We start from the raw sequence: 71,534 nt of genomic DNA, 5'->3' as shown, positions 1-71,534 counted from the left end.
TGTAAAACAGCGGAAACGTTCTCACTTACCCTTACTACCTCTTTATGTGACGCCCTCTTCCTTGTAGTGCACAATTCCTTCAAGAACTTAGCGTATTTGGGCACTTGCTTTATGGCATCTAGGAGCGGGATATTGACTTGAACTTTCCGAAAGGTCTCTAGAATGTCCTTCTCGGCTTCTTCCTTCTTTGATTGCCTAAACCTGCCAGGAAAGGGCACGTTTAGTGGAATAGAACTTGTCAAAGTCGAGTTTGGACTTACCTTAGGTGTGTTGGACGGTTTTGGCACAATAGGGGGCTGCGGCAAAGTTTCTTTCACCCTTGCCGTGGCCTTTATTCCTTGTTCCTCCTCTTCTTGTAGCAACATGTCCTCTTCTTGACTTGTTTTGGACGGCCTTGAGGTGGTTCCGACCTCCTTACCACTTCTCAACATGATTGCCTTGGCAGATTCGAACCCTCCCTTTGGATTGACAATGGTTGAGCTAGGGAGCTTGCCTTGTTCTCTAATTTGCCCCATAAACTCGGCAATTTGACCCATTTGCTTCTCCAAATTATCCACCCGTTTGTCTTGGATTTGTCTCTCTTTATTTTGAGTTTGTACTTCCTGCGTCAAAGTAGTAAGTAACTTAACAACTTGATCATTATCCAAAGACATACCTGAGGTTGTTGGGGCAGATTGCACTTGGTTTTGATTGGGGATGAATGGCTTTGTATAAAAGCCCGGTGGTTGCTGCCTAAATCCTCCTTGTTGTTGGGGTTGTTGAGGATCCCGCCATTTGAAATTTGGATGGTCCCTCCACCCCGGATTGTAGGTATTAGAGTATGGATCATGGCGTGGTTGATTTTGGTTCCCAAAACCCACGGCATTGGCAGATTCCCAACCTCCATTCTCTATTAACTGAGGGCACGTCTCTGATGGATGCCCTTGCATTGAACACACGCCACACACTTGGTTTTCTTGTGGTTTTGACCCCTTGACAACCTGAGACACGAGAGAAGTAAGATTAGCCAATTGTGAATGAATATCAGAAATTGCACTTACCTCATTCACACTTTGTTGTCGTGGCCCCTCTCTTTGTCCAACACCTTCATATTGTTGAGCGTTGTGTGCTCGGTTGGCAATTAGAGCTTTGGCATCCATTAGATTCTTGTCCACTAATGCACCACCCGCCGAAACATCTAGCATTTGACGTTCCATGGGAAGGAGTCCCTCGTAGAAATATTGAATGAGCAGCTCCTCCTTCATCTGGTGTTGTGGGCATGAAGCAACAAGTGATTTAAAACGTTCATAATAAGATGGGAACGACTCACCTTGATTTTGTTGAATGCCACTAATTCGTTTCCTCAAGAGAATGATTTTTGCAGTGGGAAAGAATTTCTCTAAGAATGCACGTTTCATACTTTCCCAAGAATTGACAGTTCCAGGAGACAATTCAAACAACCAATCTTTGGCCTTGTCCATAAGTGAGAATGGGAAGGCCTTCATCTTCAAAATACTCCCATCAACGTTGATGGGTGTCATACATGAGCAAACTACCTCAAATTCCTTAAGATGTTTGTTAGGATCTTCCATGGACAACCCATGGAATTTAGGAATATGATGTAATAAACTAGACTTAAGTTCAAATTCTTCTGTCTTACCTTCAGCTGCCGTAGGGTATTGTATGCATAAAGGAGCGGCATTGCCCATACCTGAGGCAGAGAGTTCCTTGATGGTCCGATTGTCCACTGCCATGGTTGGTACTTCTTCTTTAAATTCAGGTTCGGGACTAGGAGGATTAGATGCTTGTGATTTCTTTTTCCTTCTCAAAGTCCTCTCGAAATCACCGTCAAAGTCGGAGATATTCTCACGCACAGGTTGTGAGCTACGGGTCATAAACTAGTACATACACACAAGAGTAAACAAGATAAGTAATCAATTTTAATAGACTTGGCAAAAAACAACAAAACACATACACACGGTGCCAAACAATTTAAACAAGACTCAAGATAAGGGATTAGCAAATTTGCCAATCCCCGGCAACGGCGCCAAAATTTGATGCGTGATTTAAACGCACTCAAACTAAACCCTATTTGTGACAATTGTAGTAATGATGTAAGTAGGGATCGTTCTAACCGGGGATTAACTAGGGATGCTAAACACTTGACTCAATTAAATAAAACTAACTTTTAAAACACTAAGACAAGCTAAAAGACTCAAAACAAGTTCAAAAGACTCCAAATACTTAAAAACATAAAATAAGACAAATCAAATGATTAAGACTTAACAAAATAGGGGGGGATTGTGGTTGGACGAGATTAAACTAAACGGACAGATTATAATTTAAAACAGATAGTAAAGATGAATGTGATGAAAATATGGATGATGGAATAGCTAAGGGGTTTTTCTCCACACATGTTACACTTGCATACAAGATTGATTTTCGGTTGGTCTTTCGATAAATTATGAAACTCAATGCTCCAAGTTAATTAGGTCCGCTTAAATTAACTTTCAGATTTCCCTAGATTCGTTGGATTGAATGGAATACGCATTACAACCAAATTATTCTTAATCAAAGTCCCTAACCATGGAATACGCATGATAGAGACATTCAACAAAGATCATTAAGTTCAACGGAAATCATAAACATTGACGAGGCATTCGTTACTATGGAATACGCATGAAACTTATGCCAAGAATTCGTTTAACGCGATTGTTTATAAGCAACCTCCACTACTTGTGAATATAAGTTCGTAACTATTAGGTGAAACTCACTTATATTCTAGCGTCATATTCATTCAAACGGTTAAACAAATTGAATCCACAACTTATGAAATTCCAACCAAAAGTAATCAATTCATATTGCAAGCATAAACATGTATTTTGAATCACCCCCTAGCTAAAGGGGGGTTTAGTTCCTCATAACTTTGAAATCAAAGAAACACCTAAACATTCCAACAACTCAAACTTGAATTGTATGAACGTTTAGGCACTCTTCTCTTCCATTACAAAACAAAGAAAATTGAATTTAAACATTGAAATCAAAGAAACACCTAAACATTCCAACAACTCAAACTTGAATTGTATGAACGTTTAGGCACTCTTCTCTTCTTCGTTGTTGTAGCACAAGGTCTAAGGTGAGTTTTTGGGGGATGAGGAGTGGTTGGAATGAAGAGAAAATATGCAGAAAATGAAGGGATATGCACGGCAAGAATGGAGGTGTTTGTGGTGTGTTGTGTATGAAAATGAGATGTGAATTGAATGGGGAATGAATGAATGACAAATGAATGAAGTGTGTGTGGTTTATATAGGGAGAGAGTGGGTGAGAATGTGGCTGCAATTGGGACCCCACGGCATTGAAGGTTTTGGGTGCATGTGTTTGGTGAAATTGTTTGTTGGGAAAAGCTTTGTGAATTAGGTGGATTGTAGGTGGGTTGTAGGTGGGTTGTACGTGGGTTGTAGGTGGGTTATGATGATGTTTTGTAATTGCATGTGTGTGAATGTGATAGCTAAGGTGAATTATATGTGGAATAAAGATGGAGAAGGTGGTGTAATGATGCATGGTTGTAGTTTAAGGTGTTGAATATGGATTTGCATGGCCTTTGAAGTGATTGTGGGTTTTGGAATTGGAAGGAAATGCATGGCTTTGGGGTTGGTTTAAGAGAGAATGGGCTAGGCCCTTTGTTTTATGTCCAAAGTGAAAATAAGGCCTTCAAATTCGTCCAAACTTTGGCTCCATGGATAAGCTATCCAATCCATGCCCAAAAATGCTCCAAATAGCCTCAAAATGCACTTTCTTGCTCCCTAAGCCCTTAGAACCTGAAAACACACAAAATAAGCATAAAGAACTAAAATAACTAAAGAAACATAACGTAAATGTACGAGAACAAGCCATTTAAGTCGCATGAATATGCTCCTATCATGCCACCAACGCAATTATCAGACCAAGTTTCTTCAGAAATCATAGTGGATGTGCAACCAATGCCACTGCAGCAAATTTTGGATAGTGAGATAATAACTACCGTGAATGCTTCGCAACCTCAAACACCTGCGGTTGAACAACCAAGTGATGTGGGGATCAGTCAAGTCACTGAAGTTCCAAGAAGAGTGTTGATGCGAGAATTATACGCTTACAAATTAAACCCTCTTTTTGACAATTGTAGTATAAGTATAAGTAGGGATCGTTCTAGACCGGGGATTAGGAGGGATTGTTAATCACTTGGATTTGACTCAAAAACGTAAAAACACAATATAAAACACTATACTAGACTCAAAGAATGCAAAACTAAACTTTTAAAACACTAAGACAAACCAAAAGACTCAAAACATCACAAACACACTCAAATCTGCCTAAAAACCACTTTCTGGGCAGATTTGAGCACAAACACAAATTTGGACGAAATTAAGAAATAAATTGATTCAAAACAGTTAGAAACATAAACTAAGACTCAAAGAATGCAAAACTAAACTTTAAAACACTAAAACAAACCAAAAGACTCAAACATCACCCAAAACACTCAAAACTGCCTTAAAATCACTTTCTGGGCAGTTTTGAGCACTTTGGTGAATTTGGACGAATTTGTGTAACAAAATGAATCAAAACTCTTATAAACACAAACTAAGACACTTTCTAACTAAATTAGACAATAAAGTAAAGGGGGATTTAGGTTTTAACGAAATTAAATAAAATGCACAGATTACAATTTAAAACAGAATGTAAATATGAAATAGATGGAATTGAATGGATGGGAACCTAGCTAAGGGGTTCATCTCCATACATGTTATACTTACATAATAAAATGATTTCCAATTGCATTTCAATAAACCATGAATTCTCAACACCCCAAGTTAACCGTGATGCACTAATTAACCTTCAAATCTTCCTAACGTTATTGAATTGGATGATGCATGCGACAATTCAAAACATTCCTCACAAGTCCTCAACATGAATGCATAGAAGAGGTACAAGCAAGAATCATTACGCTCTATGAAAATTATAAGTGTTGACGAGGCATTCGTTACTATGGATTGCATGAAACTTATGCCAAGAATTCGTTTAACGCGATTGTTTATAAGCAACCTCCACTACTTGTGAATATAAGTTCGTAACTATTAGGTGAAACTCACTTATATTCTAGCGTCATATTCATGCATGAAAATTAAGCATGCACTCTCAATAAACATACATAAATAAGTTATCAATCAAACAGTTAAACAAATTGAATCCACAACTTATGAAACGCAATTAGAAGTAATCAAATTAAAATGCAAGCATAAACATATATTTCGAATCACCCCCTAACCAAGGGGGGTTTAGTTCCTCATAACTTTGAAATCAAAGAAACACCTAAACATTCCAACAACTCAAACTTGAATTGTATGAACGTTTAGGCACTCTTATCTTCCTCTTCGTTGTAGCACAAGGTCTAAGGATAGTTTGATGGTGTGAATGGTTTGGGGAGTGGTGAAAATGGAAGGATGGTGTTTGTGACTGAAATGTGTAAGGAAGAATGAATGAGAATGGATGCTTATTTATAGGTGAAATGGGGGGAACATGACAGCTAGGAGGGAATGTGGCTGCATGTTTGAATGATTAAAGGATGCATGTGGGTTGGAATTGCATGTGCAATGAATATGTGGCTGCATGTGCAAGGGGACAATCTGAAAATGCATGTGAAAGCATGTGTTGGCTGCAATGATGAAATGGATGGGAATGCATGTGGCTTAATTAATTAAAGGGAGTGCATGTGCAATGTTTTAAAGGATGGAATGCATGTGAATATGATGGAAATCTGATGGGAATGGGAGATGCATGTGCTGATTAAAGGGGGAATGATGATGAATGCATGTGAATTATTTATGAAGGGAATGCATGTGCAATGGGAGAATATGAATGGTTTTAAATGTCCTAAAACTAAAGGGAACAAGGTTTCAACACTTTGGTCTTCAATTAGGTCTTCAATTTCGTCCAACACTTTGGCTCCAAGCATAAGCTATCCATCCTTAGCCCAAAAGTGCTCCAAAAGTCTCCAAAATGCATCTTTTTGTTCCTTTAGCCCTTTGGACCTACAAACACACGAAAATAGCTTAAAGTACTAAAATAACTAAAGAAACATAACGTAAATGCACGAGAACAAGCCATTTAAGTCGCATGAATATGCTCCTATCAAGTGTCTCAGAGAGCAAGAAAGTTAGCTATTCCAAATGATTTTTTGTTGTACTTACATGAAGTGGAACATGAAGAAGGTTGTGATGATGATCCATTGACATTTGATAAAGCCATTAACAGCAACAAAACTGAGTTTTGGCAGGAAGCAATGAGAGAGGAAATGTATTCAATGAGTAAAACTCAGTTTGGAAGTTGGTAGAATTGAATGCAAATATAAAGCCAATTGGATGTAAATGGGTGTTCAAGACTAAAAGGGACTCAAATGCTGATACATTTTCTCCTATGTCACCAAAAGATTCACTGAGAATAGTACTATCTCTAGCGTAAGCTATCCATCCTTAGCCCAAAAGTGCTCCAAAAGTCTCCAAAATGCATCTTTTTGTTCCTTTAGCCCTTTGGACCTACAAACACACGAAAATAGCTTAAAGTACTAAAATAACTAAAGAAACATAACGTAAATGCACGAGAACAAGCCATTTAAGTCGCATGAATATGCTCCTATCAAATACCCCCACACTTATCTTTTGCTAGTCCTCGAGCAAAACAAAACAACAAAAGAACACGAAACTAGACAAAACGAACAAAACACAACCTACACCTTCCAACAATCGTCTCACGGATTTCCAATGCACATGACAAGTTAAAAATCATTATTCTCATAGATTTTAGCTATCTTTACACTTAAGTACATTCTTACTCATAGTCACCACATACTAGTTCACAATTAAGCATTTAAAACCATGAGTTGAATGCAGTAACATGCCTTAGAGAATTTCCTCAATTCCTTATTAGAATGCACTCTATTTTCACACAGATTTTCTGACTACACACCCTACACTAGTTATATGTGAGAGATTGATGTAAACATGAAACTAAACACTCACATATGTTATAACAAGGAAAGCACTTTTCTGGAATGTATATGAATATGATCTCATGAAAGGAATGCTACTAATTAGATGCGAGAACCAGGGACACCATATGCTTACATCAATTCCAAACTCCACATTATTGAAAACATAATGATCAAGATTGAAGCATAAGGGTTGTAACGGGTTAAGGGTGATTGGCTAACAATGAAAGGTAAGGATAACAAACGTTCTTTAGGCAATAACAAGCAAAGTAATGAAATTTGACACTTAGAATCACTCGTGATTGCAGAAACTCACTTAGACACACAAGGGGAAAATTCACACAACTCTTAGGGCCATATTCAACGTTTTGGACCCTTTCTTCAACTACCACAAACATGTGAGCTTATTTTCACTTATTTCATACTCTTTTTCTTTCTTTTCACAACTTTTTCTTTTCTTTTTCTTTTTCCACGAATTTTTTTTTTTTTTTTTTGTTTTTATTCTCACTCATGCCTTATTTCTTTTTTGTGGCATATCAACACACACACACAAATTCCCCCACACTTGTTGTTTTGCATAATCGAAAGGATTCCCTCTAAATCATGCTTACTATGCTTCAAGAACAAGGGTATGGGTGGTCCTAATCTAGGCTAGGTAGGGATGATATGGATAAACAAATAACAAAGGCTAACAATGGCTTAATGGGGATTATGACCTACAATATATAGTGCATGGGTTGGCTATTTGGTTGATGGCTTCACTACACACTTCATCTTGATATATATTATGCAATCATGCTTTGAATGGAATGGATGCAAGTTCTAGCATTTGGAACTAAGTGATGAAACGCCTTCTAATTAGCAACCAAGCAAGAATAATGAGATCATGCAACGACTTTAGAAAACAAGAAATCACAGAAAATAACTCTCAAAAGAAGGTAATGGCTCGAGTCTCACAGGGTTGTAGCGTTTGTTTGAGTTCCTTCCTTCAAGCATGTTACAAAAACGAATTTTTCTTTTATAATTGCATGTGAAGTCATATATTATAACCATCCAAGCATATACCAAGAGTAAATCAAACTTTTCTCTATGTTTATAACTCTTTTTAACAGTCATGCAATTTACAAACCCAATCCTTATCATTGTGTTGGAAGGTACCCTAAGACACAAACACACAAAAACGACTCAAAACACTCTTTTTAGGCTTTTCAAAACATATTTTTCAAATTTTTATGTGATTTTCGGAGTTATAAAAACAAAACATAATAAAACACTCTAAAACATCTTAAAAACACCTTAAAACAGCAAGGAACAACATTTGAAGTTATGGGTGATAAAATCCCACGAATTTGCATTAACAACATTAGTTACCCCCCCACACTTAAATCAAACATTGTCCTCAATGTTTTAAGCATAGATTCACACAAAACATAAGTAAACACACAAAAAGCAACTAAACATACTAAACATGGCAGAATGTAATTAACAAAGAGAAGAGTTTAGGGACGCAAATCTGGTTATGGAGTGTAAATTCCCTCTTCTCCTTGGTGATTGCATTGAGGCTTTGATCTTTGTGATTCCACAGGCTCATTCTTGAACTGGTTTCCTCCCATCGTTGATTTTCCTTTGTGCTACTCTTGAACTGGGCAGCAGGATTCTTTTGGTCTCCCCCGGAGGTCTGAGCTTTCCCCTTTTATCTGTTTCTTTGTTCAATCTTTGCAGGAGTGGTCCCTTCTCTAGAAGTGTATCAACCGTTGAAGATGACTACTCGAGAGCAACGCTAGGTAAGCAATCAGGAATAAATTCCAGGCAGTCTGATCCAGATCGGAAGACTGACTCCAAGTGCCGGCTGATTGCTTCTTTCACTTTGCCATGCGAGTAAGAACAAGGACAAAGAAAAAGACAGGGAAAGAGCATGATATGAGATACTTTTGCTTTTGACCTTGATGATATGAGATACCTTTGCTTTTGAAGAAGCGGTGAAGGAATCAGCACACTTCAATCCGCCATTTCCTCCTGGGTCATCTGTACTCCAGGCATCTGGTATCATCTTTGGGGAAGAAGAAAGAATTGAGTATTTCGAAAGGCTTTGCTGGAAGTGCACCCTCAGAGGTGAGGGAGAGTTGGGCATTTTCTTCAGGTTTGCCTTGCCATAAAAGACGAAGGTCGACATATATAGAGATAATATCAAGTGGTGGTATTGTTCTTTTACCCTTGTCGACAAACGTTTTGATCCCGCAAATCCGGCTTTTTGAAATAGTGGCGCCTCTTCGATTTCTGAACGACGCCCCTTCGATTTCTGAGCGACGTCCCTTCGCTTTCTGAACGACACGTAGTCGTGCGGATGCGGCTCCTTTTGACAAAGCTGCACGCGTTTTCTGAAAAGCAGAGAAAGCGTCGCCGGACTTTGCGCTTGTCGGCTAAAGGTGTGTAGTTGCGATGATGGCCTCCACGTGTTGTCTGAAAAGAAGAAATCTTTTGACAAAGTTGAACGCGTCTTCTGAAAAGCCGAGAACGCGTCGCCTTGGCTTTTTATAGAGCTATCGATCACCACAACAAACACACTCTGAAGATTTCCCATTCTTGAAAATCGACTCCGGCCCTTTGAGAATTAACTCCATCCACCCCATTTCTTTGAACACTTTTGAAAAATGGCAAACCCATCGAACCTTAGCTTAGAATTGAGTCTCAGCAGTGATACGGGCGCGCCGCGTCAAGGTAACGTATGGCGCCCTTCTTTCTTATCTTCTAACGGTCCTCTCACAGGTGAAGACTCCGTGATGCAGGACGCCACAACAGCTACAATAGTAGCTAGGAACCTCCTCACTCCAAAAGATAGTAGGCTGCTGTCAGGACGGTCCGATGAGTTGGCCGTTCAAGAGTCCCTCGCACTTAGTGTTCAGTGTGCGAGTTCTGTGTCCAACATGGGCCAACGCCTGCTTGCCCGCTCCCGTCAGGTTGAATCCTTGATGGCGGAGGTGGAAAGGCTTAAGCAAGAGATCAAACTGCTTAAGTACGAGAATAGAAGTTTGCATGTGCTTGCAAATAACTATTCGTCGGGCATGAAGAGGAAGCTTGATGAGCTGCAAGAATCCAATGGTCGAATGCAAAGTGACCGTCAAAGGCTTGCGGCTTTCTTCCAGAGGCACATTTTTCCTGGCTCGTCAAGTGTTCCACCAAGTGTTGAGGCCTCGAATGATCCATCTTCAAAGTCTCCCGCTCCGATGCCTCCCGCTCAGATGCCTCCCGCCTCTAGAGTGGTGCCACGTAGTGGGGCTTCAAGCAAACGACCTTTGTGAAAGTTACATCTGCTTTATTTTATTTTATTTTTTTTCTTTTTTTTTTTTTCTGAATCAATCGGCATGGAATTTATCTTTGAATGGGCGGTGATACTTGAAATGATCCGGTAATGGTTTAAATTCAAGATTGGATGCCTGAATCATTAACAACATGTTAGTATAAAAGAAAATTGAAATTGGAGGAGGTGGCTTACTTATGTGCTCCGACATGAACTCAAGGATAAACACATCTTCTTTGAACATTTCAGGAACTTTGCCCTTGGACAGATTTGATGTGAGGATTGGTCCTTGTCTTGTGTCATAAAATTCAACTTCTTTGGGGTTGTTTGCCTCAAGACCGTCCTCTTTGATGAATTCATGATATTCCCTACTTTGCACCTTTGGAAGTGCTTCCAAGATGTCTTTTTCACTTTCTTCTTCCTTGGAATTCATGTACCTGCAAGGAATAGGGATATTAGGTGGAATGGGGTTAGAACTAATTAAATTTGGAACAACCTTACTTGAATTAGATGGCGTAGGAGCAATAGGTGCCTCCGACAAAGGTGTTTCCACCCTTTCCGTGGGTTGGGTGTATTCCTCTTCCTTGTGATTTGATTTTGATGGTTGAGGGTCCGTTCCAACCTCCTTTTCACTTCTCAACATGAAAGCATTGGCGGTCTCAAATTCTCCCTTCGGATTTGCAATGGTTGAACTAGGGAGTTCGCCTTGGTCTCGAAATTGTCCTACGAACTCCGCGATCTGCCCAATTTGCTTTTCCAAGTGGTCCAACCTTTTGTCTTGATTTTGGCTCTCTTTGTTTTGAGTTTGGACTCCCTGCGTCAAAGTAGTAAGTAATTGAAAAATCTTATCATTATCACTTGAATTACCTATATCGCTTTGGGCAGGTTGTGGTGGCTGCATAGGCGTTGAATAGAACTCCTCATATGACGGCCAATATCCTCCTTGTTGAGCCTCATTGTCTTGATTTTGTGAGCCCTGCACCAAACAAAGTAATTCATTAAGCTTTTGATTATAATCTATTGATGAACTTGAGTTTGGTTGGGCATATTGAATATGAGGTTGTGGTGGCTGCATAGGTCTTGAATAGAACTCCTCATATGGCTGCCAATATCCTTCTTGTTGAACATGTTGAGGTTCCCACCACATAGAGTTTGAATGATCACTCCAATCCGAATTGTAAGTATTGGAAAACCCATCATTCCTTGATTGAAGATCAAATGTACCAACTCTTTGCATGTGGGACCTTTCCATGAGCTGTGACAAAAGAGAAGCATTATCAAGTGCCATGTTGTGCTTCTCTAGTACTTGATTTCAACAAACAAAACACAAATCAAAAACTAAAATACTTAACAGAAACTAAAACTAAAACTAATAAGAAAACGAAAATAACAATCCAAAGGATTAGCAAAGTTGCTAATCCCCGGCAACGGCGCCAAAATTTGATGCGAGAATTATACGCTTACAAATTAAACCCTCTTTTTGACAATTGTAGTATAAGTATAAGTAGGGATCGTTCTAGACCGGGGATTAGGAGGGATTGTTAATCACTTGGATTTGACTCAAAAACGTAAAAACACAATATAAAACACTATACTAGACTCAAAGAATGCAAAACTAAACTTTTAAAACACTAAGACAAACCAAAAGACTCAAAACATCACAAACACACTCAAATCTGCCTAAAAACCACTTTCTGGGCAGATTTGAGCACAAACACAAATTTGGACGAAATTAAGAAATAAATTGATTCAAAACAGTTAGAAACATAAACTAAGACTCAAAGAATGCAAAACTAAACTTTAAAACACTAAAACAAACCAAAAGACTCAAACATCACCCAAAACACTCAAAACTGCCTTAAAATCACTTTCTGGGCAGTTTTGAGCACTTTGGTGAATTTGGACGAATTTGTGTAACAAAATGAATCAAAACTCTTATAAACACAAACTAAGACACTTTCTAACTAAATTAGACAATAAAGTAAAGGGGGATTTAGGTTTTAACGAAATTAAATAAAATGCACAGATTACAATTTAAAACAGAATGTAAATATGAAATAGATGGAATTGAATGGATGGGAACCTAGCTAAGGGGTTCATCTCCATACATGTTATACTTACATAATAAAATGATTTCCAATTGCATTTCAATAAACCATGAATTCTCAACACCCCAAGTTAACCGTGATGCACTAATTAACCTTCAAATCTTCCTAACGTTATTGAATTGGATGATGCATGCGACAATTCAAAACATTCCTCACAAGTCCTCAACATGAATGCATAGAAGAGGTACAAGCAAGAATCATTACGCTCTATGAAAATTATAAGTGTTGACGAGGCATTCGTTACTATGGATTGCATGAAACTTATGCCAAGAATTCGTTTAACGCGATTGTTTATAAGCAACCTCCACTACTTGTGAATATAAGTTCGTAACTATTAGGTGAAACTCACTTATATTCTAGCGTCATATTCATGCATGAAAATTAAGCATGCACTCTCAATAAACATACATAAATAAGTTATCAATCAAACAGTTAAACAAATTGAATCCACAACTTATGAAACGCAATTAGAAGTAATCAAATTAAAATGCAAGCATAAACATATATTTCGAATCACCCCCTAACCAAGGGGGGTTTAGTTCCTCATAACTTTGAAATCAAAGAAACACCTAAACATTCCAACAACTCAAACTTGAATTGTATGAACGTTTAGGCACTCTTATCTTCCTCTTCGTTGTAGCACAAGGTCTAAGGATAGTTTGATGGTGTGAATGGTTTGGGGAGTGGTGAAAATGGAAGGATGGTGTTTGTGACTGAAATGTGTAAGGAAGAATGAATGAGAATGGATGCTTATTTATAGGTGAAATGGGGGGAACATGACAGCTAGGAGGGAATGTGGCTGCATGTTTGAATGATTAAAGGATGCATGTGGGTTGGAATTGCATGTGCAATGAATATGTGGCTGCATGTGCAAGGGGACAATCTGAAAATGCATGTGAAAGCATGTGTTGGCTGCAATGATGAAATGGATGGGAATGCATGTGGCTTAATTAATTAAAGGGAGTGCATGTGCAATGTTTTAAAGGATGGAATGCATGTGAATATGATGGAAATCTGATGGGAATGGGAGATGCATGTGCTGATTAAAGGGGGAATGATGATGAATGCATGTGAATTATTTATGAAGGGAATGCATGTGCAATGGGAGAATATGAATGGTTTTAAATGTCCTAAAACTAAAGGGAACAAGGTTTCAACACTTTGGTCTTCAATTAGGTCTTCAATTTCGTCCAACACTTTGGCTCCAAGCATAAGCTATCCATCCTTAGCCCAAAAGTGCTCCAAAAGTCTCCAAAATGCATCTTTTTGTTCCTTTAGCCCTTTGGACCTACAAACACACGAAAATAGCTTAAAGTACTAAAATAACTAAAGAAACATAACGTAAATGCACGAGAACAAGCCATTTAAGTCGCATGAATATGCTCCTATCAAGTGTCTCAGAGAGCAAGAAAGTTAGCTATTCCAAATGATTTTTTGTTGTACTTACATGAAGTGGAACATGAAGAAGGTTGTGATGATGATCCATTGACATTTGATAAAGCCATTAACAGCAACAAAACTGAGTTTTGGCAGGAAGCAATGAGAGAGGAAATGTATTCAATGAGTAAAACTCAGTTTGGAAGTTGGTAGAATTGAATGCAAATATAAAGCCAATTGGATGTAAATGGGTGTTCAAGACTAAAAGGGACTCAAATGCTGATACATTTTCTCCTATGTCACCAAAAGATTCACTGAGAATAGTACTATCTCTAGCGGCGCACTATGATCTAGAACTTCATCAAATTGACGTAAAGACGGCTTTCTTGAATGGTGAATTACAAGAGGACATATACATGCACCAACCACTTGGTTTTATTGAAGAATGGAAGGAAGGAATGGTCTGCAAGTTAGAAAAATCCATTTATGGATTGAAACAAGCATCGAGACAATGGTTTTTAAAGTTCGATGAGAAGGTAACAGCTTTTGGTTTTATAGAGAATAAAGTTGATGATTGCATATATATAAAGGTATGTGGTTCAAGAGTCATATTTCTTGTACTGTATGTCGATGACATTCTTCTTGCTAGCAACGATATGAATCTGTTCAAGGAGACCAAAGGATTGCTTACCAAGACTTTTGATATGAAAGACTTAGGTGAAGCATCATTTATCCTTGGCATAGAAATAACCAGGGACATGAAAAGGAAGCTTTTGGGATTGTCGCAGAGATCTTTCATAGATAAAGTATTGAAGAGATTCAACATGCAAGGTTGCTCGAAAGGAGAAGTACCAATGGGAAAGGGAGACAAACTCAACAAAGATCAATGTCCCAAAAACAATATGGAAAGGGAAAATATGCAAAATAAACTGTATGCATCACTTGTGAGGAGCTTAATGTACATTCAGGTGTGCACAAGACCTGATATAGCATTCTCAATCAGTGTTTTGGGGAGATTTCAGTCCAATCCTGAGAAACAACATTGGGTAGCAACTAAAAAGGTGATGAGGTATCTGCAAAGAACCAAGACTTACAAGCTTGTGTATAAGAGAGTTGATAATCTAGAGCTTTTTGGGTATACATATTCTGATTTTGCAGGTTATCAAGATGATCGAAAATCCACCAGTGGATACATATTTTTCTTGGCAGGAGGGGCAGTATCATGAAGGAGTGCCAAACAAAAGACACTTGCAACATCCACAATGCAAGTAGGATACATAGCTTGTTTCGAAGCCATGGAACAAGGAATGTTGCTGAAAAATATGATTTCATTCTTGAAGGTTGTTGACATAGTACCGAGACCTTTATTGATCTACTGTGATAATAATTCAGCTATGCTATATTCCAAGAACAACAAGAGGTCTTCAACTACTCGAATGATGGATGTGAAATATCTGTCAGTCAAAGATAATGTTCGAGCAGGTGTTGTATCTATTGAACCTATTGATACAACCTTGATGGTAGCTGATACTCTTACAAAACTTTTACCAGTGGGAGTTTTCAAAGGGCATGTGGCGAACATGGGAATCTTGGAATCCTTTGAATCAGCAGAAACGTGGGAGTGAAAGTCAGTATGTCTTTTTAGGCTTTCCAGTTCATAATTTCATGTTTTTAAGTTGCCTTCTCATGTATGAACTGATGTGAACATATGTTTACTGCATTGATTAAGTTTGCTGATTATGGTTTATGGGATTTTGCTTATAATTTATATGTATATACAAATATACACTATAAATATCAAGGAAGCAATTGAATGCCAAGACTAAGAATGAATGAGGGTGATTAAGTGGGAGCATGAGGAAGAGCTCTCATTCTTCAGAATGTGAATATTTCATCATGTGTGATAAGTAAAGAAAATTGTAATTTCAGAGTGCTTGCACTAAGATGTTATGCAAGATTTTCTGGAGTTCGATTTTACAAGCTGATCATGACTAATGTGTAAGGAGACAATTTGACTATGTATTAACTCATGTGATCACTAAGGAATTGAACTCTATTGAAGGGATGTGATAATTATACATATATAATTAGTATAATCCAAAGTGTGAGAATGGTGGAACTTATTTGGATTTTACTAATTATAGTTAAGGTTAATTATCCATATCAGACACTAGAGTTCAGTTAGGAGTTAATGACTTGGTTAATTGAATCTCCTATAATGTAGGACCATAAGGATTGCGTGATGAAGTAGAGAAACACCCCATGATCGAAAGACAATCGTAATGCTTGCAGTTATCAAACTGCCATCCTTAATGGGAGGAGGCAATTATGATGAGATGTCTATAGATGTCTATATATACTTGGTCCCTGCTCAAGGAAAGTTGGTTCCATTTTCTGAGATAAAATCTAGATCCATTACTAGAAGAGAACATAAGGTTTCCATTGAGTAGAAGATCAAAGTAAGATGCTTCAATCTGTGTAACGGCTTCTTCAGGTAAAATCCTGAACTATTACTAACACCGGTTCTTAAAAAATACCACGTGTGCATGTCGCCAAAACCTTGTAACGTTAACCCTAGGTTTTATTAAAGTTTACAGGTTACATATGAAAGGGAAAGTGAACCCACAAAAGAGGGGAAAGGAAACCCAAGAAGTAAAATTAATAATCAGTGGGTGGGTTCATCGGAAAGAGAGGGAAGAGTAAATGAGGCTTTGCCGGCGGTGAATGACCATCGAGAATGTGTTGTTTTTTTAATTATCAATTTTTACTTTTTTTTTAAATTCATTCTTGAAAGATTAACGCGGTTAAATTTGAGGTTAAAATTCAGGACAGATATCAAAATAATAGAAAAGGGACACATAAGAGACATCAATTTAGAGACACCATACCTGTGGCAGGAAACTGTGGAAGTACACGTGGCACAGCTTGCTGTCTTTTTGAGCAAAGAATTTTTTTTTTTTACTGGTAACAAAAGTAGTGTATCATGGGTTGTTATAATTGTTGGAAAATTTTATATTGTATGTTATCAATTTTTTTAACACAAAAATCTCATCATTTATATAACACATGATGTGTCGTACTGTGTTTTAGACACATTGAAAAATATATCCTTCCAAACCAATAAACAAAAGCTCACAGTGAAATACTAGTTTACGGCGCAGCTTACGTTTCTCTCACATGTCCACATCCTTGAATGACAAATTCAACTTGTTTTACCATAAAATAAAAAATAAAAGAAGGGAAAAAAATATCTGCGACTGCAATGGGTACTTAAACCCCACCCCGATCACCCTCACCCTCTCATTTCATCAAGGAAGCTTGCAGACAGCAAAATTGAAGGGAGATACAGAGACAGGTATGCCTTTGAAACTACTTATTAAATACAAGATATAGTGGATGAATAAATTGGTTTAAACGACTATTATTTGATTCAATGACTTGATTAGAACTCAAGCCCCGTAACCCAGAAATAAATTTATCAGAAAAGATGAGGGTAGGGGGATTTGTTCACAAGCTTCCCCAAATTTGTGGTGAATTTCATGTTTTCGATTCGTTTGGAGACATCCAATTTTACAATCTGTATTCATGGAATCACGTGCATCTTGTTGCGTGTTGGGTTTTGGTATTAGGGATGTGATTTTCATGGTGCAGACTCGTGTTAAGTTATGGTTTTTGAATCGAATAAATACACAAGAACCAAGAGACATTTTTAAACAAGGGTGTGCACAAGGAGAAACATGCGAAAATCATTTCCCTTGATTTTGGGATTGGGACCAAACTGATATGTTGTTGCTTTCTTTATACCTGAAATCACATCTTCTTCTTTCTTTCTTTGGATGAATAAGAAATGACGGTATACAAATTATACAGTACTGCATAAACAAATGGGGAGTCACAATTTCACTTGCATATGATACGATTTCTTTCTTTGGTTAGAGCAGTGTACTCTCTCGTGCACTCACGATCGAATCCTTCTCCCCGGCTTTTAGATTAGTTAATTAGAGTGTTGCCCGAATAAAGAAAAGACTACATGTTCCCTTGGTTATTAGCAAAGGCAACTGAACATGATCTGGTACTTAAATGAATGGCTCTGATTAATTTCAATATTTGTTTCAATTTACAGGTCAGAGGCACAGAAATTGTAACCTCAAACAAGTAAAAGAATACTAGTTTTATAAAGCTTGTTGAAATGCACCTCAGAAGCTCATCAACCCCAGTCACTGAAACATCTTTTTCATGCAACTCTTCTTCTCCAAACTCGCATTCTGCTTCTGGGTTCCCAGAATTTAATCAAGAATCTGAAAGTTTAAGCTTGGAAGGCATTCGGCGAGTTCTGTCTGACGGAAACTTAGAAGGACGGCTAGTCTATAGTTTTTGTGACATGGAAGAGTTTAGGAATTCAGTTGCACCATTAAAGTCTTCATATACACATGATCACAACGCAATGCTGGAAACAGCTCCTTCTTTTAATATATTTAACAAGGCAAGTGAGTTTCATGATGAAATGATTCGGAGGCAAGATTCAAAACAAGAACCACTGGAGAGGTGTATTACAATAGGAGATAGCATAGACGTGACAGGGCTTGGAGGCTTCAGCTTTGAGAAGAAGATGCGATTGATTGAAGAGAAGGGTGAAGAGGAAGTGGAAGGTTTGAAGGCGATCCGGACTTTGCGTGTTGACGAAGAAGTAAGAACACCTGTCAGTCCTCCCATGTACCTTGCAACAGGGCTTGGGGTTGGTGGTGCTGGTTTTGGTTGTGATGCTTGGGATAATGATTTATCTATGGAAAATGTCGATGAGAACGGCAACCCGGAAGAGTATTATAAGCGGATGGTTGATGAATATCCCTGCCACCCTTTGTTCCTTAGGAAGTATGGTCAAGCTTTAGAGGTAAAGATTTAGATTTCTTTGTTCAAAGATGTCTTCTTTTTGTTATTATTTTCTTCTTTCTTTGCCCCTTCTTGGTTGTGCTTAAATTTGTGATTAGGGCTTTATTTAGAATTAAGAAATGGTAGAACTGAGAGACATATCCAATCAATTTTCCATTCTCGATTGTGCTATATACAGATGTTATGTTTCTGATCCACTGATCAAAGCAATCCCAACAAATTTTGGGTCTTTTTCCAATTACAGTGTCAATATCTAAATATGTGTGTTCAAATCTGTGTAAGATTCTGGTTGTCGCAGGCAACGTCTAAGCCTTTGTTAATGTTTACAGAACAAAGCTTGATTTCTAATTCTTGTGCAATTTGCTGAACCCTTTCATGGCAGGCTAAGGGAGATTTTGATGGAGCTGAAGAGTTCTATTTTCGTGCTACACTAGCGAATCCTTCAGATGGTGAGGCTTTATGTCAGTATGCTGAGCTGGTTTGGCAACTCCGTCATGACCAAGATAAAGCCTTGAGTTACTTTGAACGTGCAGCTCAAGCTAGTCCTCACGACAGGTATCGTTTTCTTGATTACAACAACAACGTTGGCTGTATGAATCCTAGAACACCATTGCGCTTGGTTCTATGCCACGTCTTCCATTAGATCCAAGCACTTTAAGTCTTTTCTTAGAGTTTTTTCCAAAGTCTTCCTATTTCTTCCTCTACCCCTTCGGGCCTAAACCTCTGTCCCGTAATCGCATCTTCTAACCGGAGCGTCAATAGGCCTTTGTTTCACATGTCCAAACCACCATAACCGATTTTCTCCTTCAATTTCAGCTACTCCTACTTTATCTCGAATATCCTCATTCGTAATCTTATCCTTTCTTGTGTGCCCACACATCCAACGAAGCATTCTCATCTTTACTACACCCATTTTATGTATGTGTTGATGCTTCACCACCCAATATTCCGTGCCATAAAGCATTGTTGGCCTTATTGCCATCCTATAAAAATTTCCCTTGAGCTTCAGTGGCATACTATGGTCACACAAAACGCCGGATGCACTCTTTCACTTCATCCGTCCAGCTTGTATTCTATGGTTGAGCTTGAGGTTTCCATCCAACTCTCTGTTCTTTTGCAAGATAGATCCTAGGTAGCAAAAGCAGTCGCTCTTTGATATTTCTTGATCTCCAATCCTCAACCCTAACTCATTTGAACTTCTGTTTGCACTGAACTTGCACTCCATATATTTTGTTAGGCAAAGACCTTTAGATTCCAACACTTCTCTCCAAAGGTTAAGCTTCGCATTTACTCCTTCCTGAGTTTTATCTATCAACACTATATCGCTTGCAAAAAGCATACACCAAGGAATATCATCTTGAATATGTCCCGTTAACTCATCCATTACCAATGCAAAAAGGTAAGGACTTAAAGATGAGTCTTGGTGTAACCCTACAGTTATGGGGAAGCTTTCGGTTTGTCCTTCATGAATTCTTATGGCAGTCCTTGCTCCATAATACATATCCTTTATAGCTTGGATATATGCTACTCGTACTCCTTTTCTCTCTAAAATCCTCCAAAGAATGTGTCTTGGGACCCTACAGTTATGGGGAAGCTGTCGGTTTGTCTCTTGGGACTTAAAGATGAGTCTTGATTACATCTTTCTCCAAAGAAAAACAGAAATCTATTTTCACACCAAAAAATCTGGATTTGTACTTCGAATTGGTTGGGTTTTGTACAAATTCGAGAACAGTTCACCGAAGTGATGCAAAGTAAAAACATCATGATCAGAATGCAATTTAGCACAACTGAAAGTTAATAATTTGTTTCTGGATTGCAGCAATGTTCTTGCAGCATATGCTAGTTTTCTTTGGGAAATAGAGGATGACTCGGAAGATGATGAAGCATGTCGTGATGAGATTGAGGTGCTTTATTGGTCTTTTATTTTCTGGTTGAAGATATGATGGCATTTGAGAATGCTTACATTACTGTAAATGATATAATGCCCTGTGGAACAGGTGCAGGATGTCGCTGGCGATAGTGTGCCTGATACGGCAGTGGCTGACTCAAGGAGTGACAACCCCGAGGAGAATTACAAGATGATGATTGAAGAGAACCCTGACAATGCTTTGTTGCTAAGAAATTATGCTCAGTTCTTGTGGCAGGTGAGAAACGTTCATTCTGCTCTCTATCATTCGGCTTTTTTATACAACCTCTACTTACCAAAAATATGAAGCTACTGCAGATATGCTTTCCCTATTATATCGATTTATTTCATATTTTGTTTTGTGATTGATCGTTTGGACATGATCTCATTGCTCTCTTTCATACTTGTCTAACGTTATCGTGACTGGTTACAGTCCAAAGGAGATCTTCAAGGAGCAGAGGAGCACTATTTGCGGGCAATACTAACTGATCTTGGGGACGGTGAGATCATGGCACAATATGCTACACTGGTGTGGGAACTTCATCATGACAGTAAGAAGGCACTGTCGTACTTTGAGCGAGCTGTTCAAGCTAATCCTGAAGATAGGTACATATTTTTACATGATCTCAGAGATTCTAATGAATGATCTTGCAGAAACGTCTTCTGCAAATGTATAGTAATGTAATTGGCAGAGAGAATAGGTTCTTGAATTTGTTCGGTCACCCGATCCTCTAGATCGCCATTTAGATTGGATTTGTCTCAAAATATTTGATTGCCAGTAAATCTCTAATCGTATACAAGATAATATAGCTTGCGTGATCGGATTAAATGACCTTTTAACATTTTGTTCCATCTTTTTAGCTATATTCTTGCGGCCTACGCTAAGTTCCTCTGGGAACATGAAGAAGATGAGGAGGACAGCGTAACGCAAGCTCACATCCAAGTGCCTCCTGTACAAGGAGGAGCGGTGAGCGTTGGAAACGCCTGAATTGCTAACACAGATTGCTGGATTGGTGAATAAGTTCTAATGCTGTACGTAGATGCATTTCACTTTCAGAACGGTTAAGTGAACATTTTATGGTGAAATTGTGCTTTTTGTAACTATAAAAATAAAAAATCGAAGTAATTTTTGGAATAAAGTTTCAATTTCGTTCAGAATCTATATATCAATTCGTGTAACAGAAGCTAACATTACATACAACTAATGAGAAGGCATCAACACCCACATAACGACTGGTCTCGGCTGGCGCTGCGCCTTGTGTGACTCTATTCGCATGCAAGTGGCACCTTACCGCGTTTTATTATCATTAGGCAAGGAAACGGAATCCTTACTTAGGACCCAAGTACTGTTAAAGTTTGAATTCCCGTCCCGTTGATAAAGAAAATAATAGGCAAAATTAGAGAAAAATATATCAATCAAATGAATTTTAATTAACTGCATCAATAAGAGAGACCATGGAGGATTTTCCAAAGAAAATATGAGGTCAAAATTGCAAAACCTATTTAAATTTATGAAATCCAATGCCAAGCAACTCCTACTTAGAAAAATATGATGGACATGCCCAATACATCTAAAGCTAAACCAACACCAAGGAATACCAGTAGTTTTTGCAACCAATTAGAGTTATACCTGCTGACCCAAAAATTTACTTCTCTCGCTGTAGAATAATCTTAATTAGTGAACTCCGATGAATTTTGTCCGCTTCTTGATGATTGATAACCCGAGTTCCCTCTGTCTTGTCGAGGGCTTGGCCTATAGTAGCCATTTCCCCTTGGTCGGCTGTAGTCCTGGTCACCTCCGTCATAGCCACCTCCCCTCACAAAACTCCGAGAACCAAAACGACCCCTCGGTGCCTCTGCTTGGTAGCTGCCCCTTCCTCTTCCCCTTCCTGTCCAGACAACAATTCAATAGCAATAAGATTACATTAAGAGCATATCTTAATGTGAAGCTTGGAGCGTAAGAGCTTGTTATGCCATAACAATTTGATCAGAAACAACGCTCAAATATCTCTTAAAGGTATCACATTAAGCAGTCAAAATTGACAAGGGTTTAACAACGAATTGTATCAGAGTTTCTTTCGCCAGATAACTAGCACAGGAAAGTGGATGACACTAACAACGTTGCTAATTGCCAATTATTAAATACAGCAGCCATAGATGGTGAAATGAGACCATTATGAAGTCATTAAAAAATTGTCACACAATATAATGATGTCACTATATCACATCCATGGCCATAAGAAACAGGATTAGGCAATCATCGGAATACATGTTGCAGTATTTTCAATGCAATCGCCCAGATAGTAAGCGAGAACAGATGACAGAATTTTAATAAGATATATAAGAAACATACTTCCCACTCGAGACGGGATGTTGCTGTTTGGTCTCCGTTCTTCAATGTATACCTGTCGTCCAGCAATTTGAACACTACCAGCCTATGTAAAATAAAAAGAAAAAATCAATAAAAGACTCGGGAAGCGGACTTGTGGGAGGAATGTAACTAAAAAGTTTGTCTCCATCTCCAACATTAAATTCAATTGATACTGAAAGGAAACTTTGGTAAAATCTTCAATTAAAATTCAAATTTCGCAAATAGCACTCATTGTATTAATGGTTTCATGCGTGGACCTTGACGGCATTCTGAACACCGGTAATATCTTCAAATTCAACAAACGCATAGCAAACACCAACATCCTGCACAACAATGGAATATTTTAGCTTACTAATTTCAAGGCATTTTGGCCAAAATAGTCCCTGATATTGGCATAACTCCACATTTTGGTCCCTGAGATTTGAAATCAATAGAAGTGGTCCCTGAGTTTGTCCACCGTCAATCATTTTGGTCCTTCCGTGAAAAATCTCTGTTAAATAAGGACCAAAATGACAGAAATACCCTCAAGTTAATAAACAATGGGGCAGGGCAAAATGATTTGACAAAAATTGAGGGTATTTTTGTCATTTTATCCTCATTTAACGGATATTTTTTACGTACTAACCAAAATGATTGACGGTGGACAAACTCAAAAGACAGTTCTATCGATTTTAAATATCAGGAACCAAAGTAAGGAGTTATGCCAATCTCAGGGACCATTTTGGCTAAAAAGCCTAATTTCAAACTGGTATAAATGATACATCTGGAGAGGAACTTAAGGGAATAAAAGAATGCAAAAATCTAAGAGCACGAACCTTGCGACTCCTAATGACCACTCCTTCAGGCGGCTGCTTTAGTTTTCCAAAATTCACAAATTCCTCCTCAACTTCAGATGGGGACACAGTAGTCGGCAAGTTTCTTACATAAACAGACTTTATTTCACCTAAAAGCATTCATAGAAGACAAAAAAAAATAAAAAGATCAATTAAATAAAACTGTTGAAGTCCATATTAAACTGCCGATATGTTAATTTATTAGACTGAACAAGAGAGTGAAACTAAGAAAAAAATTAAACTAGACGACAATTTTTTACAACTGAAAATTGTAAGCAACAATTCTCAAAGAACTCATTAAAATAAGCCCAGATGTTCACCTTCATCTTCTAGAGCGGCAACCTCATCTGCTGTCTCTGCTACAGGCCTTTCAAATGTATTAGATGATGAAATGGATTGCTGAGCAGTGGACTGAGGATAGTGATTCCAGTTTGAAGCCATTGGTGCATTCTTATTAGATGAATGCTGGGGAGCTATAGAAGGCACAGGTTGCCCCTTGGCAACGCGTAACTATCAAAAAAATCAAGCAGACAAGATTGGTCACAATAATGAGCAGAACCTTCCATACATACATACATACATATATATATATATATATATATATATATATATATGTATGTATGTATGTGTTTATGTGAAAAAAAAATTAGTTACAGATTCAGGTGCATACTATAGAAGCATAGGTCTGCTTTTGAGGCTCTCCAACAGGTTCCTCAACAGATGCATGCAGGTGATCTTGTATGGTATTCGGCGTGCTTTGAAGTGCACCATTTGATTGCTCTACAGCACGATCATCCAACAAGTTCTCAGTTTCAACAACTTGCTGCAACTGTTGCTCTGCAAAGCCATAACTTTCAACTGGACCATTTTCTTTGACAGCAGGAGCGACAAAGTCTCTTGTCTGAATCTCTCCACCCACATAATAGTTAGCCACTGCAAAATCACCAGTTCCAACAGCTAATTACTAAAAAAGACGGTTCTTTTATACGTTGAAATGAAACTTATAATACTACCAAATCAAAATAAATTACTAAAATTTTCAGAAAGGTATTTTCAACTCCAAGAATTTTAAAAGAACTTTCTTTTGAAATGGCACTGAAGGATGAGCCATAATCATGCATAAATATGGTTTCAGATGAAGTAAACATTGCCATTCAACCAGCACACTTTCTATTGCTAATTATAGAATTGGTTTTGTTGTCCTACATAAAATTCTTTGTTTTCAAATACCAAACTCTTGTACATAAATGCAAAAATAAAATCAACAAACTCCACATCACTTTTCTAGTAATAGTCACATGCTTTCTCCAAAATTAGCAGATTTTATTATGCCTACTGACAAAGGAATCCTTCAAATCAACGTAAATCATGAAGCATTAAAATACCTGGCTGCGAAATTGTAGCAGGAGCACTTAGCTTGGAGTCAAGATTGTTTTGGGCTAATAAGACTGCTGGATGATGATGAATCGGTTCCTCATCAACAAAGTGAAATATATCGTTCAGCACAAAATAACCTCTCTCCTGAGGTGCAAGGAAAAATGTTTGTGCAAATTTCCTCCTCCCAGTGAAAGTTTTCATTTCAAGGTAGCCTTCAACCAGAACAAGAACACCTCCGTTCCAGGATTCCAAGGAATTTGCTTTGTTGATTTCGAATGCAGTCAGATTGAATGACATAACAAGATCATGGATTTGCTGTTGCATACAAGGAAAGAAAGAATAAACTTGAGTATCAAATATACCAGCACTCAAAATATATAAACTATGCTGACAAGTGGAATCAATTAATTGCTTGTAACTAGAAAATAATGACTGAACATGTCAAGCAATAATTGTCTGATGGACTGGGGGTGCGAGAGTACGAAAAATGATGATAGATGCATGTATAGGCCTATTACATCAACAGGTTAGTTTCAATTTTAACATTTTTATAGCTGTAAAAAGGAAACGGTTATCAACATGATTAATTAAAAGGCCACCCATAAAACTGCAAATTCAAGTGAATTTAGAAGCAATGAACCCAATAGGCATACTTCTTTTTTCAAACTAGGAGTAACAAAGAAAAGAAAAAACAATGCGGCATCTCACACAGCAATAAAATGAGGTATCTCCAAGCTAGATACACAAATGTCACAATCTGCAACTAGTGGGATCAAACTCAGGAACTTATTTAGCCGACGCAGTGTACATAAAGGTAACTAAAATAACAAAAACCCATCAAACTACTTACTCGACTTACTCCAAAAGACATAAAGCACATATTTTGACGTTAATTTGCAGAAAAAGTTGAAAACTTTAAGAGGAACTTAAACATAAAACTTATGAAGAAGCACTTGGTGACGAAATTGTAGAAAGAATACCTGCATTGCAACTGCGGTGGCTCTGGAATTGCCGTCGGCACGAACCATTGTGCTGGCCTCGGAGTAGAACTGGTGCACAAAGTCCGGCTGCTGCTGAAGCACTTGGTAGTACTGCGTCACAAAGTACGTCCCCACCTAAAGCACCACAAGCACGACGGCGATTTCACCCTCAGCGGCGGCAGAGCAAGAGAATAACAGAGAGAGAGGATATAGAGAGAGAAAGAGAGAACCTGAGCAGCTGTGACGGGAAATGCATAGGGGGTGGCCATATTTTGAAACCTCTTAAACCCTAAAACCGCGAAATCAAAAACTCTAGATCTGCGAACGCCCCCACAAATCTGCACCAAAACCCCAAAAGATAAGCTTTATACACAAATGGCATAAACACACAGATATTTATAGAGAGAGAGAGAGAGAGAGAGAGGTCTCAGAAAAGGTGGAGGCTTTGGTCTTTAGAGAGAAGGAGACCTTGAGATAGATTTGGGGGAGGGAGGGAGAGAGAGGGGTCGATCTTCTTCACTGACTGGGTTTTGCGGCTTTTGTTGGAAGCCGTCACCACAGAAATTGGTGACGCTCAGCCCACGCGGGCGCACTTTAATATGGAACTGCATCAAACGTACCTTTCCTTTTGATACCTCTTTGCTAACCTGCGCTTGTGATATATTTGCCTAGTCCTCTTTCTTATATGAGAAGAAGGAAATTCCTATTTTTGTTGAAAAGTCTCATGGGCATTGAATGCCCACAGTTCCATTTGTAGAAAACGAAAGCGGAAATTGCATTGTGTTGTCAGAAGACGCGTTACAGGTTTCAAAATGCAGTTAATGCATCTGTATGAAGTTGCTCTATAAATAGAGCACTTCATATGCTTTCATGTAACAGAAAAGATAAGAAGAAAGAAAACTAGAGAAAAATATCAGTAACATCATCTATTCATCTGCCTTTTATTTGTTATCTGCATGTGCTATAGTTTTAGTGTGGCATTTTACATCTACCTTGCACCTACCATTAAAAGGTTATTCTCTCAAACTTTAACCCTTTTATAACACGTTATCAGCACGAGTCTCTATATATAATTATTCTCTCATCTCTCTTCGCCGAACGAACGAAAGAAAGAAAAAAAAAAAAAGTTTCCTTTAAGGTTTTTACTGTTCATCTTCTTCCTCTGCCTCAACTGCGCCGTGTACCCTCGCGACGAATTGTTTGCTCCGTGCCTGCTCTTAGTCCTCCAACTAACGGTTACATACATCTGTGATTACTTGTTTGGTGTAGAGATTGATTACTAACCCAGTATTTATTTATGTTAATTCTACTGCAATCCAAGATGGTGCGGTACAATCGCCCATCTTGAACTGCAAATTTATTCTTACTGCGATCCAAGACGGTGCGGTATCATCGCCTATCTTGGACTGCAGATTTAATTTTACTGCAATTTTTATGTGGTGCGGTATAATCGCCCACGCTGCTCTGCATATTTAATTTTCCTGTTACTTGAATGGTGCGGAATAATCGCCCATTCTATATTACATTATTTCAATGAGAATGGTGCGGTACGATCGCCCTTCTCATTCATCCTGAAAATCTCGAGCCAGAAGTTTCGAGTGCTTATCATTTTGGCCTGAAGATCAAAATGAAAAATTTGTAAGAACCAGAAGTTCTAACATCATATTCCTTCAGGAATACATATTATTGCAAGTTCTTACACATCTCATTTTCTTTCAGAAAAGAAAATGACGAACTTGGCGAAGCTTGAATTTGCTGCCCTGGATATTACCGGGAAGAATTATCTGACCTGGGTATTAGATACCAAGATCCATTTGGAAGCAGGGAATCTTGGAGATACCATCAGGGAAGAGAGCAACTCATCCTCTCAAGATCGGGCAAAAACCATGATTTTCATTCGCCGCCATCTTGATGAGGCGCTAAAGAGCGAGTACTTAACGGTTGAAGATCCGTTAGCTCTCTGGAATGCCTTGAGAAACAGATACAATCACCAGACAACGGTGATTCTTCCAAGGGCCCGCTATGAGTGGACTCATCTGAGGATTCAAGACTTCAAGTCAGTGGCAGAATACAATTCTGCATTGTTCAGAATTACCTCTCAGATGAAGCTCTGTGGGGATATTATTACTGAAGATCATATGCTGGAAAAGACTCTCAGCACATTTCATGCCTCCAACGTGCTCCTGCAGCAGCAGTATAGAGCGCGAGGCTACACTGAGTATAACCAGCTGATATCTGTGCTCTTAGTAGCTGAACAGAATGATGAGCTCCTGATGAAAAACCATCATTCCCGACCTACTGGATCTGCACCATTCCCAGAAGTGAATGCTGCTTCCCTCGAAGTGAACGCCACATCCTCTGGTGGTGATAATCATAAACGAGGACGTGGCCACAAGCGAGGTCGATGGAATAGGAAAGGCAAGAACCATGGAGTTCAGTTTCACAACCAGGTTCCGAGGCATAATTCAGGCCCGAGCTTCAAAAATGTGAATCGCCACAAAGGCAAAGCTCATATGAACCATGCTCCTAGAAACTCTGAAGGAGCCTGCCATAGGTGTGGTGGCAATGGGCATTGGGCGCGTACTTGTCGTACCCCAAAACATCTAGTGGATCTGTATCAAGCCTCCCTCAAGGAGAAGGGTGTCGAGACCAACTTTCTCGACCAGGCTAGACCAATGGATATACCTGATCCAGTGTTTGACTTATCAGGGCAGTTGAACACAACTCATCTAGATGTTTCAGACTATATTGTGGAAAGGGGAAATGAAGTATATCGGTCTGATTGAGTCATTAATGTACTTTTATTATGCTGAACTTGTAGTATTTTCAGATTCAATAAAAGTGGCATGTAAATTTCTTGTTATAACTTGCTTTTAATTCTGATTCTCTTACTCAGAGAGCATGGATAAAAATTGTGGTTATTCTCAGAACATGAGAAATGGCGGAGATATTTGTCTTGCAGACAGTGCAACCACACATACAATACTTCGTGATCGAAAGTATTTCTCAAGCTTAATACCTACAAGAGTAGGGGTAACAACAATATCAGGACCTTCAGATGTAATTCAAGGTTCAGGGAAAGCCCAGATTATGTTACCAAATGGAACAATATTGTCCATACAGAATGCATTGTATGCTACTTGATCTACTCGAAATTTGTTGAGTTTCAAAGACATACGTCTAAATGGATACCACATTGAAACAAAAAGTGCAGAAAATGTGGAGTATCTATGCATTACCTCCAATGATACCCAGAAGCGTATATTGGAGAAGTTGCATGGTATGTCGAGTGGATTATATTATACATACATAAGGACAATTGAATCACATACTGTCATGAACCAGAAGTTCATTGATTCAAAAGTTTACATGCTTTGGCATGACCGTCTGGGTCATCCAGGATCTACCATGATGCGTAGAATCATTACCAACTCTAATGGACATCCATTAGTGAGCAGACACATTGCTGCCTTAAATGATAACCCTTGCAAAGCTTGTTCTCAAGGGAAGTTGGTAATTAGACCATCTCAACTAAAGGTTGATGCTGAATCCCCATCATTTCTGCAAAGAATTCAAGGGGATATTTGTGGGCCTATTCAACCATCATGTGGACCATTTCGATATTTTATGGTTTTGGTTGATGCATCTACCCGATGGTCACATGTTTGTCTCTTGTCTACTCGGAATGTAGCCTTTGCGAGACTTCTTGCTCAAATAATTAAGTTACGAGCACAGTTCCCAGATTATCCCATTAAGTCTATCCGACTTGATAATGCTGGTGAATTTACGTCTCAAACCTTTGATGATTATTGCATGACATTGGGCATTGATGTTGAACACCCTGTTCCTCATGTCCATACTCAAAATGGTTTAGCAGAAGCATTGATCAAGCGGCTTCAGTTAATAGCTCGCACTCTGCTTATGAAAACCAAATTGCCAGTCTCTGCATGGGGACATGCCATCTTACATGCTGCATCATTGGTTCGATTGAGACCTGTAGCCAACCATCAATACTCTTCAGTACAACTCGTGTTTGGACATCAGCCAAACATTTCCCATTTACGAGTTTTTGGTTGTGCTGTTTATGTGCCTATTGCACCGCTGCAACGCACTAAAATGGGACCTCAGCGTAGACTGGGAATTTACTTGGGTTTTGATTCACCATCTATCATTAGATATTTGGAACCCTTGACAGGTGATATGTTTACAGCTCGTTTTGCTGATTGTCACTTTGATGAGACAATTTTCCCGTTGTTAGGGGGAGAAAAGACCGTTCCAGAAGAACGGAAAGAGCTGACATGGGTTGTTCCCACCTTGTCTCATTTTGTTCCTCATAGCATTCAATGTGAAAATGAAGTGAGAAGGATCGTTCATCTTCAAAGCATTGCCAATCAAATGCCAGATGCATTTAATGATGCTATGAAAGTGACAAAATCACATATACCAGCTGCAAATGCACCTGCAAAAATTGATGTCCCTGTTGGACAAAATAAAGTGGCAGCAAATGATTCATCTGGTGCACGCCTGAAGCGTGGTAGACCCCAAGGTTCAAAAGATTCAGCTCCTCGAAAGAGAAAGTCGAGGGCACAACTGAATCCAAATGAAATCATTCAGGAAGAGAAAATGAATGATACATCCACAATTCATCATTCTGGACTTCCAGAAAAAGAAAATGTCCTTGATGAGACATCTGTCCCTAAAAGAGACAGAAGTACATGAAAGCAAAGAAATCTCCATAAATTATGCATGTACAAATGAATTGTGGGATCGAAATGAAATAATCATCGATGATATGTTTGCATTTGCAGTAGCCACTGAAATCACCTTAAGTGATGATATTGAGCCCCGCTCTGTTGATGAATGCAAACAGAGACATGATTGGCCTAAGTGGAAAGATGCAATCCAGGCAGAATTAAATTCCTTGGAAAAGCGGAATGTTTTTGGACCAGTAGTCCAAACTCCGCCTAGTGTAAATCCCGTGGGTTACAAATGGGTATTCACAAGGAAACGCAATGAGAAAAACGAGATCGCAAGATACAAAGCACGACTCGTTGCACAAGGTTTTTCTCAAAGACCTGGAATTGATTATGAGGAGACATACTCTCCTGTAATGGACGCAATTACGTTTCGTTACTTAATAAGTTTAGTGGTTTCAGAAAGACTTGACATGCGACTTATGGATGTCATCACTGCGTATCTATATGGAGAATTAGATACTGACATCTATATGAAAGTCCCAGAAGGACTTAAGTTGCCTGAAACAAGTAATAAACCACGAGGTATGCTCTCGATCAAATTAAGGCGATCATTGTATGGTCTGAAGCAATCTGGACGAATGTGGTATAATCGTCTCAGTGAGTATTTGATCAAAGAAGGGTATATCAACAATGTTATTTGCCCTTGTGTGTTCATTAAGAAATCCAATTCTGGATTTGCTATAGTGGCAGTATATGTTGATGATATGAATCTAGTCGGGACTCCTGAAGAGCTCAATAAAACTGCTGAATATCTGAAAAGCGAATTTGAAATGAAAGACCTTGGAAAAACAAAATATTGTCTCGGCCTGCAGATCGAGCATTGTGCTAGTGGAATTTTGGTCCACCAATCAGCTTACATTGAAAAAATTCTGAAGCGATTTGGTATGGACAAGGCTTATCCACTAAGCACGCCAATGGTCGTTCGTTCTTTGGACATTAAGAAAGATCCATTTCGTCCAAAAGAAGAGGATGAGCTGGTCCTTGGTCCAGAAGTACCATATCTTAGTGCAATAGGTGCTTTGTTGTATTTAGCACAATGTACTAGACCAGATATAGCTTTTTCAGTTAATTTGTTAGCAAGGTATAGCTCTGCTCCAACAATTCGCCATTGGAAGGGTATCAAAGATGTATTGCGATACCTTCGTGGGACAACAGACATGGGTCTCTTCTACTCAAAGAACTCCACAGATGACCAGATCCTTGTTGGATATGCAGACGCTGGCTTCCTCTCTGATCCGCATAAAGCCCGCTCACAAACTGGATATGTGTTTAAGAATGGAGATACAGCAATCTCATGGCGCTCAACCAAGCAAACATTAGTTGCTACATCTTCAAATCATTCAGAAATACTTGCTTTACATGAAGCAAGTCGTGAATGTTCTTGGTTAAGATCAATGATCCATCATATTCGGAATTCATGTGGTTTAACTTCGAAGACAGACAATCCAACTGTCATCCATGAAGATAATGCAGCCTGTGTTGCCCAAATGAAGGAAGGATTCATCAAGGGCGATAAGACTAAACACATATCTCCAAAGTTTTTCAGTGCACATGAGCTTCAGAAGGCTAAAGTTATTGAAGTCAGACAAATCCGTTCAAATGAAAATCTGGCAGACTTGTTCACCAAATCTCTACCAAAGTGCACATTTCAGAAGTTAGTGCAAGGCATCGGATTACGTCGACTTACCAAACAGCTAAATTTGGAGAATGCGGAATCAGGAGGAGATACATATCAGGGGGAGTATCCATGATACATGCTTGTTGTACTCTTTTTCCTTCGATTAGGATTTTTCCCACTGGGTTTTTCCTATCAAGGTTTTAACGAGGCAACATAAGCATACTTGACACTATATCAACGATCCAGGAAAAGTTGTACTCTTTTTCCTTCGCTATGGTTTTTTCCCATTGGGTTTTTCCAAGCAAGGTTTTAACGAGGCAACTCATGTTGATATGTGGGCATCCAAGGGGGAGTGTTGAAAAGTCTCATGGGCATTGAATGCCCACAGTTCCATTTGTAGAAAACGAAAGCGGAAATTGCATTGTGTTGTCAGAAGACGCGTTACAGGTTTCAAAATGCAGTTAATGCATCTGTATGAAGTTGCTCTATAAATAGAGCACTTCATATGCTTTCATGTAACAGAAAAGATAAGAAGAAAGAAAACTAGAGAAAAATATCAGTAACATCATCTATTCATCTGCCTTTTATTTGTTATCTGCATGTGCTATAGTTTTAGTGTGGCATTTTACATCTACCTTGCACCTACCATTAAAAGGTTATTCTCTCAAACTTTAACCCTTTTATAACAATTTTACCTTTTTTGAAAAAAAATTCTTTAGAAAGGTTACGGTTTGAATTTTTGTGATTTGTTTAGTGCTTAAGGTTTTTAGAGGGTTGTATTCAATTGGAAGTTTAAAAATTTTTAGAAGAGTTTATGAATTAGGGAGTATAATTAAGATATTAAATGAATTTATGAAAGTTTATGGGTATTTAATCAAAATTTTAAAGAAGTTCATAAAACTCAAAATCTGAATGTGTTCAATCAGGATTTTGAAGTAGTCCATAAAACTTCCAACCAAAAATACAAAAAATAGTCTATAAAACTCCATATGTATTCAATTAGGAATTGATTTTAAAATATTTTAAAAAGTTAAGGATTTTGATGGATTTACTAGAATTTTATAGTGTATTTTAGACTTTGAGAAATCAGGCATCTCCCTTAATATTTTGAACGAATTCACATGGAGTATATGAAACTCCACTAGAACTCCATCAAACTCCACGGATTTATAACTCTTAAAAACATTCTGTTAACTGGGCATTTTTAGGCCCAAGAAATGGTGCAAGCCGGGAAAGAGGTCACAAAATGGCCAAAGTCAAAGACTAAGGAAGATTAAAAACCTCAAGGCCTAAGGGGTTTAGAGAAAGATGTTCCTGAACGCTGGAGCCAACTGCCTACGAACTCAGCCCGACTAAGTTACATAAAGTATTTTACGACCACCACAGGCACGTGGGCAGGCTGACAATTTTATGGCACAAGGTTTCAAAAGCAGTTATCCTCAGTCATCAATTAGGCCACGTGGCAACCAAATCAAAAATAAAGGCCTAAGATGGGACGTAAAGGTGGTCGAGGATGCTGCTCGGAGGGACTAGGTTGGATAACCAAGGCCGAGCAGGTCGCTTGACAAGCCTCGTCTAGAAAAGGAGTGCAATCACGACTGAGCAAATTTCACGTCACCATCGAATGTCTAGCTGGTGGGTAAAAAGTTATCAATGCGCTAGTCAAGGCAATTGACGCAATAAATGCTAGAAAAAGTACAGAGTTGTCTAGGTTCATTAGGTACCTATATAAAGAGATGGGAACATGTTGTAAAGAGGTCAGACGACTGATGTAATAAAAAATTCTTGCATTAAGCTAAGAGTTATTTGTAGTCTTGAAATCAATACAATCCAAGCAACATAATCGATGAACCCAGTTTTGAGGGGTAAACCATTTATATCTTAAGTCCAGTTCATTTTAATTTTTATCCTAAGCCCAACAAGAGCTTATTGTTTTAATTTGTTAACGTGCAAGTTTTGAGCGTTAACAGTTTGGCACTGACTGTGGGAAACGCATACGATTTCGTATGTTTTCTACCTAGTTGTCTTAGGCATTTTCAGTGATCGCACTTAGCCAAGAAGAATGATCACTAGGAGGATGAGAGACAGGGCCTTTTCTGGCAGGCCCAAGATGCCCTTCCGCAAGAGAAGACGAGAAGAGAAGGTCAGGCTCGTTAGCTTGAAGGAAAAAACGAACAATATACTTCCAGCGTTGGAGAGATGAATGAGGTAAGAAACCTCCTCCACGCCCAAAGCCTTTTGATGCAAGACGAGAAATAAAAAATGCATTTGGCATGGAGCACAATAAATTATTAAAAGATGAATTTATGTCTGGAATAAAACGGGTGTTTTATACAAATTAGCTGATCAGTTTTACTTCCAGGACGTTTTATGGCAACTTTCTTTACTTTAGTTATGTAATTTTTAGTTTTATGTCATTTTAATTCAGTTTTATGTCAATTTAATACTATTGACTTTCAATTTCTGAATGTAGGTTACAAAAACTTTTTAAATACCACTTCTTCTGTAAGATTGAGGACTTGGACGTTTTTTGTTGATGAATGAAATATTCAGAGAGATTTTTATCTCATATTTGTGTCTTTCTCTTGTTTAAGAATATGTAAGTTTGCTCTTTCTAGTGTCTATGTCGTAGGCTGGTACTAGAACCAAAGTTTATAGGGTTTTCAAGTCTCTCCTTGCACTTGGAGATAGTGAACCCTGCCTATAGTTTCTTATTTAATCCTATTTATCAGTCCATTTCATCTTATTTCGTTTATATCCACTGTGCCCTGCATCAGTTAGTATCAGAGCATAGTTTGATCCAAGGGTGACGCTATATCAAAGGTAACAACACCAACATGTCCCAGATGCCAGTACCTGAAGATCTAAATCTAGATCTTCCTACAATATTTGTTCATTGTTTAGATAGTTCATGTGAATGTGTTGTGGTATATGTCATTATAATTTTATGTAGTTTGTGATGTTATTAATGATCCTACAATTGATGAGGGTATTGATGATCAAGAGTTTTCTCAATAGGCTGGAGTGGTTAATCAAGAGATGTATTTGAATTCTATCAAGGATATTCATGATGACAACAATTTGGTATTTGAATTCAAAATTGGACACAAAAGAAAATAGATGAACACAAGCATTTTGACAAATGTGGTAGAAACCTTTGCTAAGTTTCAATTCCATGATCCAATTTGGCGAGATTTTATAAATGATTCAATCAACAAGAGGCTGGGTGAAATGATTGATTTGTTAAAAGTCTTAAATATTGGTGCATTCTGTCCATACCCTAATGCTATTGTTCGAGTCCAAGAGACGGTCAACCTATATATATTCTATACAAAGAATCTGTTTGTAAGTTTGAAGAATAAAACAAAGCATGGCAAGGCAGAATGGTCACATCACAATAAATTATTTGAAGATGAATTTATGTGCTGGAATAAAGCGGGTGTTCTAATACAAATTGGCTAATTAGTTTTACTTCCAAGATGTTTTATGGCAGATTTCATTACTTTAGTTATGTAATTTTCAATTTTATGTCAATTTAATACTATTGTCTTTCAATTTCTAAATGTAGTTACAAAAAGCTTTTAAATACCACTTCTATAAGATGGAGAACTTGGACCTTTTTTTGTTGCTAAATGAAATATTCAGAAAGATTTCTTTCTCATATTTGTGCATTTCTCTTGTTTAAGAGTATGTAAGTTTGTTCTTTCTAGTGTCTACGTCGTAGGCTGGTACTAGAACCAAAGTTTTTAGAGTTTTAAGGTCTTTCCTTGTAATTGGAGATAGTGGACCTTGCCTATCGTTTCCTTTTTAATCCTATTTATCGATCTATTTCATTTTATTTTGTTTCTACCAGATGCGCCCTGCATCACCTTTGCTCCAAGAAGAACATGATGACCTTATGGAACAAATCAACCAGACTAACGATAATATTGAAAACACATCCTAAATGGGGGCTAATCTTCCTCTTTCTCCTCCATGGTGGACGAAGGAAGTAGAGGTAAGGACACCCGCAAACTTATCAGAGGAGAATTCGAGCAAAGAAGGGCGTTTGGGGAAAATGAGCATTGGCCGCTGACAACCAAGGCTTCAGTCGAGAATCTGCATGATCGCGCCAACTTAAAGAGCATCCTAAGGGAAGTCATAGGTGAGGAGATGAAAAGTGTGTGGGATCGACTGAGAGACATAGAGCCAGCGTCTTGACTATTCCGATGAGGAAGTTCCCTTGCCATTCTCCAAGGAATTGCTCGACAAGCCGACAAGTGGAGATACCTGAGAATTCAAGATGCAAAGCTACAAAGGCTCACGGATCCATATGACCACCTAGAAGGATTTATCTACACTTTTGAGGGCCGAGGGAATAACGACTCCACCAAATGCAAGTTATTCCCAACCATGCTCAGAGGAGCGGGCATGGATTGGTTTAAATAAATAGCCCCATGGTCCATAACTTCATTCTTGGGGCTAAGGTAGGTTCCTTGACAATACATGAAACCAACAGCTTTGACCCAATCAGAACCCACTGCACATTCAAAACTTGGGAAATCTTTTCATCATTCCTCCAATTAACAAAGTGATAAAGTCTGATGTAAAGAAGAAACAGAAGAGAGAAGAAAGAGAGAAAAGGACGAAAAAAAAAAAAAAATATATATATATAGAAAGGAAGAGAGAAAAAAAGAGCATTGATTGGTGGTTCTTGAAAGTGGTGGTTTGAGATTTTTTTTTGTTAAATTAATAAAATAGTACATGTTGAATTGTTAAAAAATAAAATACTGGAATGTTTATTAACAGATAGTGTTATTGGAGATGATAAGTTAACTTGGCTAGTTAAATTGGCTTTTTTACGCTATTCACTGGCTAAGTAACAAAAATTTAACATTTGTTGTTGGAGATGCTCTAACTAGCAAATAATCTCATAATGTTTACAATTAATTGTTAATCCAACGACATAACACATCATATTATTATTGTATACTAGCCGATGAGCACACACGCTGTGTGTGTGAACACTTTCATTTTGTTTTTTGTTTTTTATTAAGGAGTGTGATTAGCTTTTAAAATTTTAAAAAGAGTGAAAAAATGATGGTGAGACAATTTCTCTTAATAAGTGCATATTTTATCTTAATATTAAATAATTATTGTTTTGTCCTCCTTACGTAAATATTGTGTATCAAAAGTGAGGGTAAAATAAGAAAAATAGGGATATGATTGTCATTTTCTCAAAAGATACAAAATTACTATTCTGCTCTCCTTATGTAGTATTGTGTATAAAAAATGAGAGCAAAATAGGAAAAAAGGGGCAAAAGATACACAATTACTATTTTGCCCTCCTTATGTAAGTATTGTGTATCAAAAATGAGACAAAATAGGAAAAAAAAAATGGCAAAAAGTTGACAAGAAGAGTTCTCTTAATAATAGTACAAATATACAAGACAATTTAGAATTCTATGGAGCCACGCTGTCAATTTAAATCCTTTATCAAATGGATTCTTATGTGAATGTATCAATCATGCTGACATTTAGCAACATGTTAGAGCACTTCCATGAGTTGCCTTTGGGCAGAGGCAATCGCTTCGTTTTTGCCCTTCACCCTCAAAATCGGGCTCCAGCAGTCCAAATCCAAGAAGACAAGTGGTAGGCCAAGCCATGCACCACCTCCCCCCAAACCCCAACCCCCCCCCCTCCCCCCCCCCCCCAAAAAAAAAAAAAAAAAAAACTGCTTAGCAATTTAAGTCTAGTCTTGCGCCAACAACCATGGGGACATCAATCACATTTTTTTTGTTTGCTGCGTGTATTACACGTGCAAGGAAAGAGTAGGCCGACAACCTCTGCTGTCGTAGGGCTCGCTGTAATAACTCTAACAAAAGAGCCCAACGACTTTATGATGTAGCACAATTACAGTCATTGGATTTCCAAGAGTTTGATGATCTAGACCGGCAGATTTCCAAAGGTAAAAATTTTTATAAAGGCACCGTTGTGGCACATTATCGTGTGTCGGATTCAATAATAAGAAAAATCCAATCGTTAAAAATGGAAAAAAGAAAAAAAAAACATAGGAATTTTTTTTATTTTATAAATACCCAATCATCTTTTTCATTCGCCTTTTATTTTTAGTTAATTATGCTTGTTGTAATGCCATGCTTTGCTTTATATTTGAAATTAAATTATTGGAGTTGAACAGAGAGTTTTAGTTTCAAATAACAAACTTACAATGTTCATGCTTAAGCACACTTACAAGATTAAAAAAATAATATTTATGAATAATAATCGTCATTGCCCAACGGATGGAGTTGTAAAAAAATAATTACTTTTCAAAGTGGCAATTACATGTCATTGCCCTTGCTTCTGCATGGCCCTCCTCCAACATGTGGAATTGCTCTTACGACAAATGACAGTTTATTTAACATTACTTGTATCTAGGTGCACTTGGTTGTGAGAGACTTGTCTTATAATATTGTTAGACTGCCAATTTGAATCGTTAACTATTTGAATTCATGTTTTGGGTTGACAATTTAGCAACATGCTATATATTGTTATTAATAAAATGTCAACATCATTCTTACTATTTACTATGTATATGTCATAGTAACAATTCAGCAACATGATAGCATAACCAAGAAAAGAGAATATTGCTTTTATGAAGATGCATACTATTATCGTACACATTACATAGTATGTTACTAAATCTATGAATTTGGACTATTAATCATGTAAATTCTTGTTTACTCTTAATTAAATCCATAATTTTGTTATGATCTCACATCGGTTACACCAGAAATGATGTAGTGGTACTTTAGTCCTTGAAGTCCTCTCATCTATTGAACTAGTCTTTTGGGTTGGACTAAAGTACCATTACACCTTAAGTCCTAGGCTCTCATACCAATTTTAAGTCTTCGCAAAGCACAGTAAGTAACTTGTATTTACTAAAGGAATATTACATCAACACCCCACCAATATTACAGCTGCTGTTATTTGTAGTAACTATCTAGCTTACTCTTTAAGCTTCCCTGTAACAATCTTCTAACCACCTTAACAACTTAATTTGATCTAGTGATTCCATCATCACAACCCTACATCTGTCACACTAAGATGCTGCCATTTGGCATTCTAACAGTTCTCTAACAAATTCTAATTGACAATTTAGCAATATTGGGTTACTAACGAGAGAACATTTCTTACAGACATACAATTTATATCGCTTTAGAGTATTTCCAATCTTGCTTTTTTTTTTTTTTCAAGGTTAAATTTTAACTCAAAAACTAGAAACTCGTCGTTCTAAAATCAGTGCATCATTCTTATCTGTCATGATCAAAGTATGGACGAATGAGATGTATTTCTATTAATTATCAGATTTTATTAGTTGATGCAATGCAGTTTAACAAATGTTAAACCACCCTCACCAAATGGCAAAAATAATCATATATCCACAAGGAAGTTCCGCTCATAAAGTTGTGAAACAAAAAATTGAGTTACAAAATGCAACAATAACTGAAAGGGGAGTTTCAATTAAATCGTTATGTGATTCCATATGAATCATATACCTCACCTAATTAACATGTTCCAATTAATTAACCCTTTTTCTAAATTAACACTAAACTTTATGAACGTTTTCCTTCAGCCAAGCTTACACGCAATGCTCTTCCTTCTAGTTCCTGAGAAGCCAAACAAAATAAAACAAGGATTAGTCGGCTGCCTAACAAGTCATTCTTCGTTACGAACAAATTATAATTTGATACGCCAGTTAGTTGTTTCCTTTTTCAGTTTATTGGATAAAAGCTTGTTTTTGACATTAACACGAAGTTGTGTTACTAGTCCATACAATTACCTATCCTTATAAACAGGCACATGTCAAACTGTAATTTGTCCGACACATGTTATGCGGGAAGGACTTTTACACTTATAAATAGATCTAGGAAAGTGAGGAGGTGAATGAGAAGAGTAGCATACAAATCCATTGAGAGATGCCAAGGCAGCGTCCATTTCTGATTTCGTTGAGTAGCATACGAATCCATAGCCACGAGACCTTCCTGTTTCGCCATCATATAGAACCCTAGCTCCAACCACGGTTCCATATTCTTGAAAAGCTTTTGTCAAACTTTCAGATGTGACTGACCAGGATAAATTCCCAACGAAAAGCTTGTACTCAGTTTCAGGATATAGAGGTACTTTCGCTCTCGGCCTGTCCGAAAAGTTCACCCTCAACGTTCGCCCAGCAAATTCCTGAAATGTTGGAAGAAGGTATGAGTAACGCTGTTATATGTACTGGATCTCCCACTGACATATAATGTAGGCCAACTCATGCGAAACATGAGTCATGAGACCTATTTTTCTGTTACTACGAGAGATATGACGAGTATATGTGATATAATGGGAGAAAGAATGAAGTTTTCTTTCTCTACAATGTTTGAAATTAGAAAGACAGAGAGAGCCTTACACGTCCGTCAAGATTTTCAATGACAGCTTTACAATCTTCGGGAGTACTCATTGTCACAAATGCAAATCCTCTGCTTTTTCCAGTCTCCCTATGATACAGAACCTGTATACGATCATCAATTATGTTCGTCAGTAACAATTAATGGTGGTATACGGGTATTTTCAAAAGATTTAGCATGTTAAGTTGTCAAATTGTCAATAAGATGAATGTCTTTTGAATCAAAAGACGTTATAAAATAGTGTAAGTTGACAATTTTGCCGTGCAAATTCATCGTAACCTAATGGATTACGATTAATCTATACCCCAGAAGAGGTGGTGAATCCGTCGACAAAAGCGTTCAACAAATGAGAAAATCCCTCGTACTAACGTATCTATCATAGTGTATGACGATAAAATTATAAATTAACACTAGCATGGCATCTTTTAAAACAAACTTAATGAAAAATAGGAAATGAAAACTGACCTCAATGAGCTCAGGACTAGCAAAGTCCTGAATAATCCCAGCAAGCTGTGCACTGTCCACACTATAAGGAAGATTCCCAAAGTAAAGCTTTGTGTTCACAGCAACCTCCTCCTCTCCTGAAACTCCACCAGCTGCCGCCTCTCCTCCTCCTCCTAATTCTTCCACCGCGGCAACTACTTGTTCTTCTGCTTGCTTCTCCTCCTTCTCCTCCTCCTCCTCGGCCAAGACCACTTGCTCAACTTCAACCTCATCAGTCACTGCCACCCCTTCTTGAGCAACACAAGTAGTTGTTATCCTCAGCACCCGAAACTTATTCGAGGTTCCGATACTACTAATGGAAAGTAGTGGCTCTATAGCAAAAGAGTGGGATAGTGATGACGGTGATGGCATGCGATTTGGTGACATTTTAAGGTGTAGATGATCAGGGGATGAATGATTGGATGATGAACGAATGCATTTGACGGTGTAGATGGAGGGGGAGAAAGATGAGCTCATGGCTGCAGCTGCGGTGGCAGCCATGGTGGTAGATCAACTGTGATTGTGTATTTTTGAGTGAGGTGAGAGGCCTGGAGGAGGAGGGGGTGGTGGTGGTGGTGGATATTACAGTTGAATATAGGGTAAAAGCTATGTGAGCTGATGTGGGCACTTTGTGTCCAGTGAGAGTGGAAGAGAGATATGTGGGGGGATAAGGTGTGTCCATGTCCAATCTCCAATCTCCAATCTCCAATCTCCGATGTTTGTACCCCAAAAAATAAAAAGTAAAAAAATAGGATTCATTGTTCTAAGTTTCCATGACTGAGAAAAATCATCACTGGTTATGGCACTAGGTTTTATGTTAATTTTTAAGTATTATATCACGCGTACCAATTACCAAATAAACACAAGTGTTTTTATTCTAGGATAATATAAACTTAAAATATTGAGTTCACTGCTCGTTTAGACCAACTCCAATGGTGGGCTAAAAACCAAATTACCTCTCAAAATTTCCCTCCAAACCCACTCCAACCCAAGGGGAAAATTTGGGCTAAATGCTAAATGCTAAACCAAGGCCAAATTCCCCCCAAAATTTAGCCCAGAAATCGGAGTGGACTCCACCCAATATTTATCGGAATTTAAATTTTTTTAGATTAAAATGTTAATAAAATTAATTTACGATAGTCTACATATTTATTTATTTTTTTAAAAATTAATTTAACAAAAAAAAAGGCCTAAATTCATTCTTTAATAATCCCGGGCTAAAATTTTATACTAGAACGGTTGGAGCAGAAAAGTTGTTTCTGGGCTAAAAGCTAAATTTTCCGAGCTAAAATATTTGGCTTTTAGCCCAACCATTAGAGATGGTCTTAGAGGAGCAAGTTTGAATAGTGTTTCTGATTCTAACAGTAAAAATTTTAAATTCTAATCGAAAGAATATTAAAATGCATTACCCTTTGGATGAGAACGAGAAAATTAAACATAGAATTTAGACGGAACATTCTCACCTTTCACCGTTACTGCCGCCACCAAGGGGATTTGGGGGCACTTTTGGTTGATTACCTTTTCTTAGTTTATCCATGGTTCTTTTTAACTATTAGTTTTTTGTATTCAAAATGACTTTGAGATTGACATAACTTTTCACTTTGGTTACTAAAATTTAAAATCAATATAAGTGGTTCCTGAGATTGTTTATTGTCGATCATTTTGTAAGAAATCTTCGTTAAATTAAGTGTATTTTTGTCAAATTAACCCCTTCATACTGGTAGTTTCTTCAATTTAACGGAATTTTTCCACAAGGGCCAAAATAATTGTCGATAAACAATCTTAGGGACCACTTCTATCAATTCTAAATCTCATAAACCAAAATGAGGAGTTATGACAATCTCATAGACCATTTTGGTTAAAAAAAACTTCGGGTAAATTACATAAAACTACCTTAACTATGGGTTGCACAACAATCTCATTCATAATGTTTTAAACATTGAAATGTCATATCTCAACTTATGAATTCGTTGCAATGTCATACCTCCATTAATTAATCCGTTAAATTAACCGTTAAATGATGACGCGGCAAATGCTGAGCTTATATTTTTCTAACGTGGAATACCAAGTAGATAAAATATTTTTTTTTTTTTAAAAAAAAAGGAACAATTTAAGAAAACATTATGTCAAAAAAGTTAAATAAAGAGAAGTGGGGCCCACACCCCCCAATCAAACCATCCATCTCTCACCTTCTTCCCCTCCATTCGCACCCCTCCTTCCTTCACCTCCAAAACCACAGCCGCTTCCCCGGACACCCCTCTTCTTGCATTTCCAATTCCAACCAAAACCCACAATTCAGATTCAAGATTTTTGCTTCAATTTCAAATTTAAAAAACAAAAAAACGCACAAACGAGGGTTTTTCCATCCTCACCCTTCTTCCCCTCCATTTCAGAGTATCTGCAGCACCCCACAGATCCCCTTCTTTCCCCTCACTTCTCTTTCTCGCCACACCTGCACCCAGGAACCACTATTGCACCCCGATGAATCCTCGCTGCAATTGAAGCAAGAGCCACCATCTCAGCCAGAAGGCTTGGTGCTCAAGAAGGAGATGGACTTGGTTTGGGAGGTGGGCGTGGAGGTCTGGAGAAGGAAGAAGGGGAAGGGTGTCGGAGGAGGCGGGGGGACGTGGTCTTGTTGGTGAAGGAAAGGGGTGAAAGAGAGGTGGGGGGGGGGGGGGGGGGGGGGGGCGGGGGTGGTGCGGATGGAGGTGAAAACTCAGGAAGGAAGAGGTGAAAGATGGAGGTTTGATTGGCGTGGGACCCACCCCTCTTTATTTAATTTTTTTGGACAAATTTTCTTTTTAAATTGTTTATTTTATAATTTTTTTTATCTACATAGTATTTCACGTCAAAAAAAATACGGACATAGCATTTACCATGTCTTCGTTTAACGATTAATTTAACAGAAGTATGACATTGCAACGAATTCATAAATTAAAGTATAATATTACAATATTTAAAATATGAATTATGAAATTATGATGCGACGTATAATTAAAGTAATTTACATAATTTACTAAAAGCTTTTCTATTTAATGAACAGAATTTATCTCAATGCATGTGTGAATATTAAACCAAAAGTGATCACGTGTCAAGGCCCATGTGATCAGACCGATCACGGGTCAACAAGGCCCAAGTGCTTACGGGTCAAGCCCGAGTTCACATTTTTGCTTATTTGAGTTCCCGCGTAGTAGGCCGTTGAAGTCAAAGTAAATGGAGTATGCTCAACCGACACCTCTCTCTACGACTCGCAAGATCTCTCTGCACGGCGGCGGCGATCGCAAAATCCTTTTCACAAAACCAGATTACAACACCATCCACCACTCTCAAACCCCTCAATTCCAAAATCTCATCTTTAATGCGGGATGGCTCTGTCGAAGATGCCCAGAAGCTGTTCGACAAAATGCCACACAGAAACACCGTCACCTGGAATGCCATGATTCGTGGCTACTTTCAAAATGGGCAGTTCCAAGATGCGGTTTCTTTATTTAATCGGATGACTGAACATGATGTCTTCTCGTACAACACAATGATTGCTGGGTTGATGCAATGTGGGGATGTGGATGGTGCAAGGAAAGTCTTTGATGGGATGAATTTTACAGATGTTGTTACTTGGAATTCAATGGTTTCCGGGTATATTCGTAATGGGATGATTGGTGAAGCGGTACAAGTGTTTGATGGGATGCCGTTGAAGGATGTGGTTTCTTGGAACTTGGTGGTTGGAGGCCTTGTGAATAATGGAGATTTTGATTTGGCTGAAAAGTATTTTAAGCGAATGATTGTTCGGGATTTGGCGTCTTGGACTATAATGATTTCAGCATTTTCTAGTGTAGGACGTGTTGTTGAAGCCCGAGAGCTCTTTGATGAAATGCCTGTGAGAGACGTTCAGGCTTGGAATGCAATGATGGTTGGGTATATAGAAAACGGGTATGTTGAAATTGCGGAGGGGTTGCTTCACAAAATGCCCAAGCGGGATTTGGATTCTTGGGCTCAAATGGTAAATGGATTGGTCAGGATTGAAAGAGTCAATGATGCCATCAAGCTTTTCATGGAGATGCCAGAGAAATGTCTGAAAACATGGAACTCAATCCTTTTAAAATTATTAAGAAATGGTTTCACTAGAGAAGCTCATGCCGTTTTTGAGAAAAACCCTTACAAAGATGTTGTGTCATGGACAAATATGATTGTTGGGTATTTTGGAACTGGAGAGGTCGGCAGCGCTATTGAACTCTTTGAGTCAATGGAAACTCGAGATACAGCTGCATGGAATGCCACAATATTTGGATTAAGCGAAAATGATCTTGGTGAGGAAGGTTTGAAGCTTTTCATTAGAATGAAAGAATCAGGGCCATCTCCAGATAAAAGTACATTTACCAGTGTTTTGACAATCTGTTCAGACTTACCAACCTTACAGCTTGGTACACAAACTCATGCACTGTCAGTAAAATCAGGATTTGATAACATCATTGCAGTTTCCAATGCTATGGTTACCATGTATGCTAGATGTGGGAACATGGATTTGGCTTTACTAGAATTCTCTTCCATGCAAAGCCACGATGTCATTTCGTGGAATTCTATAATCTGCGGATTCGCTCACCATGGGAATGCTGAAGTAGCTCTGGAGATGTTCGAACAAATGAGATCAACAGATGTTCAACCCAATCACATAACCTTTGTTGGTGTTCTATCTGCTTGTAGCCATGCGGGGTTGGTGGATGAAGGCAGATTCTACTTTGATATGATAAAATGCAAGTATTTCGTTCAACCTACAATTGAGCATTATACATGTATAGTTGATTTGTTGGGGAGATATGGACTTATAGATGAGGCAATGAGTTTCTTAGATCAAATGAGAGCAGATGGATTTGAAATTCCTGCTAGTGTCTGGGGTGCATTACTTGGAGCCTGTAGAATCCACAAGAATGTTGAGGTGGGTGAGATTGCTGGGGAGAGGGTTTTGGACGTAGAGCCCGGTAACTCTGGTGTATACTTGATTTTGGCAGAAATGTATCTGGCTAGTGGACGAAGGGAAGACGCGGGGAGGATTTGGGCAAGAATGAAAGAGAAAGGAGTGAAGAAGCAACCTGGGTGCAGTTGGATTGAGGTAAACAATATCGGGTATGTATTCCTTTCGGGGGACAAATCCCACCCAAAATTTCGAAGAATCCATTTTGTATTAGGTTTGCTACATACAGAGATTGAGGCTGAAATTTCGAAATCAAATGCTGCCTCATTTTAGCTTTTAGCTAGTACAAGTTCCACAGGATGGGTTTTATGGCTGAGGTATCGACTTCAGCTAGTACGTGTCGTAGTAATTGTATCACTTACATCATAGTTAATGAACAACAATTATGTGTTACAGAAATAGTGCACAAAACGTGAGTTATGCAAAATTTTCCTCCTTACATGGATTTCATTATGTGCAAGGCAGTTTGTAATTACAAACAAAGCGAAAACTCCAATTCTCACAAGGCTTCATGCTGTTTCATTGAAACAGGAATATCTCCCTTTATCTACATAAATCCCTCAAGTAAGATTACCAATCTAATCCAAACTAAACGACACTCGACGTCCCACAGAGCTTGCTATTCCCGTTCTACGGGGTCGCCTCTGACTTGGAAGAGTTGTCTCTGACCCTTTCCTTCCCTTCAGAGAGTTCTCTTCTGAAGCCCCCTTGGATTTTATTGTTTTTGTAGAATTTTCAGTAATATGGGATGGAACGGATTGTGTGTGGTTGTTCTTGACCAGGTTATGATTCTTCAGAGCTGGCGTTCGCGCTGCTTTGATCCTGTTTTTGCTTCCAATCGCCGTATCATTTACTGAAAACAAAATGACCAAACAAAAGGTTAGAAATAAATGAACAGTATAACATGTTGATCACAATTTCAAATGTTAAATCAGATTAAACTGATGCTGCTAAAATATGAATACAAGCTAGGAAAACATGCATCTGGTTCAAGTTCCACATATTGAACTCAAAACGTTTATAGGTTTACGGTAATTTCTCAATCCATCGATTGAAACATCATAGTTATTTTGGGATTAGCCAAATATAATTACATCTCCATGAGTTTAAGGTGTTCCATTGAGAGTTATAATTCTTAAAACTTTGAGAGTCCTTAAGTGTAAACAAGAAAAGCCTCATTGCAAAACACCTCGATAGAGATAAGCAAGGAAGAAAAATTACCTGGACTTGATAAGACAGCGCGCGGCCTAGGGATTGAGCTGGCTCTAATATTTTGTTTGATTTCCTCTTCAACTTTGTCATCTTTCGTTTCTCCTGTCAAAAACATAGATTCAAATGTCAAAACTGGAAGATAATACAGAATGAACATTTTTCCCCTTCATAAGGATGATGTACAGAAATGACATTTGCATGGTCACTAAGCATATGAGTATAATGTAACTAAACCTTCAGTTACAGATATTGATGGCATCACTACACTCGGGACATAAGATTCAGGAATTCTCGCAACAGTGGGCGGAGACTCTTCGTGCTCCTTCTCTGTAGATAAATACAAGTTTCAAATCACCCAATGACCAATAAATCTTGAGGAAAAATAAAAAGTGAGATGAATGAACATGTTATTACAAAATTAGAAAAGGTAGGGAGAAAGAGGAGGGAAAAAATCCTTTGATAGTGAGCTAGTATTTGAAAGAATGGAATTGCTTTTGGTGTAAGGTCGGTCATATGAGTAAACCATTCAAGCTCAGACGACTCAAACTGAAATTAGAGGCTTAAAACTGACGCTTCTTTTGGCCGAAGAAAAACATCAGTAAAAAGTTTTGTGCTAAAAATACAATATCAGGAGTATACATTGATTGGAATGACCAGATTGTTGGAGTTACATATAACGGGGGATAGTGGAAATTAAGCTTGCAAGAAACCGACATACACTGAACCAACGAACTGAGCTTCATCTACAAAGGTCAGGCTATTTGCTTAATCGCAGTTCTAACAGTATACACCGTTTGCATTAGTTTGCAAGTGAGAGTGTTGATATCGACAGAGAGGAAGGTAGCTTCAAAAACCTATTACTCAATACTCCATAAATCGACAGAGAGGAACTTTAATTTAATTTGTGTTCTAAGCTGCGAAATACAGGATCGAGAAATGAAAACCTGGAAAGCAAAAATCAGTGAGGGGTTGATGATCATCCTGGTCTTCTTGTTGCCTGACCTTCACCTTCGGGTACCCTTCAACATCCCAAACACCAAAAAACATGAAAACCCATTTCAGAACACAATCAAAACAACCCAAAAACACAAAGAAAAACAAGAAAAAAAAAAATGAAAATTGATCACAAACCCATTTCTTTTTGCCTCTTCTTCTTCCCCTTCTGAGAGCTCTGAAGGGTTTTGGAGAACGAAATGGATGGCTATGAATTTTGGGATTTATTCAAAAAGTTGGGATCTGGGACCAAATTGCTTTCTGGGTCTCTCTTTTTCTCTCCGATTCTATATTCTATAAATTGTATATAATAATATGATGATGGAAGAAAGGAGGGAGGGACGTGCAAGGAATCGTCGTCAGGTCAAAAGAGGGAGGGCCGAAATCTTAGACTGATGAGTGTGTTTTGAGCACTTGCAAGTCCCGGCTGATCACGCCTAAATCGTGACGCTTGTATAGTGAAATTAACAAACGCCATGTCGGACTGTCCAATCAGGCAATTTTTGCCCGATCCTGCGTCCAAATGTGGTCTAACGCCATGCTGATGTTAGCCACATGAAAATATTTATTATTGAGGGGATTATTACTATAGAGAGAGTTATCGAAAGGAGAGATGTTGGAGGCGGGAGGCAAAAAAGAGGTGGTGGGCTCCGACGGGGCGAAGAACCTGACTCGTCAGACCTTGGGGTCTCTGATTGTGCAAGGAGGGTCCAATTGGGAATTTTTTTTGGGGTGCAAAGAGAAAAGTTTGAGGGATTTGGATCGTTGGATTTCATTGGCGAGGAGAGGGAGAAGATGGGAAGTAGCAAAGAAAGGAGAAGAGAAGGTGATGGAGGAGGAGATAAAATTAATAATAAAATAGTTTTTTTTTTTTTTTTTTTAGTTTTAAAAAGGAACTTTTAATACCAATTGTTTGGGCAATTCATTTACGGGATGGAGGGTCAATTACTATTTACTAAGGCAATTATTGCCTTATAGGGTGGAACTACTATAATGTAAATTTCTCACCTGAATTTTGAACTCCCTTGTCAATTTCTTTTACAAATTTTTATTTTGGCCAAATTCCTCAATGACTAATTTTCCTCTTATTGTTTGTATTACTTGTTGGAAGTATGCCCACAAAGCCACTCATTTGATGTAATAACTTTTGAAATACTTATTGTGATAAACTATTATTGTTGTAAAATTGATGGTGTGTGTGCAGTGGAATAAATAAAACAAGACACAAAATTTACGAGGTTCATCTATAGTCAGTGTGACTAGAGTACGTCCTCGGGCAGCAGTGATGCTTTTATTATAATTTGGAATAATAGGAGTACAAAGATAACTCTATGTATTCTCTCATCTCCTCTTCCTCTCTTTCTTTCTCTGCTCTATATCCATTGATAGCAGTCGGAGTGCTCTATTTATATAGCAACTCCGTAGTATTACATTTTGAATATTTACACCACACCTTTGACAAATGATCTCCGCATATTAATATTCTGCCAAGGTTTTCAATACTGTGGCAATGTTTTCAATGTTGTGGCAAGGTTTTCAATACTGTGGGCATTCATTACCCACTAGTATTTTCAACACTCCCCCTTGAATGCCCACATATCAACATCAGTTGCCTCGTTAAAATCTTGATCTATTTTTGGATGCTCCCCCTTGATGAGTATCTCCTCCTGATTTCAAATTCTTTAGGCTGATCATTGATCCTGGTACTTTAGTCTCTTAGTGGTGATAGTTGCCGAATGAGGTGTTTTACTACTTGTTAACTTTCCACAGACTTGTTCTTGAACTGGGTTGGAGGGCCTTCTGCTAGACTTCCTCTAAATGTCTGAATTTACCTATTTTATCTGGAGCTGAGTTTGATTCAAGGATGGTGGACACTTGATCTTGAATCGGACTTGTGATTTCTTCAAAGGCCGTCTAGGATTGATCTTGAATGAAATTGGATCATGAGGAGCTTCATGTGATAAGTGATCTTAGACTTTGTCGGGGATGAACTGACATGTGTTTGTTGTGCTTGTTTCCACATGCTTCAATGTATCATTTTCACTTGCCTTATTTGTTCCCTTTGCAGAAGTGGTATGTTCCCTAGTTTTTCCCCATGCATGTGTGGCATCTTCTCTTGTAGTAGTTGCTCACCGATGCAGGAGTTAAATGCAAACCTTGCATTTGAATGGACCATCACTTCTTGGTGGCAGCGAAAGTTTGAGTGGAGGTTCCGACATATTGCTTTCTCTATCCTTGTCTTGGCAGGTAAGAGCAAGGGCAAAGGAAAGGACAGAGAGATTGCATGATATGAGATACTCTTGCTCTCATCCCTGATGATATGAGATACTCTTGCTCTGGTGCGACTTGTTTGTAGAGGTATTCTCGGAGAGGAAGAAAACTGAGTATTTCGAAATACTTTGTGAAAGATGCATTCTCGGAGATGTGGAAGAGTTAGATATTTTTCAGTTTTGCTTTGCCATGGAGGACAAAGGTTGACATATATAGGGATTTCTTAACAGCAGGTAGTAGTGATATGCCTTTACTCTTGTCAGCAACTGTGGTGTAATTAGAACAATAAGATTCACGCGTCTTCAACTTTATCAGAGATCTTTGATAAAGTTGCACGTGATATTCAAGAGCTGAGATTGCGTCTGAGAAATGTTGACAGACGTCATGCAGGGAAATCCAGCTTTTGAAATTTGAAAATCGTTGTCTTTTCGATTTTTGAATAAGTAGCCATGTTGCCTCTCTTTTTATAGAGATATCAATTTTGTTCAGAAACACTTAGAAAATTGTTGCATGCAGAAATTTCCTTTTCTTGCATTTCTGAGATTTTATCTGACTTCCTTCATCATTTCTGGAAATGGCTTGCCCATCTAACATTTGCTTAGATTTGAGTCTCAGGAGTGATACAGATGAGCAGCATCAGGATAACATATGGCGCCCGTCCTTCTCATCTTCTAATGGTCCTCTTATGGTTGGGGACTCTGTGATGAAAAATAACATAACCGCTACAGTGGTAGCCAGAAATCTTCTCACTCCAAAGGATAACAAAATCCTTTCAAACCGGTCTGATGAGGCTGCTGTTCAAGACTCATTGGTTCTCAGTGTTCAATGTGCGGGCTCTGTATCTAATATGGGCCAGCGCCTACTTGCTCGAACTCACCAAGTTGAATCATTAATGGCTGAGGTGGCAAGTCTTAAACAAGAGATTAGAGGGCTCAAGCATGAGAATAAAGTGTTACACATGCTTGCAAATAATTACTCTATGAGCATGAAAAGAAAGCTTGACCAGCTACTGGAATCCGAAGGTCGTACTTAAAATGACAATCAGGGGTTTGAGTCTTTATCCCAAAGACATCCATTGTCTCAGCTGTCTGGATTTCCACCAAGTATTGAGACTCCAAATAATCAACCTCTGGTGTCTCCCCCTTCTGGGGTATTTCCGAGTACTGAGGCTTCACATGAGTAACCTTTGTGAAGGTTCCCTCCTGTTTGTTTGTTTTAACTCATGTGTATGTAATTTCTCGGAGATATTAATATATAAGCTTTATTTCATTCAGTGTATTGTGCTAAATACAATAAAGCATATACTTCACTAAGATGTGGTATTTCTGAACCAAATATCAATTTATCTTTACCCTCGCGAAGATAAATGATCATTCTTAATGTCTAAATCATTTGAGTATTCAACTCATAATCTTCAATCCATATGATTCTTTAAATCATAAACATCATGGATAAGATTCGTGTTGGCATATTGTTCGATTCTGCAGTTCGAGACAATATTTCTCTCAACACTTTATAATCTTTCTTGACTCTTCAGAAGTCCCAATTTAATATCATCAACTCTTGCAAGAGATTTTAGTATGTTGCAACAATACCATAATGAAAGTACTCACTAAGGCAATTTATATCATCCATTGGTATTGAGTACATATTTTATGCTTTACCCTTCTGGGGCTTACTTCAAGCAATTTGAATCCTTCAAGGATTTTCTACACTTCATGACACATTTTCATTTAGAATTTATACAGAGCAGTTTGCTTCCATGTATATTTGAGGGATTTACTTATGGAGATATGATATGGGCGACTCATAACCCTTCGTATATAATTCTCCATTTATATGAACTCTTTTACAACCTTGTGTCATATCATGTGAGTGTATTTCACGGTATTACAAATGCCCATATGTAACCTTCTAGGTTCAACATCTTTTGGCTATTTGTATTGTATTCAAGTATATAGGTCTATTTTTCCACGTTCTTACAAAATTGTAATGGAATTGCCTTTCTCCATTTTGGCCCATAATTTTGTTGATGGAAAAAGAACCGGACTCAATATCAACATAGCTCATTGATGAATTTAGTAGCTACTTGTAAAAACCAAAAATTAGCATTGGTTATCATCAATCTGTGATCCCATATTCTCATGTACATGCGCATGCATAAAAGCTTTTCATTTCTTTTGGATATCCATTGCCTCTTCAAGGGCATTACACTATCTCTTCCAGGATAGTCATAATTTAGAGAATGCAGATCATAACCTCCTCTTGAGCATTATAGAGCTTGGATTTTAATCTCCACTTCGGGAGTTGAGTCATTGGAACCTATATGTCTATCATGCTTCATGCATGAGACATCAATAGGCAACTATCATGCGTCTGGCATGCGACAGTTATGCTTCGGGAATGCAATAGTTTTAGTAGTGCCATATTCTTCTTCTTTTGAAGGACTGGACCTTTTGAGTTTGAGGGTCTGCCACGCTTCAGGCGTGCAACAGATAAATCATTTGCTGCCTCACTATATTGTCTAACAGGGACATTAATTCTTATAGGCACATTTGCAGCAAGTATATGTGATTTCATCACTTTCGTTGCATCATTAAATGCATCTGGCATTTGATTGGCATATCGTTGCATCATTCAATTATTCTTACTTCATTTTCACATTGATTGTTTTGTGAATCAAAATAAGACAAATTCTCTTCGTTCTTCTGGAACAGTTTTTTCTTATCATTCTTCTGGAATGATATTTGCTCATCGTTCTTCTGGAACGAAGTTATTTTCTCCCCCTAATGGCGGGAAAATTGTCTTATCAAAATTACAGTCTGCAAACCACACGTTAAATATATCCCCAATCAAGGGTTCCAAATGTTGAATGATAGATGATGTTCAACATCAATGCCTAATCCGCAATGATGCTTCATTTCAGTATGTTGTGGTAGTGCAATAAGCACATAGATAACACAACAAAAAACTCGTAAATGTATAATGTTTGGCTTGTGCCTAAACACAAGTTGTACTGAAAAGTATTGATGGTTATCAACAGGTCTCAACCAAATCAATAATGCACCATGTAAAATAGCATGTACCCATGTAAAAACTGGCAATTTTGTTTTCGTGAGTAGAGCGCGGGTAATCTATTTCATCCGCTTAATAAATGCTTCTGCTAAACCATTTTTTAGTATGGACATGAGGAACTTCTAGTCCTTATTTAATAGTCTGTAGACTGAGACTTTTATGGCTTTTATTGCAATTAAGTTGAGGCACTGCGACACTTCAAACTTAAGGTACTCATCAAGGAACTTTATGTCCTGATCTTGAGGATCTAGGGACTTCATGCCCGATCTTTTTGTTTGATGGAACTTCAAGTCCAATCATTTTTATTTAATGAGGATCAAGAAACTTCAGGTTCTGATTTGATCAAGGAACTTCGGGTCTAGTATTTACTCATCGTAACAAAAAGAAGTACAATAAATAAATTAAAGCAATAGGCGGTAATTCCAGCCATAATGAATAAATTGCATTTAAGTAAATAAAGCTTGTGACAAGGGCTTTAATTCAGCACCATTCACATAAATCAAAACTTAAAGCAGTAAGCGGTAAAATCGTCCATGATAAATAAATTGCTTTAAATAGAACTTGTGAAAGGGTTTTAAACCAACACCAATTCACATAAATAACAAGAAGTATCATACCTCCTTTTATTTATTATTTTTCTTTCTTTTGTCAGCATTTATTCAAACCTTATTATTGTTACTTTTCTTATTTCTGCAGCATGGTGCCATGCACCAACATAAACCATTTATATTATTTTGACCAAATGGTGTCATGCACCATTCAAATCCCTTTATATATTTTTTTCTTAGGGTGCAGTCAACACCTTTTTTTTTTCTTCTTCACATGTGCCTTACCATTCCATCAATCCCCCTTTTCTATTATTTTTCTTCCTTCTCTGTCTCTGCCAGTCTCGAAATGCAGGGCCAGCTGGGTAGTTATAGAGGTTGCCCAAATTTAATTCAATCCAAAAGGCTACTAGAGACTGGCGTTGTTCTTGCATGACCCAGGGAACATGGCATCGTTAAGCAAGAACCTCTCTACAGAGACATAAATGACAGTGGGGTTGACGGAGGCAGGAAGGCCTGTGTGGATTTATTCTTGCCATCACCATCTCAAACAACCAAGTATTCATGGGAGTTCGCAAGATCCGTCGAAAACAACGTGATCTAAGTTTCCAAGTTTGATGCGATTCTTCTGGATCTCTGGAAACGAGTTGTCAAGTACGAGTTTTCTCATCTCGTGACGACTTCAGGTCGTAAATTTCAATTCTCACTGGAATTCGGTGGGGCACTTCTGGCGCAGTGGGAGAGACGAAAAATGGACATACCTTTTATTCTGTGAGATTTTACATGACGGAGGTAAGAGGTAGATAGTGCTTCACTAGATTTATGGCGTTGTGCTTTCCACTGACATGAGAGCTTCTCGTGCTGATAACGTGTTGTAAAATTGACGGTGTGTGTGCAGTGGAATAAATAAAATAAGACACAAAATTTACGAGGTTCTTCTACAGTCAGTGTGACTGGAGTACGTCCTCGGGCAGCAGTGATGCTTTCATTATAATTTGGAATAATAGGAGTACAAAGATAACTCTATGTATTCTCTCCTCTCCTCTTCCTTTCTTTCTTTCTTTGCTTTATATCCATTGATAGCAGTCGGAGTGCTCTATTTATAGAGCAACTCCGTATTATTACATTTTGAATATTTACACCACACCTTTGACAAATGATCTCTACATATTAATATTCTACCAAGGTTTTCAATATTGTGGCAATGTTTTCAATGTTGTGGCAAGGTTTTCAATACTGTGGGCATTCATTAGCCACTAGTATTTTCAACAATTATATGTTTAATGAAGGGCAAAGCTTATTGTTAATCACTATTTATTGTATTATGTGTTTAAGCGATAAAGGAATCCAATGAATGTATTTAATCTAAGAGATAAGTGATCTAAGTAGGTTAGATTAACGAAACCTTTCTCTTATGTTCATTCCTAAAATGTTCCTAGCCATAGGATTACCAATTGGGCTTTGACAATCCGCTAAGGTTAATATGTGTTATGTTAACTCAATCATGAGTATGACCAGTCTCAAGTCATTTAGTGTTGGACACTGAGACAAACACATATGTGCTCAAAATGGTAATCGAGTACACTGAACTACGATAAAAAGAGAGTTTGAACATACATGTCATGTAAGAACTCATAAGTTGCAATATGCAAAGTAGTCATTTGACTTGAGGCATCATAGATGTCTAATGGTTCGGTTCTTGATCTTTGATCATGTCAAAGACATTCCATCAAGAGTGTCCATGACATTGTTGGGGTCAAGCTATCTAGTCATGTGGGCATATGAATGCACAACAAGGGATCTCTAACCTTCCATGGTGGAGGGAGAATACTCTAAGATATGGTTCGGGAGTCTTTGGCCAAAGCATACAAATATGACTTATGAAGTTTGTTCCAAATCATATTCAATTGAATCATATAGAGAAGTATCACATTGGATAGTAGGCATGAAACAAACTATCACTCAAACAATGTGATTAAAAGTATTGTATTAGAGAAAGACCGTATTGCATTGTAATTGTAACTGGATAGGTTCTCCAACCACTTATACTTAGCTTGGGTAGCCATGACATATTGCTAGGTGTCACTCACGGTTTGTGGAAGCCCTGAAGATTAGCAAACACTAATCTTCATCAAAGGGAGAATTGAAATGTAGTTTCAATTCACAATCAATCGTTAAGAGTAACAATCGCCCACTGCCTCACTAATTGGAACCTAATGGATCGTACACCGAGTAAGGATGAAAGTGAAGAACTATAAATGGATGGATAAGCAGTTAAATGGTTTAATTGAGAATGGTCAAGATTAATTAATTAGTTAATTAATTATACGAAAGGTTCGTATTGGGCTTTCAAGTTAGTTTCGGGTCTTAGGGCCTAAAAGGGTTTTGGTCCACAAGGCCCATTATATTTAAGTTGTATGACAACTAAAACAAAATGGGAAATAGCCCAATAACTAAAGGATGGCCAGCCATAGGGTGAGTGGTAGTGAACTTGGCATACAATTGTGAGGTGCAATAAAAGGAACTTTATAGCTTTACCACAAAAAGGGTTTTCTTTGAGGCAAAAGAGCAAAACTCTTTCTCTCTTTGTCTTCCAAAGAGGCCGGCCACACTTAGAGAAAATACTAAGTCATCCATTTCATCTTCACACTTCATCTTTGGTGTTGCGGCTTAGAGACACCAAACTTTTGGTGTTCTTGGAGTTCCTTTCCTCAAATCCTCAAGGAGCAAAGGAGAAGCAAAGAAGCAACCATCCAAGGAGCAAAGGAGGTGACTTGAAGGCCCTCTACTTGGGTGAATCCCTTATGTAAGCAAGGGTGAGCTTCAAGTAATGAAACTCAAACTCTCTCTTCTCTTTAATTTGTTAAAGAGTCATTTGGTTCACCATTCACTAGGCTTTGAAAGTCATGGGTTTTAGAATTGTTTTTGAATGCATGCCTACTTTAAAGTGTTATTAGTTTGCTTATGTGTTCAAATGTTCTCACATGTTCTTAGCTAGGACAAATTTTTCCTTCAAGTGGTATCAAAGGCTAGGTTTAGTGTATGTTGAATCCTTTTGGGTTTTGTGTTTTTCATGGTTTGTGATTTAAATGTTGTAAATGTTACAAGCTTTGTTCTTTCTTTTTGAATATAAATTTTTCTTGAAAATTTAGCATCTCAAATGTTGTAGATGTAGTTCATTTAAGCATGAATATTGGAAATAAAATTTGGTGCCATGTTGATGCGTTACGAATGTGACACACAAATTAAACCCTATTTGTGACAATTGTAGTAATGATGTAAGTAGGGATCGTTCTAACCGGGGATTAACTAGGGGTGTTAATCTAATTTGAATTGACTCAAAAACACAAAAACTAAACTTAAAGACTCTTAACAAGACTACTATGACTCAGAACAGCTTTGAAACACTCAAAACTGCCTAAAACAATCGAATTGACTCAAACAGAAACTAGAACTTAATTTGGACGAATTTGAAAGTGTTTATGACTCCAAATGCTTAAAAACACAAAATAAAACAAATACGAATGACTACGACTTAACAAAATATGGGGGGATTGTGGTTGGACGAATTTAAACTAGATGGGCAGATTGTAAAGAAAACAGATTGTAAGACGAAATTGTGATGAATGAATGGATGATGGAATAGCTAAGGGGTTCTTCTCCACACATGAAATACATGCAACGTAAATCAATTTCCAGTTATCACTTCAATAAGTTATGAACCTCGACACTCCAAGTTAATTAGGTCCGCTTAAATTAACCTTCAGATTTCCGTAGAATCATTGAATTGGATGAATATGCATCGCAAACAAATTATTCCTAACAAGTTCTCTATATGAACAACATGATAAAGATACAAGTTAGAATCATTACGTTCTTTGGAAATCATAAGCATCGACAAGGCATTTGTAACTATGAAAAGCATGATACTCTTGCCAGGAACCTACTTAACATGACCGTGACTAGCGACCTTCACTACTTGTGAATATAAATTCATAACGATTAGGTGAAACAAACTTATATCCTAGCACCAAATTCAAGCATGCAAATTAAGCGTGCACTCTCAATCAACATACAAGAATAAGTTCTAAATCAAACGGTTAAGCAAATTGTATTCACGACTTATGCAACGATAACTGGAAGTAATCAACTTATTTCACATATATAATCATGGTTTCGAATACACCCTTAGCCAAAACGAATTTAGCCAATCATACTCAAAGCAAAACAAAGATTACATGAATTAGACATTGAAATATAAGATAGAATACACCTAAAATTGTTCAACAACTCAAAATGAAGAGCCAAACAATCGCGTGAATCTGTCCCTTTTCCTTGCTTGCGACAGATTGGATAGTGATGGTTTATGGGCTGTTTTGATGATGTAGAATGGATTTTTGGGGGTGTAGAGGCACGGCAAGGGGTGTAGGTTGAGTGTGGATTGGTGTTTGATGGTTGGAAGGTTTGTATGGTGGCTGGAGGGCACGGCAATGGAGAAAGTGGCTGGAGTGGTGCTTGCGGCTGAATGGGAATTTATATCTCTCCCCCCAAATGGAAGGGGAATGCACGGCTTTATATCATGATGGGAGAGCATGTGGGTGAATTATAGAATGGGAAAGCATGTGAGTGACAGCTAGGGTGATTGGTGGCTGCAATGGATTAAAGAGGGAATATGGAAGAGAATGTGCTGCAATGATGAAGTGGGAAAGCTGGAAATGCAAGGGGAATGCACGGCACAAAGGGAGAATGAGAGAATGTAGCTGAATGATGATGGTTTTAATGGGAGTGACAGCTAGGGAATATGGAAGTGTGCGGCTAAGGTTGGAATAATGTGGTGGTGGCTGAAATAATGAAGGGAATGAATGGAAAAACAGCTAGGGGGTGAATGATTAAAGGGTGCATGAATGGAATGATTAAAGAGTGAATGAATGGAAGAGCATGTGGTTGAATGATGAAGTGGGAAAGCTGGAAATGCAAGGGGAATGCACAGCACAAAGGGAGAATGGGAGAATGTAGCTGAATGATGATGGTTTTAATGGGAGTGACAGCTAGGGAATATGGAAGTGTGCGGCTAAGGTTGGAATAATGTGATGGTGGCTGAAATAATGAAGGGAATGAATGGAAAAACAGCTAGGGAGTGAATGATTAAAGGGTGCATGAATGGAATGATTAAAGAGTGAATGAATGAGAGAGCATGTGGTTGAATGATGAAGTGGGAAAGCTGTAATTGGAAGGAGTGGAAGGGGAATGCACGGCAATGGTGTTAGAATGGGCTAGGCCCTTTGTTTTATGTCTTAAAGTGCATACAAGGCCTTCAATTTCGTCCAACACTTTGGCTCCAAGCATAAGCTATCCATCCTTAGCCCAAAAGTGCTCCAAAAGGCTCCAAAATGCACTTCTTTGCTCCTTTAGCCCTTAGTGTCACATCCCAGACTCCAACCTCTCGGATATTGTCCGCTTTGGCATTCTGGGCCTGGACTAGGTCGCAGCCACCCAGCTACCGCACGGTTTTGTTCTTGTGGACCGTAGCCCACAAAAGGCCTCTCTGAAGTTAAAGCTCTGGGCATGGATATATAAGGCCCAAAGACCACGCCCTCACGGGCGATGTGGGATCTTACAATCCACCCCGCTTAGGGAGCCCGACGTCCTCGTCGGCACACCACGACCGTGAGTCTGGCTCTGATACCAAATTGTCACATCCCAGACTCCAACCTCTCGGATATTGTCCGCTTTGGCATTCTGGGCCTGGACTAGGTCGCAGCCACCCAGCTACCGCACGGTTTTGTTCTTGTGGACCGTAGCCCACAAAAGGCCTCTCTGAAGTTAAAGCTCTGGGCATGGATATATAAGGCCCAAAGACCACGCCTTCACGGGTGATCTGGGATCTTACACTTAGAACCTGAAAACATACGAAAATAACTTAAAAGACTTAAAGAACTAAGAAATAACAACGTAAATGCACAAGAACAAGCCAACTAAGTTGCCTAAATATGCTCCTATCACATGTATGTGGGGAAATTCGGCCAAATCCTAAGGGTGGATTTTTGGGTTCTTGTTTGTCTTGTTAAAAGTGTTTTAAAGTGACATTAGGAACCCCTAAGTACCCTAGGATGTTAACCCTCTTTCAAGTAGTGTAAATTTTGAATTTTAATTCAATGAAAACATTCATGGAGCTCTTATGAGTTTTCATGTGTGTTCTTCAATGTTCTTACTTTGTTCTTGATGTTCATACCAAGAACAAAAGGTTTGGTGTTTTGATTCAATGTGTTTTATGTTTTTCATAAAGTTTTGGTTTGTTATTGATTGGTGATGGATGATTGGTGTTTTTTTTTTATTGTTTGATAAATTCTACACCTTACCTATATCTTACAACCCATACCAATTAAACTATTCAACCATATTTTGTAAATCATATGGCATGATTGTTGATGATTGGATTATTACTGAAATTTTGATTAAAGCATTTATTTCCTATTGTGACACATCATATGATTTGTAAACTTGGTCCAAAAAGTTGGTTTACCTAGCATTACTCATTAACTTATAAACACTTTTTCTAGTAGAGCTTTTCTAGAAGCACTTGGAGATTTTATTAAAATCCAAGTGCTTCACGAAAAATAATTTGAAAATGCTATATCAAAAAACACTTTTGTAGATGTTGGGAGACTTTTAGGTCGAAGCGGACTTGGGCTTTGAGAACGTCCTCTTGTCTCCCTTGGTGCGGATTTCTGACAAGTCCCCGGATATCTCGAAAGAGATAGCTTGTCTTAGGAAATACCTCGGTAAAATCAACGGCTCGAAGCTAGCATGATTGATCAAGATAATGACTTGCTCAAGTGAAGCATCATGTGGAAGCTAGAAAATTATCAATTTACATGAGAAGGAGAAGGGATTTGCATGGTTGCATGGCATTCTAGGTTGCATGATTTGGGTTTTCCTAGGATGATAGTAAGGCTTCTAATGGGTGAGATGTTTGATGAAAGGCTGTAGGATTACTAAGGTTGCATGAATGATGACGCTTGAGGCTTAGAGTATGCTTCTGGACTAAATGGAGCTCTCTAGGCTTAGTTCTTGGGTGGTTCTCTCTTCCTGCATTTCTTCTTTATCTCTCTATGTATTCCTTCATGCGTTCTAACTTATTATGTTAATCTGAATCCATCTCTGTAATGGCTTCTCCCTCTTTATGTAAGCGAAGGGTTCTCCTCTAGGCTTCAAAGGAATCTCCCTTTGTGGCTTGATCTTCCTCTTCTTTCTCCCTAGGCATCCTATTATTCCCTTTTTGGTGTAAGATAGCTTCACTATCGAGACCTACAGCTTGCTTATTCTCGAGACGCATCTTTCCCAGGGTGGCTTTCCGTAGGCACTAATTCTAGTAGCGCGCCTCACGACTTTCGCGGGTTGGTTGTCCACTACTACAAAAGTGGCTTATTGTGTTGGCGGTTGGTGTCGATTTTATATAATATATTGGTGGATAAGACATTTCCAACGACCTTTTTACATATTGTTGGAATTATTATCGGTTATAACCGACATAGACTGTTAATGTCGCTTATAATTGACATAGTTTTTAATCTTTTAAAATGGTTGTGTTGTATAAAAAGAGAATCGTGTCGCTTTTACTCGACAGTAATAATTATTTTTAAATATTTAAAAACTTCTTGTTAATTGAAATAAATTGATTTTTTAACAGTTTATCCAAGGGCAACAGGCGGGAAATTTCCCACATGTTAAATTTTGGGTGAGCCATTCTTTGCACAGAAAATAGTGATGTCGGTTATATCCAATAGTGTATTTAAAACCGACACAGAGAGATTCGGTGAGAGATATGAGGGGAAATTACAGAGAGATAAATAGAAAGGGATGGATTGGGGGATTTGAGGGATGGTTACAGAGAGAGAAAGAGTGAGGGAGGGGGGCTGATTTTTGGGTTCTTCCTTCCAGATTTTTTCCGTAAAACCTCTTAGGTGCAATTCAATGTCCTCCCCCTTTCCCTTGAACGAAAAATTCGAACCCCACAACTTAAAACACACTCATATGTTGCCCCTCCTTAGCTTGTCGTTCTACTCATCTCCCAATTGTTCTTTCTCTCCGTTTGATTTGATTGCGGTGAGTTCTTCATTGTCCTCATGATTTTCCAGTAGGATTGAAATTTGGAACTTTGTGGTACTCTCTCTCTCTCTCTCTCTCTTTCTCTCTCTCGTATATGTATAAATTGAGTTCTGAAGTGCGTGTGCAGGTGAACGCGTTCTCTAAACAAGCTTTCAAGGGGAACCCATCAACGATTTGCTTGCTAGGGGAATACGAAGACTACCCGAATAGGTGAGAACTATATCTAATTGAGCAATCATTTCTTTTAGAATAGTCCCAAAAATTCGTCATATATCAATAATGTCTAAGCTTTACAAATTCACCTGTAGAAATGAAGCAGGTATCATGCCTTGACAATTTGGAAGATGACACCCAAAATTAAGCACGTGGAAATGGGTAAAATTTGAAGACCTTAGAAACGGGTGAAATTTTCTTTGGAACTCTTATGAATATATATTGGTGGATAATTATTAATTTTGTTTATTTTTATTTATTTAAAAATTGAAATTGTCATTTTTTTATTTATTTTTAATTATTAACTTATTTTCTGTCGGTTATGAACGACAAAATGTGTCTATCGGATGGGAAGAAAGTGTTAGCTTTGTTTATTTTTATTTATTAATGGTTAGTGTTGTCGGTTAGGAGTGACATAAACCTACTTTATCTAACAGTCTGTTTTAGTATTTAATGTTGCCTGTAACCGACACTACTGTCCTTTTTTTTTTTTTTTTTTTAATTTTAAGACACTTTGCATTTTCTTGGTGGTTTAAGGGGGACTAATCGACATCAAAAGCCTTTTTGTGACTCAAGCAATGATGTGGGTTCTTTTATCCACCATTACATGATTTTGTGTCGATTTTTGCTAATATCTGACTGTAATAGGCTTTTTGTGTCTTTTTTCAAATGACACTAATAGATACTTTTGTAGTAGTGGTCTGTGCAACCTGGGAAGGGAAAATCAGCATTAAATGCCTAACTTGTTGTGCTTAACATACATTTAATGCAAGAATCTAGTTTAGTTGTAACTAAAAGAGTTGGCTTGCTAAGGAAAAGGGTAAACTAGGCTAATTCTCTCTTAATGATGCATGCGTGAAATACAAAGTGTATGGGCTTGGATCTTTGGGCCCCCAAGCAGCCCAAAGTTTTCCATAACCCCGATTCCACTTAGGCCTGATAATCTTCGGTAACTATCCACACCACAATCCACTTGACAAGCCCCAAATATGTGACTTGGGCTTAGCATGAATAGTGGCTAAGGAAGCATGGCGTGATTAATAGGCATGAGCATGGCGTGAATATCCAGCTTAATCACTATGGCATGGCATGTTTGTAAATATATTCGATCATGTGCCTTGGCACGTGTTTGGGTTTGAATGTAGGCTTTGCATGACAACTCGGCCTTGAGACTTGGTTGGCTTGGTGTGTGACATTTTTGGGGCTTAACATTAGCCCTCTTGATTATTTGGGCTATGAGAATCCTTGAGTGGGCTGAATAATCAACCCTAGGCCCAAAGGATTCTTTTTTTGAAAGTGGCCTTCCTGATGAGACTTTTCTCATTTCTTTATTTCATTTTCGCATTGACGCTGGTGACCTAGTGACAATGTGCTTCCTTGCTTCTCGTGCACGTTTCATGATCCAAAAAGAATTCTATGACCTTCTCTATTTTCTTAGTAATTGCTTTGAACACTTCCCTTCTCTAGGATAAGTATTTGTATTCTTTTCTTCTTTTCCTCTTTAGTTCCTCTTTCTTCTGCAACTTTTTCTTCTGCCCTTCCTTTATTATCCATCGTACCTCCTACTTGCATCTTTCTGTGCTTTTGGGTATTTCAGTGTTCTACATCGAGACCTTCTTTTAGGTAAGGAAGAATTCCTTGACCTTGTTCTTCAAAAATTTTCTTGTTTCCCTTGTCTTCGTTGACGATCTTGCTAGTGAATATAAGCATGTTGTGGTATTTTGCTTACGCTTGAGGTACTTTAGGGTTTTAATCTTCATAGATGGGGGGCATGATCTTTCCCTCGGGAAATCAAACTCATGCTCCTCTGTGGCTTTCGATCTTGGCTTTGTGTATGCTTGCCCTTTGTAGATTTTTTTTCTTGCTTTTCATGCACATTGTGTGATTGTCATTTAGCCTAACTTTTTTGCATGTTGGTGCATGCTTGAGCAGGATCGATTGATCAATTGTATTGATCTTCTTAGCATGATTAGCTTGACTGTATGTAACCTGTTTTTCTTGGATACATACATAACATACTTTCCCAGGCTAGATCTTTTAGGGCTTTGATAGCATGGTATGTGTAGGGAAAGATGCATGTGTTTTGCATGATAGCATGTAAGGAAAAATAGTCTCATGGCAAAGTCTTAGACTCTTGCATGAAAGGCTTTGAATTTTATGCATGTACCCTTTTGCTTTCCCGGGGCGTGCTTGCTTGTTTTCCCAAGGTGTGCTTGCTTGCTTTGCCAGGGTAGATTCCATCCTGTGTTTTGCTTTGTATGCTTGTATATCTTGCCTTGCATGATATGATGTATTACGACCCTTGTTGTTTGTTCCTTGTTTCCTGTAGGAATTTTATAGTTCCAGTTTTTCCAAAATATTTAGGCATGATATATGAGTCATTTTTTACTGATGATTAACTCCACTGAGGTAGACCACCGCCTCCTCTTGGCTTCCAGAACAAGGCTTTCAAGGGAGAAGAGTCTTCCCTGAACGTGGTTCCTCTCGTAAATCCCAAGTGTGTTTCAAGATGCTGTATAAAGAGTAGACAGTTCCCTACGGTTTCAATCCATTTTAACTTTTCCTATGGTAAAGCCACCGGCTAGGCTAACCAGGTTGATACTGAATTAGGATTTGCTAACCAATGCGCCATCTTGAAGAGGGCAAAAGTCATGGACGTCGTGTTCTTGCCTAAGAAACATGTTGTCCATATGGAGTCTAATTTCCTTCGGCATGTTAGAGGACATAGCCAACATCCAGTATCTTCATATTGTAGGGAACGTGGACCCCTTCAACTATGACATTCCTCCCACGGATGCTGAAATGTACAATATCTTGAAGAAAAGTGCTCTCACATTGCCGAGCAAAGCCTTCCGGTTTAATGAATGGATAAAACAATTTTGGCAGAAGAGTCATAAGCCAAATTGTAGGTTTGAGGCCATGTTGTGCTTGTGGCTTGGTTGCTTTATATTTTGTGATAGTAAAGACACCTTCCATCGCCGAGTGATTCCTTTGGCCTTTGCGATTGCCTAGGGCCATATAATTCTATTGCCTCTACTATTCCTTGGCCTTATGTACCGCAAGTTGAACGAGATTCACGCTCTCAATGAGTAGGTAGCCGCGGTGCCCTGATCAAGAGTTTCTTGTGTGTTGGTTTCCTACAGATCATCTTTTGGGAAAGGATTAGAGGCTTGAAAATTAGTCCTAACCTTTGCAGGGTCGCTAGGAGCTGCTTTGTTATTGATTTGTCATCATATATGTTTGAGAAACTTTTGTTGGCATGCCGCTGGTTCGGGAAGGTTCCCAGGGAAAAGCAAGACTTCCTAGAGCTTCTTGATGATGTGAGCAGTTTCGTTTTTCACCCTTACACTGCACTGCCTGAAGTTTTTAAGTTGATGATGTTTTATACTGATGTCGTTTATGGGGAAGACAGTAGCATGGCCCAAATTCCACTATCTAAGAACTTAGATTTCCCTTCCCTTTATGAGAAATCGTTGGCTTTGTTGGCTTCATCGGTACCGTTACTTGGAGAGAACGGTAAGGAAAAGAGTGCAGTTTATACTCATTTTTTAGTAAGGCGACAATTCAATTTTGACCAAGGGGTACCATGGTCTTTCCCAGCAGAATATAGTGCTTTTGTTAGTCGGTCATTTTGGAGCTCCGTCTATTTGCTGCTTGAGAACTTTCGACTTTCCCACTATATTACTAATAGGACCCGAGTGGGTTGCATATCCAAGGTCTATATGACGTGCTGGATGAAGTGTTTTAAGGCTATGACCAAGTTCCATGACAACAAGCAACCGACGTTGCACTCTTATATCTTCAGTCATCCGAGGCTAGTATTAGACAATGCGGTTGCTCTTTTTGGCTTGAAATGGCGATGTCCTTTTGTGGTTGAGGACAATAATGTTCCTTGTGATTCTTTTCAAAGCGTCAAGAAGAGCAGGGCATCTTGCATTTATAGGGGAAATTTTAGCAGGCAGAATGAGACGGTAGCTTCATGTATGCTTCTTATCAGAACACTCTTTGCCTTTCTTTATCTATTTGGTCCGTGTTTCAGGAATCTTGTATTTTGTGGCTTAGATGACAAGGTGAAGCACTTCAGGCCTAAGGTGGTGAAAGATGGTCATCCCAACAATAGGAAATTTATCACTTTCAGTGTTCCCAAGGAACCAAATAGTAAGAGTGCTTCGGCAAAGTTGAAGATAGGTAGTGGATTTTCTGACATTGTCTTTCTTTTACTTGCTTATTCCTCAACACCTTCATAATTGCATACTAACTGTGCCTCTTCATTGTAATATTTGATAAAGAAGTTGCCCTTGCTAGTTTCGCCTGTAGAACCAGGTGTTCTCGGGCTTTTACATCATTTGGTGCCCCAAAGTAAGCGGGGTATCTCGATACTTCCAGTTCAAGTAAAGAGGATCATAGTACTAACGGTGCTGCTAATGACGATAAACCTAATGAGGATCTGGAAGCTACAGAGAGTAGCAATTCAAGTGTCGATTCTGAGCTAAAAAGCAGAATGTGTCATCCGGTTTCTCTTGGGGAAGGTGTGGTCGGCGTGGATGATAATGCAGGGTCAAGTGGTAGGAGTGACAACAAGGTGATTGGTGATGATAATTTCGATGAGATTGATTTTTTCCTCAATGATGATGTCCAAGCGAATGTAGCGTGTTTTCCCATAGTCACCAGAGTTACGGCTGCAACGACTGTAGAGGTATTATCTTTTCATCATAGACTTCTTCAAGTGAATTTTTACAACTGCTTGCCCATTCTCTCTTGCTCGCATAGATTCATCTCGAATAGGCTTAGTGGCTCGTGATATTTCATATTTCTGCTCACTGATTTATCCTTTCATGATGCATGTTTTGTGCTTTCCGCACAGGTGAACATTGATGGGCTGGATGTGGTGATTCCTTCATTCGTGCATGTTAAGAGTGTTAGGGCGGATGTCTCTCCTATTGAAGCTAGCGTTACATTGCCTTCCTCGAGTCCTCAAGCCCCCAGTGGTGTTCTTTCCGAGCCTGTGGTTTTCCCTGAGAAAATGGTAGCGAATGCTGAAGTTTTCCCGAGTGATGCCCATGTTTCAAATGTTGTGCTTTCTCCAAAAACTTTTCCCTTAGAAGAGCAGGCTTCAATCAATGAATGGGCACCATGGCACAAGGATTTTGGTGCTCTGAAGAATAAGTTTAAAAACGGTGAAAGAGTGCTGAATTCGATCAAAGAATTACTTCCTCAGGGCCAGACATTCATCTCACGCATTGACTTCATAGGTGTGATGGTTCACTCAGGGTTGCTTGACGTCCTATGCATGTTCTTTAAGAAGGTAGGGGACACCAATAAAAACCTGAGGCACCTGTCACCCTAATTACGTGGCATAGTGCTTGAGGAAGTAGGGGTCCAGCTGCTAGACATGAAGCGCGTGCCCTGCTTCGAGCTTACAAAACATAAGATGTTATGCTGGTGTGATATGATTACTGACCTAGTAGCCCTGGGCATGCCTATAAACTCATTGGCCGAGAGATTGGAGAAGCTCTGCGACGCAATGTTTGGCCTTCACCTCTAGAAAGACAAGGGAATCTTAAGCCAATTTGCCAAGATAAAAGAGGTAAAGCATGCATTCGAGCTTAAGCATAAGGAGTTAAAGCATGATAAGTCCAAGTTAAAGAAAATGTGTCATTGGAGTTCACAAGATGTGGTTGATTGCCTTTACCTTACAGCAGATCAAATGCGAGCTAATGCTTCTAGTGCTCATTTGGAAAGCTAGTTCACTATGGTCAATCTTTTGCTTTTCCTAGGCAATGCCTATCACTTGGCTGCTTGCTTTGCTTTACCCCCACTTCTATTTTCTTGGCTTAGTATGATCTTGCTTTATCTTTCTTTCCGAATGGCTAGTTATTCCCTCAGTTAATTGGCATAGGGCTTGTGTTTTGTCTTAGTTTTGTTTCTCAGCTTGCTTTAGCTTTGAACTCTAATGTTGAACTTGGCATGACGGTTGAGATATTTTCTCTTGGAATAATATTGGTACTTACTTTCCATGTGTGGGGATTTGTTGAGCAAAATCCTGTCATGCTTTGAGATACAGGCTTGAGCGTCTGCTTGTTTCCTAGGCAAGGATGGCTGATTCCGGCACTTTGTGTTATGCTGGTGAGTTTCCTTGGGGAAGGTGAGAACACTTAGGCCAATTTTCCTAGGGAAACAGAGCGTCGAAGGAAGGCTTAATTTTCTTGGCATTGATTTGCATTGATATGCTTAACATTGATTTGCATTGATAGGCTTGGCATCAATTTGCATCGATAGGCTTAGCATTGCCTTGCATCGGTAGGCTTTAGCATTGATTTGCATCCATAGGCTTAACATTGACTTGCATCCATAGGCTTTAGCATTGACTTGCATCAATAGGCTTAGCATTGATTTACATCGATAGGTTTTAGCATTGATTTGCATCGATAGACCTTAGCATTGACTTGCATCGATAGACTTTAGCATTGACTTGCATCGATAGGATTTGCATTCATTTGCATTGATAGACTTTAGCATTGACTTGTATCGATAGGCTTAACTTTGATTTGCATTGATAAGCTTAGCGTAGCATTGATTTGCATTGATAGGCTTAGCATAGCATTGATTTGCATCGATAGGCTTTGGCATATTGCATAAGTATAGCTTTTGGAAAAGCTTTAGTTGCTTGACTCAATGGTTTTGCATGGCGTTTTGGCTTGGCATATAGCATGAATATAGCTTTTTGAAAAGCTTTAGTTACTTGACTCAATGGTTTTCCATGGCGTGTTGGCTTGACATATTGCATAAGCATTGAACCATTGAGCAGCTTGCTTTGCATTGATAGGCTTTGGCATATTGCATAAGTATAGCTTTTGAAAAAACTTTAGTTACTTGACTCAATGGTCGTGTTGGGTTGGCATGTTGCATGAGCATGGAACCATTGAGTAGCTTGCATGGTATTGATAGGCTTGACATGTTGCATAAGTATAGCTTTAGGAAAAAACTTAAGTTGCTTGACTTAATGGTTTTGCATAGCGTGTTGGTTTGGCATATTGCATAAGCTTTGAAAGATTGAGCAGCTTGCATGGTATTGATAGGCTTGACATGTTGCATAAGTATGGCTTTAGGAAAAGCTTAAGTTGCTTGACTCAATGGTTTTGCATGGCATGTTGGCTTGGCATGTTGCATAAGCATTGAACCATTGAGCAGCTTGCATAGCATTGATAGGCTTGGCATGGGCTTTTATTATATCTTTGGCATGATTACTGCCATAGCTTGTTCAGAAGAAATCCTTCTAGTTACCCTTGCCAATGTAAAGAAACGAATGTACCAAAGATTTTGACAAATTAATCCTTCATTTCATTAAAATTTGGGGTACATCAATCGTTGCATGGCTTTACAAGGCCTCATAGAGTAAGCAAAATGATCATTGCATAGAATGAGCTTGTTCTTCTAAAATAGGCATAAGCATTTTAGCAGTAATATGGCTTTAGACACTTTGCCTTAACAAGTTCCATTAGCATACCTTCCTTGATAGAAGTCAAGTAGTAGTAACCACTTCGATAGGCTTTGTTGACCATAAAGATCTTTCCCAGTGTGGGGCGAACTTTGAAGGTTCGGAGATTTGCCTCTTTATGTGTTCGGCTGTCATGAGGATGAGATCTCGTTCCTTGAAGTTACGTGGTTTAACTGTGCAATTGTAGGCTTTGGTAACCTGTTGGTGATATATGGCTGTTTCCATTATTCTTTCCTTGAGTGACTCGAGATCTCTCCACCTCCATTCTACACATGCTGTGGTACTTTTTGGAGATGTGCAATATGCCCATAGAACATCTAAGAGATGCGTGCTCCAGCCCCCTAGAGTAATTGTGCACAATATTGCTTAGGATCCTTAATATTGCCCTACTTGTGGCTTTGGCTTGACCGTTTTCCTAGGGTAGTACGGCATAAAGCGGCGGTGCTTCATCCTGCAACATTGAGTGTGATACCTACCTGTTTGTTTTCCTTGATGAAGTTGGGTACTGCAGCTCCAGTTGCTTTCCTAAGAGGAATTTATTTCACCCACTTTGTGAAGTACTCAGTGGCTACTAGGATCCATTTGTGGCCTTTGAAAGCTGGATTGATTGTTCCCATCAAATCAAGTCCCCAAGTATGAAATGGCCATGGGGTGCGTATGTCTTGCAGTAGCGTTAAAGGCTTATGGAATAAGTTTCTATGGACTTGGCATGCATGACATTTCTTGACCGTGTTGTGCGTGTCTTCCCTCATATTTGGCCAATAGTATCCTAGACTCAGCAGATGCTTGTGTAGCTTCTTCCTTCCTTGGTGCTCGCCGCATTCTCCAACATGTACTTCTTGTTAGCATTGCTTGATAGTGTTTCGTTAATGGAGAAGGTTAGGTATAGAGACCTCCAGCCATTCGTGATGGAAACTGCAATTGCCTCTCTAGGGAAAGCGTTTTGCTGCATTTTGGACATTTGACTTGGATACATACAGTTGTTGTTTAATCTTTAACCAGTAATATCATTTCCTTTATAGTCGACAAAAGAAACATACTACTTGGTTGACTCAGCATGTGGCTTCATGGATTTCATGCAAACCACCTTTGTGCTTCTTTTGGTCTGAGGCATCGAGTTAGCACCCATCCGGGTAGGCGCTTGTAGAGTGTCCTAACAACATTGATGTGTTCCTTAAGGTATTTGATGTTGAGCTTTTCACTTAGCTTAGAAAGTTTTATTTTG

General features: G+C 38.5%; 5 protein-coding genes across 6 annotated transcripts; 2 read left to right on the top strand and 3 right to left on the bottom strand.

The window, feature by feature from the left end:
* The first annotated feature begins 17,053 nt into the window (after positions 1-17,053).
* On the top strand, positions 17,054-21,741 carry LOC137731622 (uncharacterized). The gene is made up of 7 exons (XM_068470782.1): positions 17,054-17,138; positions 17,907-18,674; positions 19,056-19,228; positions 20,493-20,577; positions 20,671-20,817; positions 21,013-21,185; positions 21,441-21,741. The coding sequence occupies exons 2-7, from the start codon at positions 17,973-17,975 to the stop codon at positions 21,565-21,567; spliced, it is 1,407 nt and encodes a 468-aa protein (XP_068326883.1). The 5' UTR covers positions 17,054-17,138; positions 17,907-17,972; the 3' UTR covers positions 21,568-21,741.
* Positions 21,690-26,772, bottom strand: LOC137731621 (nuclear transport factor 2-like). 2 transcript variants are annotated; one of them, XM_068470781.1, is made up of 11 exons: positions 26,609-26,772; positions 26,371-26,478; positions 26,141-26,275; positions 25,169-25,475; positions 24,454-24,716; positions 24,104-24,293; positions 23,766-23,893; positions 23,208-23,273; positions 22,933-23,014; positions 22,210-22,468; positions 21,690-21,925 (listed from the first exon to the last, which is right to left on the bottom strand). In XM_068470781.1, the coding sequence occupies exons 2-10, from the start codon at positions 26,407-26,409 to the stop codon at positions 22,251-22,253; spliced, it is 1,428 nt and encodes a 475-aa protein (XP_068326882.1). In that variant the 5' UTR covers positions 26,410-26,478; positions 26,609-26,772; the 3' UTR covers positions 21,690-21,925; positions 22,210-22,250. The 2 variants fall into 2 exon arrangements, with proteins under 2 accessions (XP_068326882.1, XP_068326881.1); XM_068470780.1 differs by lacking the exon at positions 21,690-21,925 and having other exon boundaries at positions 21,990-22,468.
* Positions 26,773-39,843: 13,071 nt separating this feature from the next.
* LOC137731812 (28 kDa ribonucleoprotein, chloroplastic-like) lies at positions 39,844-42,071 on the bottom strand. Its single transcript, XM_068471039.1, has 4 exons — positions 41,410-42,071; positions 40,947-41,048; positions 40,460-40,732; positions 39,844-40,164 (listed from the first exon to the last, which is right to left on the bottom strand). Exons 1-4 carry the CDS (start codon positions 41,926-41,928, stop codon positions 40,111-40,113), a joined length of 948 nt encoding a protein of 315 aa, XP_068327140.1. The 5' UTR covers positions 41,929-42,071; the 3' UTR covers positions 39,844-40,110.
* Positions 42,072-44,436: 2,365 nt separating this feature from the next.
* LOC137731963 (pentatricopeptide repeat-containing protein At4g02750-like) lies at positions 44,437-46,678 on the top strand. The gene has a single exon (XM_068471233.1). The coding sequence runs from the start codon at positions 44,648-44,650 to the stop codon at positions 46,664-46,666; it is 2,019 nt and encodes a 672-aa protein (XP_068327334.1). The 5' UTR covers positions 44,437-44,647; the 3' UTR covers positions 46,667-46,678.
* Positions 46,679-46,810: 132 nt separating this feature from the next.
* On the bottom strand, positions 46,811-49,003 carry LOC137731964 (uncharacterized). The gene is made up of 5 exons (XM_068471235.1): positions 48,737-49,003; positions 48,550-48,624; positions 47,840-47,932; positions 47,615-47,707; positions 46,811-47,246 (listed from the first exon to the last, which is right to left on the bottom strand). Exons 1-5 carry the CDS (start codon positions 48,738-48,740, stop codon positions 46,972-46,974), a joined length of 540 nt encoding a protein of 179 aa, XP_068327336.1. The 5' UTR covers positions 48,741-49,003; the 3' UTR covers positions 46,811-46,971.
* Between the last annotated feature and the right edge of the window lie 22,531 nt (positions 49,004-71,534).

Source organism: Pyrus communis, chromosome 4 (genome assembly GCF_963583255.1).
Source record: "Pyrus communis chromosome 4, drPyrComm1.1, whole genome shotgun sequence".
Classification (NCBI taxonomy): Eukaryota; Viridiplantae; Streptophyta; class Magnoliopsida; order Rosales; family Rosaceae; genus Pyrus; species Pyrus communis.
The sequence above is the reverse complement of the archived record's forward strand: the minus strand, read 5'-3'. Positions and strand labels throughout refer to the sequence as shown.

What these genes read in the sequence shown, in the direction of transcription:
- LOC137731622 (XM_068470782.1), top strand. Translation starts at nt 17,973, where the DNA reads ATGCACCTCAGAAGCTCATCAACCCCAGTCACTGAAACATCTTTTTCA. An exon ending in CAAGCTAGTCCTCACGACAG is followed by an intron (nt 19,229 to 20,492) that starts GTATCGTTTTCT and finishes TCTGGATTGCAG; the next exon opens with CAATGTTCTTGCAGCATATG. An exon ending in ATGCTCAGTTCTTGTGGCAG is followed by an intron (nt 20,818 to 21,012) that starts GTGAGAAACGTT and finishes GACTGGTTACAG; the next exon opens with TCCAAAGGAGATCTTCAAGG.
- LOC137731621 (XM_068470781.1), bottom strand. Translation starts at nt 26,409, where the DNA reads ATGGCCACCCCCTATGCATTTCCCGTCACAGCTGCTCAG. An exon ending in TTCCCGTCACAGCTGCTCAG is followed by an intron (nt 26,276 to 26,370) that starts GTTCTCTCTTTC and finishes GTGGTGCTTTAG; the next exon opens with GTGGGGACGTACTTTGTGAC. An exon ending in AGCAGACCTATGCTTCTATA is followed by an intron (nt 24,294 to 24,453) that starts GTATGCACCTGA and finishes TTTTTTTGATAG; the next exon opens with TTACGCGTTGCCAAGGGGCA.
- LOC137731812 (XM_068471039.1), bottom strand. Translation starts at nt 41,928, where the DNA reads ATGGCTGCCACCGCAGCTGCAGCCATGAGCTCATCTTTCTCCCCCTCC. An exon ending in CTAGTCCTGAGCTCATTGAG is followed by an intron (nt 41,049 to 41,409) that starts GTCAGTTTTCAT and finishes GATCGTATACAG; the next exon opens with GTTCTGTATCATAGGGAGAC. An exon ending in TGGCATCTCTCAATGGATTT is followed by an intron (nt 40,165 to 40,459) that starts GTATGCTACTCT and finishes TTGGCTTCTCAG; the next exon opens with GAACTAGAAGGAAGAGCATT.
- LOC137731963 (XM_068471233.1), top strand. Translation starts at nt 44,648, where the DNA reads ATGCTCAACCGACACCTCTCTCTACGACTCGCAAGATCTCTCTGCACG.
- LOC137731964 (XM_068471235.1), bottom strand. An exon ending in CACTGATTTTTGCTTTCCAG is followed by an intron (nt 47,933 to 48,549) that starts GTTTTCATTTCT and finishes ATTTATCTACAG; the next exon opens with AGAAGGAGCACGAAGAGTCT. An exon ending in ATCAATATCTGTAACTGAAG is followed by an intron (nt 47,708 to 47,839) that starts GTTTAGTTACAT and finishes TGTTTTTGACAG; the next exon opens with GAGAAACGAAAGATGACAAA.